Source organism: Phocoena phocoena, chromosome 2, assembly GCF_963924675.1.
Source record: "Phocoena phocoena chromosome 2, mPhoPho1.1, whole genome shotgun sequence".
NCBI classification, from domain to species: Eukaryota; Metazoa; Chordata; class Mammalia; order Artiodactyla; family Phocoenidae; genus Phocoena; species Phocoena phocoena.
In genome coordinates, this window is record NC_089220.1 from 143,782,684 (window position 1) to 143,843,631 (window position 60,948).

A 60,948-nucleotide genomic window follows, 5' to 3' on the forward strand; every position below is an offset into this window, starting at 1 on the left:
ATTCCTCACGGTACCCCATACAATGTAAACACCATGTAAATAGTTGCGAATACAATGTCTATGTATTGAATACCTCCAGATGAGAGGGATGTCTGAGGACCTCATAACAGTAGTTGTCTGTCTGGAAATGAACTGGATTGCTTGGAGAGAGAAGTCGTTAAAAACTGTTCTTCATGGTTTTCTTCTTGTACTTTTTGAATCTGAACTGTGTATAAGTATTGTTTTATACAACGATGTTAAATATGATCCTCAAATAATTAAAAATAGAATTACCGTTGATCCAGCAATCCCACTTGTGCAAAAGAATTGCAACAGGAGAAGGCTCTAGACGCTGTGAAGCAGGAGGCACTTGGGATCTTCCGCAGGATTGGGACGCTACAGAGGCCGCCACGGAGCTCGCCGGAGCCACCCTTCCTACTGCTGCTGCCGCCGCTGCCCAAATCGTAACCGGTGGGCTGCAGCCGCCGGCAATGCCGCAAAGGAAGAGGAATGCAGGCAGTAGTTCAGATGGAACCGAAGATTCCGATTTTTCTACAGATCTCGAGCACACAGACAGTTCAGAGAATGATGGCACATCCCGGCCATCTGCCCAAGTCACCTGCTCCTCGGCCCGGCTAAAGCAGAGTCCCCAAGATTCCAGTCCTGTTGGAAATTTGCAGTCTTTCGGTACAGAGGAACCTGCTTGTTCTACCGGGAGAGTGACACGTAGTCAGCGGCAGCCTACCCCAGTGGCCCTGAAAAAATACCCGCTTCGGCAGATTCGTTCATCTGGCTCAGAAAGTGAGCAAGTTGTTGACTTTTCAGATAGAGAAACTAAAAATACAGCTGATCGTGATGAGTCTCCGCCTCGAACTCCACCTGGAAATGCCCCTTCTGCTGAGTCTGATATAGACATCTCCAGCCCCAACGTGTCTCACGATGAGAGTGCTGCCACGGATGCGTCCCTGAAGGACTCAGGCAGCGATCTCTCTCATCGCCCCAAGCGCTGCCACTTCCACGAAAGCTACAATTTCAGTACAAACGGTCCTACACCAGGCTGTGACTCCCTAGGACACCTTACAGGAAAACACGAGAGACATTTCTCTACACCAGGATGCCCTCTCTATCGTAACCTCTCAGCTGATAAATGCAAGGTGAGAGCACAGAGCCAGGATAAGCAGAGAGAAGAAAGGATGCTGTCCCACAGGCAAGATGGCAACAACAGGCATGCAACCAGGCACCAACAGAGAGGCAGTTGCGATATAAGGAATAGGTTTGCTGAACTCAGGAAGAAAAGAAATGCTGGGCTGAGCAAAGAACTGAAAGAGAAATATACGGAACACAGGCAGACCTATGGGAACACTCAGGAACCTCTCCTGGAAAACCTGACTAGCGAGTGTGACGGATGTTTTTGGAAGAGCACAAGCCCGGGCTTCAGAGGGTCTGGAGAAGTTAAGGCTGCAAGGCCAAATCACAGAGGGGAGGAACATGATTAAAACTATTGCTTTTTGTCGCTATGAGCTTGATACTTGGTACCATTCTCCCTCTCCTGAGGAATATGCATGACTGGGATGTCTTTACATGTGTGAATTCTGTTTAAAATACATGAAGAGCCAGACAATATTCCGCTGACACATGGCTAAGTGTGTGTGGAAACACCCACCCGGAGATGAGATATAACGCAAAGGTTCAATCTCTGTGTTTGAAGTGGATGGCAAGAAAAACAAGATCTACTGCCAAAAACTGTGCCTGTTGGCCAAGGTTTTTCTGGACCACAAGACATTATATTATGAGGTAGAACCCTTCCTGTTCTATGTTATGACAGAAGCAGACAACACCGGTTGTCACCTGATTGGATAATTTTCCGAGGAAAAGAATTCATTCCTCCACCACAATGTATCCTGTATCCTTACCATGCCTCAGTACATGAGACAGGGCTATGGCAAGATGCTCGTTGATTTCAGCTATTTGCTTTCCAAAGCGGAAGAAAAAGTTGGCTCCCCAGAACGTCCACTCTCAGATCTGTGGCTCATGAACTACCGCAGTTACTGGAAGAAGTGCTTCTTCATTACCTGAATAATTTCCAAGGCAAAGAGATTTCTACCGAAGAAATTAGCCAGGAGACAGCTGTGAATCCCGTGGGCATCGTCAGCACTCTGCAAGCCCTTCAGATGCTCAAATATTGGAAAGGAAAACACCTCGTTTTGAAGAGACAGGACCTGATTGATGAGTGGATAGCCAAAGAGGCCAAAAGATCCAGCTCCAATAAAACCATGGATCCAAGCTGTTTAAAAGGGACTCGTCCGAAGGGCATTTAAAGTGACCGGTTACTCCGAGCCAGCAAACCCCAGCAGTAGGAATCTGTATGCTAGGGAGCTGTCTGTCATTTCTGTTGGTCTTGTGATTGGCAAGTACAGTATCCTTTGGGACGGCCGTCCCCCTCAGGACTGTCCTGGCTCCGACCTTCGCGTACACTGCAGACGCTGGTTCTGAGGAACTGTTGTTCGGCCTCAGTGAGGTTGCCTGGATGGGATCTGTATTAGACTTGAGTGCAGATGCCTCGTGGCACCGACCCAAGGTGTTCTGTTTTGGTACTGTACCTGTCCAGTCACTGGTTCTCTCCTCTGGCCCCATGAGGTCGTGTCATATCTTCTAAACTTTGTAATAGTACTTCTTGCCACCCGGTCACCAGGCCACCAACTATGGTTACCGCCACCAGGACCTTCCCAGTTATTCCTTACGTGTGTGTTTGGAGGGGCAGGGAAGAGGTAACACTTCTGAGTGTGTGTGTGTGCGCTGGGAGGGGTCCCTTCCCTTTGGATTTCATCTCACTTTAAGTTTTTTCCTCCATTTTTACTGAAAGACCTGTTTTTGTCAGTCTCAGGCTGACCAGAGCCAGATACTTTTGAAGACTCGCAGGGATTAGTCTTGGTTATAGCACACTATCTGAATGAGATGGAGACAAGAATTGAGAGGTGGTGATTCTGTACTTGGATTTGAGTTCACCTGTGGGCAGTGGGCAACGTCTTGGTGGAAGGGAATGGAAGGCTACTTTTTGCCTCACCAGAAAGCGCTCAGTAGTAAATGTTTTCTCCTCTTTACTCCCTGCCCGTTTTTACATTTGCAGGTGCCCAAATAATTTCCAGTTCTCCCTTTCATGCTGCATGTTAACTGGTTAATTATACTGCAGAGACCTTTTCACCAGTACCGGTCTGATATAGCACACCTGTACTTCCACATAAGTTACATTGCTTTTGTCTGAACATCCTTGGAGAAGCAACTGAAAATGACTTCCGTGTCTCAGCCCATGACTCAGCAAGGCAGAATGGTCACCGCTGCCAGGGTTTGCTTTCCATCACCGCCTCCCCCTCCCCCTAGGACTCAAGTGTTCATGCCCTTCCAAGAACTCCTCCTCCATTTCCTTTTCGGGATTTACCACCATCCCCCCATTCTCTGGCCTCCTATTTTTGGTGTTGTTTAAGTGAAGGAAGAGATGCTCCCTCTAATTTCTCTCTAGCCCATTATAACCTGCTACCTTGGGGCAGCTTTTGACGTACGTCACGTCACCTTTTCCTACAACACCACTGTCTTCGTGTGGAGACCTCACCACAATCCCAACTCTGGTCATTTGTGCCTTTCTCTTGTCGTCTTTGTACACGGTTTATGTTCCCTGTGGGTTGGGGGGGAGCTAATTTTAAGCAGTTCAGTGGCAGCTCCCTGCCAGTTTCAGTGTCACTGTTAAAATTTATCCAAAAGCAACTTCACTGGGGGTTTTCTTAAGGGGTAAAGGCCTTTTACAGAAGCTAACCCTTCCCCACATGTGGTAGAATGTGCTGTTCTATATCTACTCCTCAGTAAAGCATGTTCTCTGCTCAAAAAAAAAAGAATTGCAGCAGGGTCTCAAAGAGATATGTGTACACCCATGTTTATTCACAATAGCCAAGAGATGGAAACAACCCAAGTGTACGTCAATGGATGAATGGATACACAAGACGTGGTATATTCATACAAGAGAATATTTATTCAGCCTATAAAAAAGAGAGAAGATTCTGACATTCATTGAATGACTCTTGAGGACATTACACTAAGTGAAATAAGGCAGTCACAAAAAGAAAAATACTGTATCTTTCCACTTATATGAGGTCCCTAGAGCATAGGACTGTGGATGCCAGGGACTGAGGGGAAGGGGGAATGGGGACCCATTGTTTCCTGGGCACAGAGTTCAGTTTTGCAAGATGAAAAGAGTTCTGGAGATGGATGGTGGTGATGGCTGTACAACGATTTAATATCCTAAATCCACTGAAGTGTGCACTTAACCATTGTCACTTATTTATGTCATGTATATCTCACCACAATTTTTTTTAATGTTATGTATTTTAAAAGAGAGAAGGAAAGAAAAAACAGCATCAGAATAAATTGTGGCCGCTCCCACCACCATGCCCAGGGAGAAGCTGCCCAGGCCAGACCTTCCTGCCAGCGCAGCTCATGGCTGGGAGTGGGCATCTCGGGAGGTAATCAGCCTTCTTCTGTCCTGTTCTGTTCCAGCTGCTGCCAGTGTGGGTCCCTGCTCTATAAGGGAAAGGCCACTGCTCTCACTGACTCCCAGCTGTGATGTCTGGTCACTCCCCCTCCCTCCTGGAGCAGCCCCACCCAGGGTGCGAGCCCACCCAGTGGCCCTTGTGAAATGGTGATCACTCCGACCAGCAGGTCAGTGCCCTCTGGAAAGGGGTGAGGATGGAGACGATGTCTGAAAGAGGGGCAAGCGGGACTTCCCTGGCAGTCCAGCTCCTCTAACACAGGGGACATGGGTTTGATCCCTGGCCAGGGAACTAAGATCCCACGTGCCATGTGGCGCGGCCAAAAAAACTTTAAAAAAAAAAAAAAAAAAAAAGGAGGGGAAAGCATAGTCACCTGTGGTTACAGATATGTCAGGACCAGCCAGCCCAGGGTTGCATAGGTGCCCTTCTGAAGTTGCAAAGTGGGTGGGGGAGATGGGTCCCCACTTTACTTTCCATCAGAGAAGAGAGAGGCATGCAGAGGCCTAGGGTTTGGGATGTGGGACCTTGGGTAAGTCATTTCCCCCCTTTCTGTAACTCAGTTTCCACATTTATAAAATGGGCATATTGATACACGGCTAACATGCCTCCTGGGCTGTCGTGAAGATCAAATAATAAACTGGATGTGAAAGCACAATGTACAGCTCAAGGGCTCTGAAAATTCAGCGGGGGGTGGGCGGGGGAGGGGGGTGATGATAACGAGCAGCAGTGCCCCTCGTCCTAAGCTCTCCCTGACCACTGGGCTGCAAGGACGTGACCTGCCATCTTGGCCTGCTCTGGGGCGCCCACAGGGCCAGGGACCATGCTAGATGCACTGAATCCTCACACCCTTGTGATGCAGCCTCGCGCCCTGTATTATCACAGCAGGGAGGCGTACGCCTGATACAAGGATAACCTTACACTGCCCAGGACTGCACTGCAAGGCAGCTGGGCTCGGGGTCCACCTGACTGCCAAAACCGTTCTTCCGTCACACCCGCAGTTTATCAACTGTGACTCGGGGGCTCAGCAAAGGTCCCTCAGGAGTCCCAGAAGGCCCCCATAGAGGGGGAAGGGATGCAGACCCTCCATGCTGCCTGCCCACCCAACTCTGGGACAGCAGCTCCCCTTCAATCTATTCATGTATTGGTATTCAACGTTCATTTTCATTTGAAACGTAAGTTCTACTGCTTTAAAAAATATATATTAATTACCTAATTTTTAAAAATGCTTTCTGGGGACTTCCCTGGCGGTCCAGTGGTTAGGACTCTGCGTTCCCACTGCAGAGGGCACGGGTTCAATCCCTGGTGGAGGAACTAAGATCCTGCATGCCGATGCAGTACAGCCAAAAAAAAGCAATGATAGGGCTTCCCTGGTGGCGCAGTGGTTGAGGGTCCGCCTGCCGATGCAGGGGACGCGGGTTCGTGCCCCGGTCCGGGAAAATCCCACATGCCGCGGAGCGGCTGGGCCCGTGAGCCATGGCCGCTGAGCCTGCGCGTCCGGAGCCTGTGCTCCGCAACAGGAGAGGCCACATCAGTGAGAGGCCCGCGTACCGCAAAAAAAAAAAAAAAAAAAAAAAGCAATGATAATAAAATAAAATAAAATGCTTTCTGATCACCCTCAGTCAGTGGCTTGACAGAGTTGAAAGCATTATTATAACTCATCCTAAAGGGTTTCAGAGGGTGGAGGCAACTTCAGGGGCTCCATCCTCAGCAGGTGCTTCGGCTACAGCCCAGTTCTACCCCTGCTGGGACTCCTCTGTCACCTCCCCCGCCCCCCCCCCCCCCCCCCCCCCCCCCCCCCCGCCCCGCTAGGACGCACTGGCTGGGCTCTGGCACCTGGGTTGCCTATAAGGTTCAGGGCTGAGACCACGTAGGCGCCTGAAAAGGAGGCACGTGACCCTTCCTCTCCTCGCTCTCATGAGGGGGAGGGGAGGGGGAACAGCAGACTCCCATGCCAGGGGGACATATAAGAAGGGGGAGGGCTGTGCCCTGCCCGCACCCCAGGCAAGTTGGCACGACCCTCCGGTCCCCACTGCTGTGGCTCTCTGCAGGGGTGGAAGATGGTACCAGTCAACCGTGAGCCGGAGGAGGAGCCCGAAGCCGCTGCCGAGAGATGGAGGACCCCACGCCTAAGCCCGTCTACGTCGACGTGGACAAAGGACTGACCTTGGCCTGCTTCGTCTTCCTCTGCCTTTTCCTCGTCGTGATGATCATTCGCTGCGCCAAGGTCATCATGGACCCTTACAGCGCCATCCCCACATCCACCTGGGAGGAGCAACACCTGGATGACTGAGGCGCCCGCGGGCGGGGGCCGCGGCGAGGGACCGAGAGCCCAGCGCTCTCTGGACAGGGTTGCCCCAGGATGTGCCTCTGTCCCCTGGCCACCGGCTTTCCAGCCCATGGAGGCGAGAAAGGATTTGGCCACCCGGGGATGGAGAAGGTTCACCTTAGCCTTGCCTGCTCTCACAGGAGCAGCAGGGTGAGATGCTGGGGATGCTGTGGGTGTTGCAGTGGTGGGCCAGTCTGGGGATAAGAGCGCTGGACCGGGAGTCAGGAGGCCCGGATTCCAGTCTGGGGAATGACTGTGAGCCTAGGGGGCGGTCATCTTCCCTGGCTCGCGCACACCTTTTGGCATCGGATACGGGACAGTCACCCACCATCATAATAGCGGTCTCGTTTTGAGGAAACTCTTGCCCTTAACATGCAAAGTAGCACACACACTGGGAGGCTCCCAGCACAGACGTTCACCTGAGCCCCAGCGCCTTCCCAGTGGGCCAGCAATGGAGCGCGTGGTGACGTGGGAAAGGAGGTGGAAGGTGCACCACCCCAAATTCACAAAAGGCGCAGGGGCTGCTTCCCAACAGGCTTTTTTTTAACTAAAATATAGAGGGGTATATTTTTCCTGTTATAAATGAAATGTGTATTTTGGAAGTTTGGGAAAATACAGAAAAAATAGAAGGATGGGGGAAAATAACCCTTATAATCCCACTTCCCCAAAGCCGCCATTTTGATATATTTTCTCCCAGCACTTTTTACATGTATTTTTAAATAGTCAAAATCATACTATGTGCGTGATGTTGTATCACTTCATATTAGAGCATGGACACTTTCTCATTTCATCAAGCACTCTTTATAGCCATCATTTTTACTGGCTGCAGAGTATTCCATCGGATGGATAGGTCCTAGTTTCATAATTATCTCCTTTGGTCTTCCAGTTCTTTTTTTTTTTTTTTTCACTAACTTTTCCTCGTGCAAAATTATTTCACCCAGTGACCTCTTGAGAGCACAGAGTTATGAGATTAATATCGGACAGGAAGACCTGGCTTCTAGTCCTGTCAGTCACTCTAAGGCTGTGTGACCTTGAGCAAGTCACTTCACCTCTCGGTGGCTCTGTTCCCTGATTTTAAAAAGGGGAGGAAAAGCCTTGCCCTTTTTGTTTTGTGTAAACCTCGTGAATGAAAGGACAGGAGTGGGAGTGCTTTGAATGTAAACGTGCTGTGGGGTGAGACAAGGGATAAGTTGTTGATAATGACTTCTCCCTCTTTTCCCACCCTTCTGACCCCCTCCCACCCTATCACCTATATCTAAGACCTTGCAGCAAGAATATTGGACCAGAGCCCACAAACCTGGTCTCAAGTCCCAGCTCCTCTACTTCCTTGCTATACGACCCCAAATAACTCAGCCTCTCTGAGCCCCAGTTTCCTCATCTGTAACATGAGGGAATAACATCTACCTCACAAGGTTGTTTTGAGGATGAAATGAGAGAACACGGGCAAACATTGGTGTATTTTCTTGATTTTACCACCCCAGAAGAAGCCAGGGGTCTGAGCTGGGAGGAAGAGAGGTCTGGCTTCCCCCATCTCTGCAGAGCCTGGAACCCTGGGCTTTTTTTCAGTTCCACTGCTGAAAGGCCAAATCTCCCAGCCAGGACCACTGGTCAGAGGAATTCTCACAGCAACCTCTCCCAGCACCTGACCTCAAGGGATATGGTGTCTATTAATTTATGTAATTATCATGGTCATCGGTATTCCCACAAACATAATATGAAGTTAAACTAGACCACCAGAATTCCCCTTCCTTCTGAATGCATTTATTCCATCCCTCTGAGGCACACCTGCCATCCCCATCAGAAGTGCCCTGCAGCTGTGAAGAAGCTCATGGTTCCCTTCCCACCACCTGCATCCCAGCCATGGGTCCCACTCCATCCCAGGTCACCTGGGAAGTGGGTTTCCAAAGCACCATCACCACTAGGTGACCCCTGAAAGTGAACAAGCCCACAGCTGCTCAGACAGCTTTCCAGAGCATATCCAGCTGTTCCTCCCTCCACACCCTCACTGTGTGGGATGCACAAAGGGACAGCTGGCAAAGGCAGTGGACCAAGGTGCATTGGAGGCTCTGTGTGAGGGGAGGATCTAGAGCAAGGACCTTGTACATTGCCTCAGGCCTAGCGGCAGCCTTCACTCTGCAGCCTACCTCAGAGATACCGAACACTTCAGTGAAAAGCTGATCAGCATGGATTTACAATGCAAATCAGAACCAATGCCGATCAGTTAATAACAGATCCCAAGGAACAAGAAGAGGTCTTGAAGACCTCCCTTGGAGATACTTCAGAGCGCTCAGGAGTGAAAAACAGGTGCCTGAGGGCCGTGCTACTCAAACCATGATGAAGGACAAATAGCATCTACAACATTGAGGGGCTTGTTAGAAATCCAAAATCATGGACCCCTACTCCAGACTTACAGAATCATAATCTCTGGAGATGGGGCCCAGGAATCTCTTAGCAAGATCTACCAAGCGATTTGTATGCATGTTAAAGTTTGAGAGGCACTGCCCTGGGGATCCTTTGGTCTCAATTATTTCTTTTCCACACCTAGGTTTGCTAATATTTCCCACTCTATCTCTTGACTCTTGTTTAGGTGGCAAAGGGAAATAACGTTTCAGAAAAAGATGGAAAATTTCAAACTCACTCCAAATCCAAGCCTCCACAAAATAGTGTTTCTATTGTGTGTCCATGTATTCCCTTCTAATCCTTGTCCACGTGCAAGATATTTTTTTCATAAAAGGCTTCGGTTGCATCATTTAAATCAATATCCCCTAACATTTCGTCATAAGCATGTTTCTGCTACAGTCTTCCTATTTATCATTTTACTGGCTATAAACCACGCCATCTAGTGCATGTACATAGTTATCCAGAGTCCTATTAATAAGTACTTAGATTGCCTTCATTTTCTCTATTATACATGTTGCAAAAAAAAAAGAAAGAAAGCTAAAGACAGATATGATGAACCCTGGGCTTGCTCAGGTTGGCAGAGAATAAATATTTAAATAACACCCCCTCCACCTTAGACACACATGGGGGACGAAGAGCCATCTAAACATTTGATCATATTAAGGGGAAAAACCAACTGAAATGTCAAGCTCCTGTTGTTGCTTTAGCTGCTAAAGGATGGAGGAGATGGTCCTTTGTCATCAGAGCATCTTAGCCAGTTTCCAGCTAGCTGAGATGAAGTTTGGGGTTTGGTATGGAGAGGTAAACTGTCCAGCAAAAGAAATGAAGAGAATTTTTGAAGACTGGAAGCTGGCAGAGAGCAAATGAAAAGTATCCGTGGCATTGGCCCTAATCCAGGACTTAAGGCAAATATGATCAGAGAGAAACTCCCCGCTGCAGGGAAAGGGTGATGGATTTTCCAGACAGTGGTGTCTCGTGGCTGATTTTACGTTGTTGCCTGTTCTGTGCTCTGCTACAGTCCCTCCATGTTACTCCAAACCCTCAGTAAAGTCTGATACACAATCCACTTTGTGGTTGTGGTATTTGGGGGCAATAAAGACATCTGGAAGGGGGTCAATGTGAAGACATGTAATCTGGAAAGGGATAGTCATCCCAGGGACAAGTGAGGTAGCAGAAGTAAGCAGAAACAGGAAATCAGAAAGCAACTATAGTCCAATAAGAATTAATTTTAAAAAAATCAGAATGACGGTTGCTAGCGTAAATGTGACCCCTGAGAATGCTCAGATAGGCTGAGATGAATAATAGCACACTCGTTTTACCAGCCTGGTATATCAATTCCCATCATCTCTATTTCATTTTTTCCAATTAGTTGGGCAGGGTTAAGGGAAACGAAAGGGGTTGGCAAAATACCCATGGACGGGCAACAGGGTGAGTCCATTACCACTTGGGCCTGAAGCGACAAGGGGAAGGGGTGTTCCCAGAATCCAGTGGAAGCTGTAGCAGTGGGCGAAGAGTCCCCCAACAAAAGCCATGGCCACAGGTAGACAATCAAAGTGCAACCCAGTGAGAAGAGACTATATACCTTGACTTCTCTCCTCCTGCCCCCTAACCTCCTATACCATCAGCCAAGAACAGAAGCTAAAGGACAGGGGACTCTGGCTGATATCCTTCATATATATTAGCGAACTAGAGCAAACGAAAACTAACCAGTACACTGCACCCCTATTACCACTCAGCATCCATCGTGGATGGGGAAAATATAAATTCCCATCAACAACCACATTGTCTGAGGCTGCTATCAGTTTAGTTCCACTCCCCCTGGAACTTCCATTGTAACGTATCCACCTCTAGGTGAGTGAATGAGACGATTCATATAAAGCATAACTGCTGGAGTCCCATCTTCTATGGCTGGTCAGGAGGCCTAGGTTGATAACCACGGTGTCATTCTTCTGCCACGCATTCCATACCCCCTCTACCTTCTGGCGGTCCCTCCACTGCTGGAGTCTTTTATCCAGTGGAATGACCCAAATCTTCCTTCACAGAGGATCCAAATTCTCGGTGCCCTGTCTTTTTTTTTGGTTGCCAGTTTCCACTGATCCCCACCCCCTCAAAGAACTTAACAAAGCCTTGAAGGCCTCACCTGGAAGCATTTTTGAATACTCAGGAGAGAACAGGTGCCCTAGGACGCGCTAGTCATGCTATGGTCGTAGGACGGGATAGCATCAGCGTCACTGGGGACTTTGCTAGGAGTCTAAATGCATGCCCCCGCCCCAGACCTACAGAGTAGGATATGGGATGAGGAATAACGAGAGATACCCCAGTGAATCCCTGGGTTCCAGAGCTAGCCCTCCTTGCCCTCATTGTGGAGCAATACTGTTTCTTCTGAGATATTGGAATAAATCACCCTGACAGCACAGCGATCCCCTTCCCCACCTCCTAGTCCAAGATGAGGAGACCCAAATGGCTACAGGATGATCTCAGTTTCCAATTTAACAGACCCATGACTATGTTCCCTGGTGGAAATATTTCTTCTTTGTTACTAGGAATTTCCAAACCCACCAAGTCCAAGGTCACAGGATGGAAAACAAAAATTCTATAACTGGGTTATTAGGTATCACAGTGAGAGGAATCACTCTCGCTTCCATCCCTTGGTTCCTGGACAAGCATCATCCAGCTCAAGGGAAGATGCCAACGTATATTGGTCTCTGGTTTAAGGTGAATACTGCATCCTGTAGGTCAGCCACCATACTGAGCCTTCCACAGGCCATTCTAAATTTCACTCAAGCCAACTGCTTCTGGGTGATGTGGTAAACCAGTGAATTTCCTGGACATGAATCCACAGCTGCGCTTCCTTCACAAATGAGTTCTCAGGGACTTCCCTGGCGGTCCAGTGGTTAGGACTTCGCCTTCCAATGCAGGAGGTGCGGGTTCGATCCCTGGTCGGGGAGCTAAGATCCCACAGGCCTCAGGGCCAAAAAACCAAAACATAGAACAGAAGCAATGTTGTAACAAATTCAATAAAGACTTTAAAAATGGTCCACGTCAAAAAAAAACCTTTAAAAAACAAACAAACAAGAAACAAATGGGTTGTCTGGTTGAAGGTCACGTTTGTGAGATACGCTGAGATAAATGAAACACCACAAACGGCGAGGAGGGCAGAGGTAGCTAATCCGTATGCAGAATACGAATCTATTCCCACCACCCTCCATGATGGAAGGGGTCCAGTGTAATCAACTTGCCAGTGGTGGCTGGCCTGTCTCGCACGACCCATCCCTCGGGAAGGATGCCGTGCATCAGGGGCTGGGCATTGGCTTAATCCTGGGCAGGGTGCATACCCAGAAGTGATGGAAACCAGCCAGGTGGGCCATAGTGAGGGTAAGCCCATGTTGTTAAACCCATGTACAGCCTCCATCCCTTCCACTACGGTCACTTTGTTCACAGTACCACTGAGGACACACCAGAGTGGAGAGGGGAAGGCCTCCTCAGGTTGGGTCATGGTGTCCACCTGATTACTGACAGCCTTCTCTGCAATGGATACCTTTTGATAGGCATTTAGGTGGCACATGAATATCTTCACATTCAGGGCTCCTTCAGAGACATCCTTCTACATACATCTCCTCAAGACTGCCTTGAGTCCTCTCTTCCAATCTTACTGCAGTTGGGTCAGCACTCTGATTCTCCTACTGGGGAAAGTCAGAAGCTCCCGACAGCATCTTTATCTGCCACAGACACTTCCTGTACCATTGGGTCTGCTGGGTCTTAAGGCTCAATTGGTCAGGTAGCTTTCGTCACAGCCTGAACCGTTCTAGAGCCCTTGATTGCTCTGGGTCCCATTCCGAACCAGCAGCCTTATGACGTACCAGGTAAATGCAGCAGAGTGGCACACACAAATGTGCTCCACATTGCCTCAAAAACCCGAAGAGGCCCATCATCCATGGAGCCTCTTTCTTCATGATGGATGATGCAAGGAAAAGCAAGGTTTCTCACCTAAGAGGGAATGTCCCAACATGCCCCCGACTGCTGGAACCCTAGAAAGTTCTCCAATATGGCAGGCTCCTGGACTTCCATAGGGGTTTTCTCTCACCCTCTGGCAAGCATGTGCCATGTGTGGTCCTTGCTACTTCACCAGAGCCGGTTAGCATAATGTCATGTATATAATAGACACCCATGAAGTTCTGTGGGTTGTTAAGGTGATCAGGGCCCCTACAATACAACAGAGAGAAGGAAAATGGCAATTCCCTGAGGTAATGCAATTAAGGGGTACCACTGTCCCCTGCCCGATGAAGGTGAACTATTTTTTATTATCTTTATTTTTTTTTCCTAAAGTAAAAATTCAGTTTATTCATCTGTTTACGACACAGCACTCAGAAGGCAAAGTGTTTCACATCATAGATTTCACTTCCAACTCCTTGGAATGTTCATTTCTTTGACTATAAAGAGAGACTAGATTGGAAAGCCAGGTAATGCTTAGGCAGCTAAACTAAGGATGGAGCGGGTGGGGTGGGCAGTGCTAACGTCATCCTCCCAGGGATGGGCACAAGGGGACTGTTAGCCACAAGCTGATTGTGTAGAACTGTTAGCTGGGAGCGCGGAGCAGCCATCCTGGACCCTTGGGCCATCACGGGCTTCAGTCATCCCTACCACACAGGTACAGCGGCGCTTTCTGGTGGTCGCCTTTGGTGTCTTGCTGAATGTAATAGTACAGGGACTTGCCATACTTTTTCTTGAATTCAGGTCTAATTTTCAACATGTCCACTTCACTGTGGGAGGTCAGGATTCTAATCAGGACCTTGTCGTGAGTGCCCTTGCCCTTCATGGAGTTGTGCAGTCTGTCAGCAAAATACAGGGGCTTGGTCTGAATGCACTGGACTCGGTTCAGGAAGGCATTTTCCAGGTCTCCTCTGACCTCCTTCTTGATGCTCCCCAGCATGTCATAAGGGCTGTAGCCCTTCAAATACTTTCTGGAGGTGACCCACGCTCCACTCGGTCATGACGCTGATCCACTTGGGAACATTAGTTCCTCTCCTCTTCATGCCAGCATCACAGAGATCCCAGGCACCTTGGTCAATCAGTTCATAATCAATGACATAGCCATCCTCTGCTCTTTGACCCTTCGCAAGGGCAATCATCAGCTTGCGGAAGTCACCAGATGTGTCGGAAATGATATCCTTCCCCAGATCGGTCTCGTACGTTTCCTTGTAGACTCTGTTGATTTCCTGTAGCTCTTGGTTGGTCCTTGAGCAGATGATCTCAATGAGGGAGTCCTCATCGGTCCCCAGCCCCTTCATGGAGGCTTTCAGATCGGAAGCGTCACACTGAGTAGGTGTTTTCAATAGGCCCAAAATCACTGTCTCTGGGTAGCTGGACAAGGCTGCCTTCAGTACTTATGCAAGTTCCTTTTTGGTCCTTCTCTGGTGGGCGAAGGCAATATTCTGTCTCTGTTCATTGCTGCCGTTAGTCAAAGTGTTAATGATGGTGACCTCATCCACACTTTTAGTCTTGATGGGCGTTTCAATGTTCAGAGCGTCCCGCTCAACATCAAAGTTGGTGTATGCTTTGACTGACCCATATGCACTTGGAGGTGTGGCGTGATCACCCTCCAGGCTGAGCTTGCAGAGAATTTCATGAACGGTAGACATTTTGAGAGAAGCTGGGCTGGGTGCAGTGTGCTGCGAGCGTCCCCAGATGCGGAACCTACTATCTTTATCGATTGGGATGCAGTAGGAAGTATTTTCTGGTGCAGTGGCTCTCAAGCTTTAGCGTGCGTGCATCGGAATCACCTGGGAAGCTTGAGAGAGAATAACCTACACTGAGCCCTGGCTGCTCTTCCCTGCCAACAGATCTTAGGCATGGCCTACCGAGTGCTCCAAAACCAACTCTCTAACTTCGAATACTTCAGAAAGGGGATCAGAGTGTCTGTCACCGATGCCCCTTGGGCTTCTTACAAAGTCTGGCCCACTATCTCTCCTCCCTTCTGCACCAAGGACGGGGTGACCTTGCTAAGTTCTGTTGTGCTCCCCTCTCCAAGAAAAGGAGTGCCCTCTGGCCCTAATACAATAATTAAGAGGGACCACAGAACTCAGAAGCCTTCAGCCTAACTACACAGGGAAGCAGCTGGTTGACACATGCCTCCCCCTCATAATTACACTCTGTAGTATCAGCCAGCCTCATTTCATAACAGTCAGCCCATCAAATGGGGAAATGTTGGGTTTCACCCTGATGGGAGAATGGGGGCTCTGGCTTCCTATGAATATATGCTAAGGAAAGAATGACCCCAGAGGGCTAAGAGATGGGATGACACCCAGCAGGCTGAAATTTGGGCTCCATAAGCAGTGCTTCAATGACCATTCTTATGCACATGACTTTTTCCTTCTCTTAGATTACCAAATACAGCTCTAAGATTATTTGAAAGAAGAGCTTCGTGTTGCGCTCATAGCTGTGAAACAGGGAACTCCTTGATGCAACGCCACACACATTTATGAGCAGCTACTGTTTAATGGGGGGTTTGGACACAAAGATGAGTCAAGCACAGCCCTGCTCTTAAGAAGCTCACTTCCATGGGTCAAAATCAAAGTTCCAACCACTGTTCCACAATTTGCCAGCCTCAATGTTAAATTTCATGAGGTTGATAGTGGCACTGTGGTTATGTAAGAAAATATCCCTGTGCGCAAAGTGAGAGAGTAGCGTTGACATACATACACTACCAAATGTCAAATTGATAGCTAGTGGGAAGCAGCTGCCTAGCACAGGGAGATCAGCTCGGTGCTTTGTGTCCACCTAGAGGGGTGGGATAGGGAGGCTGGGAGGGAGATGCAAGAGGGAGGATATATGGGGATATATGTATACATATAGCTGATTCACTATGTTATACAGTAGAAACTAACACAATATTGTAAAGCAATTATACTCCAATAAAGATGTTAAAACATAAATAAATAATAAACAAATAAATAAATAAAATAAACATTAAAAAAAAAAGAAAATATCCCTGTGCTAAGAATACACTCGGAAGTATTTAAGGATAAAGGACCATAATATATGTAAATTACCCTTAAATGGTACAGAAAAACTAGTCCGAGTATATACATTTACATATATCATATTGGAGAGTATAAACATATGTGCATGTAAAGAGAAAAAGCGCAAATAACACAGCAAATGGGGTAAAATGTTAACACTAGTTAAATATGGCCAGAGACTTCTGGTGTGGTCTTTATATGGTGTTCTTTATACTATCCTAATTCTTGCAAGTTTTCTGTAAGTTTGAAATTATTTCCAAATAAAAAGATTTGTTTTAATGGTAATAAAATGTTACCATTTCTCAAAAAAACCCCAAGAAACACCACAATTTGCCAGGCTGAGAAAAGTGTTGCCCTAGAAGTTCAAAGTTGCGAATCCAGTCTCAGCTCTGCCACTCACTAGCTATGTGAAATGAACAAGTCTCTTCTCTTATACAAAAACTATCAGAGACAGTGGGGGGTCCAGAGATGGAGGTGAAGAAGCAATAGTGCCTTTAGGCTTGGGGAATAGGCGGGCTTTCCCTGGGATCCATGCCCCGGAGGGCTCAGCATATCACAAACACACACACACAAATGAAGATATTCAAGAGCACGCGGGCCCCTCTCCCCTTGGGACTCATCCTGATGCGGCCCCACCTGTATCCTACGAAACCTTTCAAGAGTAATACTGCCCAGGCCCCAGGGGAACGCCTCTTCACACCTCTGGGCTGCGTCCACAAAATTAGTGCCCCCGTGAATACCACATAGCCGTGTGGTGGGTCACTGCCAGCGCTGGCGATGGGGGCGTCCTCCCTCCTGCGGGGGGGCGGGGGAGTGAAAGCACTTTGGTAAGAGACTGATTGGGTCACTCAATACTTCCTCCTAGCATGGATGCAACTGATTCTTGCCCCAACCTGTGTCATTTTTCAGTTCTACCCAAAATTCATTTTCTTGATTGTTTTCCAATTCGTGGCTCTGGCACGGGATTCACAACAGCTGCACATGACAATTAGGGCACATTTTGCAATGTTAACTAATTCATATTAATTTATATGTACATAAGTCTCGACGTAACATAAATGGAGCGTGATACTAATCCTTTACTTTGGCAACCAGATGGACACTGAACGCTAGGATTATAAATAGTTTTATTTTTATAAAAAGCACTTAATAGGATGTAATCGAATTTAAAAAAAATAAATTTAAACATTTCAACTTGATTTAAATAAGCTTGATATGAAATGCTGATGTTCTTTAATTATAATTTGTATCTTGTCTTTTCATTTTAATAGATAATTTTGAATGTCAAAGAAAAATAACTGGAAATGAATATAAAGTAAATTTTTCAATTTTTAACATTTAAGGTGTTGATGAAAATATTTACATTTCATATACTTTGAGTATAACTCAATTTACTTTGTAATCATTTACATTAGTCTGTCAATAAAACCCAAATTATGTGAAAAACTTGATTAAGATAGGATAATTAGTGATTCTAATGAAATTAAGGCAAGAAAAACTAACTTAAAAAATAAAATTTTATTTTAAAAATATTGATATAGCAATTCATGAATTTGTACATCTTTAACCCTCATTCCAACATCACCAGCCCGTCAACACTCTTCAAGTGCAATGATAATTATATTCATTTATATTTGATATTTTGCCAGTTTTCAATCATATAAAAACTGTAGCTTTGCAAATATTTTTGTTTTGTAATTATGAAAATGTGTATGCCAAGGTAGGAGAATAGAGAGTATTTAACAGTTTTTAGCTTCACTTGTATCTCTTAAATATTGAGACATAAGTGGGTCTCCATGTGTATTCTTGGCCAAGCAGGGGTGGACTTATGAATACAACATAATCCCTGTTCCCAATAATCTCCCAGATATTCATTCATTTATTTAACAAGTATATATTGAGTGCCTACTCTGTGCTAGGTTATGAAGAACTTTCCATGAGCAAAAGCTGACTCTGCCCCCAGGAGCTTAAAATCTAATGAAGACAGACATTGCTCAAAAATCACAGACAGCAGTAGTGTATTCATCTCTGGGATCAAGTCCTTTGTAGACACAGAGATGTTCCATCCAGATCCCGCTTCAAGAAAGGTCTTATTGTTCCAGCTTTTATGTGCTGTTGGCAGAGAGCCTCAAAATAAGACTGGCCCCAGTCTTATTTAGTTTCTCTCTAAGAGCAGAAAAAAAACAAAGCCAAACAGACAAAACAGACCCTTCAAGCAACCATCATTTGTAACCATCTCCCATAGATCGGTAGTTCTTTGAGTAACTTTCTGCCTCTCCCTCAGCCTTGGGGTATCAGAGAGGACAGAGAGAGAGAGAGAGATACACAGAAAACAAAGTCTTACTGTGGAATGCAACCCTGACACATTAATTTTTCTGGGGTTGCTAAAAGGAACACGCTCCCAAACTAAAGAAAGAAAAGAAAATTTTAAATGTAAACACTTTGGAGGTCCATTTTGGTATTGAGACTCTTTGAGATAATTATTAATTATGATACTTAAAATCCTAAAGTTCCCGGACTTCCCTGGTGGCCCAGTGGTTAAGACCCCGTGCTTCCAATGCAGGGGGCGTGGGTTCAATCCCTGGTCGGGGAAGATCCCACATGCTGACGGGTGGAGCCAAAACCAAAAAAATCCTAAAGTTCCCTTGCCCTTCAAAAACATTATCTTGGCCGAAATCCACCCTCATCCTCAGAATAGCTCCGAATGGCTTTTTATTTATTTATTTATGTTTGGCTGTGTTGGGTCTTTGTTTCTGTGAGAGGGCTTTCTCTAGTTGCGGCGAGTGGGGGGCCACTCTTGATCGCAGTGCGCGGGCCTCTCACTATCGCGGCCTCTCTTGTTGCGGAGCACAGGCTCCAGACGCGCAGGCTCAGTAGCTGTGGCTCACGGACCCAGTTGCTCCGCGGCATGTGGGATCCTCCCAGACCAGGGCTCGAACCCGTGTCCCCTGCATCGGCAGGCGGATTCTCAACCACTGCGCCACCAGGGAAGCCCTGTAAATGGCATTTTAAGGTAAACCAGAGTGAGTGAGCAGGCGCAGGGCAGGGAAGTCCCATTGTGAAAGCGACAAGGCTCCTCTTCCCTTGCTCCCCACCCGCCCAGGGCAGGGTCTCCTGGGCCCTGGTACCCCGTGCCTGCCAGGCCCAGGGCAGTGGCACGCCCGTGAGTCCAGCCGAAGCCCTCTGACACCCTCCAGCAGGCCGCATCCTGGCAGAAACATCACTAGGTTTGCTCCTCCTCTTCAAGTGAAGTTTAAAATAGATTCTAGGGCTTCCCTGGTGGCGCAGTCGTTGAGAGTCCGCCTGCCGATGCAGGGGATACGGGTTCGTGCCCCGGTCCGGGAAGATCCCACATGCCGTGGAGCGGCTGGGCCCGTGAGCCATGGCCACCGAGCCTGCACGTCCGGAGCCTGTGCTCCGCAACGGGAGGGGCCACAACAGTGAGAGGCCCGCGTACCGCAAAAAAAAAAAAAAAATTCATCATGGGCCACTGGTTAAAACAGGAAGCGTGAATGAAGTATGAATTAATAAGGAAGATACAGTGATAATTACAGCAAATTTGCCGTGGTATGTTCATCACCAGATCTGTCAGCTCCAGCTATTTGATCAAACGTCTCTAGCTCTTAACAAACCATTGTTAGAAAGAGAAGATTTGGCCATGAAACGCATTTTTGTCTATTTCATTACCATTATACACAGGTAGGTTTCAGTGAGCTCGGTTCCCGAACTAGACTATTAAATTCACTTCTCATCTGGAGCTGGCAATGGGAATTTTGAGATCGAGGCTGGAAAACAAAGAGGCTCATGTTGCTGAAGGTTAAGGGAAAGTAATCGTTGGAGAAATCGCACACCAGACCCCCTATTAACATCCACCCTGTGTGTGTCTCAGACTCCAGGGCCAGATCCAGCCGGTTCATCCAGCATCACCAGCCCCTAAGCCCATTAAAGGCACGGTGAGGGGATAAGTATGTGATCTCCATAGCTGGCGTCAGCAGTCTCTGGTACCAGCGGGCAAATGGATTGATAATGATTTTAGATGACTTTTGCCCACGACCCAGGGACCTCTGGTGAAGATCTGCCATGTGCAATAGCTCTTTAGGTGTAGGTGAGGAAAACAAGATGGGTCACTCATGCATGCTGATGCCAGGAGATAGAGCTAAGGGAACAATCCCAAACACAAGGTGGGGAACAGAGATTTCAGTGGAGCAAGCAGGAACTGAGGTGGCCCTGGGAACACAGCCCACAGGAATTCAGAACAAACCCAAGGAAGACTTCGGTCTTCCAAATTCAGAGAATACGTGTTTGGATCAATCTTATCTAGACAGTAGGGCTCTGGGAGACCCTGGTGACTCTACAGCAAGTCCCCTACTTACGAACCTTCAAGTTGTGAACTTTCAAAGATGCGAACGTGCGTTTGCATGTCCAGTCACGTTGTTAGTCCACATGTCTGGAGTATATTGTCACGTGCGTGCATCCTCTACAAGTGGCTGTGCTTTCGTGTACTTTACTGTACAGTACTGTAGAGAGCACAGTAGTACAGTATCTTTATTTTAAGCCCAGGATGTCTGGAAGCAAGTGAAAAGCAGCAGTGTACAGCCGATTGTGTTAGGTGAGCACCTAGGCTAACTTTGTTGGACTTTCGAACAAATTGGACTTACGAACGCACCCTCGGAACGGAACTCATTCGTATGCAGGGGACTTACTGTACAGGATTTCCACTGAAATCAGCAAAGCATTGAAGACCATGGCCCCAGGGCGCAGCTTCATGGAATAAAATCAGCTGTGCAAGACCAGTTCAGCCTCAGGGCACGATGCTTCCCAGCCTGTGTGTGGCAGAGACTACGAGCTGCACCCCACCCCCGAGGATTCATTCTCCCCTTCTTCTTTAGCAGTCGAGCTCCGATTTTAAGCTGAGGAAGCAATGTGTTTAGTTAAAAGACTATATTCCCAGCCTTCCTTGCAATGAGGTGTGGTCTTGCGACTATGTTCTTGGCAATAAAACGCAAGAAAAGTGTAGTATGGGGTTCCCAGGAAGGCTGCTCAAAGGGTACCTAACTCATCTAGGAGGAGGGCCCTTCAGCCCTTCATCCCCCCAACCCTCACCTCTTTAATTTTTCTTTCTGCAAGCCTGGAACTTGGGTGTATTGGCTGGAGCTCCAGCAGCTTTTTTGCACCATGTGGTGACCTTGAGGTTGAACCCCATGTGCCTCAGCACCCTGGGTCCCTAATGACACTGTGGAGTTGCCATACAAACTCCAGACTTCCTGGCTCCAAAATGCTTTTAGGTGAGAAAGAAATACCTTAATGTTCCTTGGAATTGATAAACATGCTCCACTCTCAGGTCTTTGCACTGGCTGGACCCTCTGCCCGGAGCACTCTGCCCCAGATGTCCATATGCCTTGATCCCTCACTTTCTTCAGCTGTCTAGCAAAAAAGCACTAAGAACCAGAGGCACTAAGGCCTTCTCTGACCACCCGGTTTATAACGGCACCCATGTCCCCCATTGTTCCATAGAATCTATCGCCATCTGTCATAGTGTAACCGAAAGTGGGGTCCGGCCGCTAGCCACTCAAAGCCAATGAAGAGGCAAGGTTGGTGGAAAGGAAAGTTTGCTTTACTCTGGATGCTGGGGGTGGGGGTGGAGGGCGGACTCCTGTCCTAAGGCTGACTCCCCCCGAACCGACAATCAGGGGGCAAGAGCTTTTATAGACAGAAGGAGGGGGCTACATGCAGAAACAGCTCTGACAGTCATCTTGAAACTGGTCATCGGTGGTCTGACCACCATCATGTTGATGGTTTTAAGCACAGTTAATCTTCAGTTCCAGGGTTGGTTTGTTTCCATTTTTTGAGGCCAATTCTCAGAATTGTGGCAGTTTATGTCATGGCTACAGTCTGGTCATCAGGTAGTTAACTTCTCCACCTGGTGTGGGTTTCAGTATCTATAAGACAGCTCACAGGATATGGCTCAGAAAATTATCTATAGCCCGTGAGAAGGAACTAAAGGTCATGCTTAATGACTAAACTATTATTATCTGGTCTCCTTTGACTGTTTTCCTTTGTTTATGCATTTTCTCACTTCTCTGATTAAACTTATCCTTTGGCTAAAGTTTTTCCACAGACAGAAGGCAGGAGGAGAACATGGGGGGAATAGACCATGGGGTCCTGCTCCGTTTCAATAGTACGTATCTTTTCCTTGCCCACTTGTTTCCCGTCCATCTCCCTCCGCTAGGAAGTAATCATCGCAGGGCGCAAGGGCACCACAAGTCACAGCTATTCTGTGACTGCTGCACCTCTTGTGCCTGGTACAGTACCTGGCACAGAGAAGGCACTCAATAACGATTTGGTGAATAAATGAATGAATGACTAGCGTGATCTAATGGGCAGGCTCCGCAGGCTCAGTCATCCTCCCGGGCCCTGGTGTGGGGTCCATTAGGCCCAAGATGTGTCACCAGGCATCCTCTTCCCCTGTGGTCACCAGGAACCAGGCTGCCTGTCTGCAGCGGGCAGGGCAGAGGAGATGGGGCAAGGCTCACTCTCCTGACTCTGGTGGGCTTGCAAGGGGAGAAAAGCAAGCCCCTGGCCCTTTTCCTGGCCTCTCACAGTTCAGGTGTGTGAACCCTTGACTCGGGGGCTCAGCCAAAGGTTCATAATGTGCTGATACGGCTACAGGGCCCTTGAACCAAGTCTGCACCCCACGTACATCCATCAGTCGTCCCCAAGAAATACTGAACGTGAGGGGTACCATGGTGCGTAAATTTATGTGCCAACTTGGCTGAACCATATTTGATCAAACATCAGTGTAGATGTGGCTGTGAAGGTAGATTTCAGGTGAGATTAACATCTAAGTCAGGGGACTTTGAGTAAAGCAGATTATCCTCCATAATATGGGTGGGCTTCATCTAGTCTGCTGAAGGCCTTAAGAGAAAAAAGCCTGATCTCCCTGGAACTGGGGATTCTCCAGCAGACCACCTTCAGACTCCAACTGTAGCTCTTCCCCGGGTCTCGAGCCTGTGGCCCACCCTGCAGATTTTGGACTTGCCAGCCTCTACAATCACATAAGCCAGTTCCTTAAAATAAATGTCTCTCTCTGTATACACATCTACTTGGTCGCATTTCTCTGGAGGACTCTGAGCTGATACAAGTGCCATTCTTTCTTCCGTGTTCCAGAGAATACTGGGAGCTCTAGAATGTCTGAGGAGGAACAGCAGACCCTCAGCCTCACTAATAAAAACCAGAAAACGAATTAATGAATGTCTCTCAAGGAAGCGGTACACACCTTGACCCACTGGGTCAAACCAAGAACACGAGGAGACGTTGCGCACTCAGAGCCGTGCCAGGCCCAGATGGAGAGGGAGCACGATGGCTTTATTTATTACTGAATGAAGAACCAGGCCTGCGGCCTCATTGGGGCCCCTGGTCCCCCGCAGGGAGGTGGAGAGGGCAGTGCTCAAGGCTTGTGTTTCCAGGAAGGCAGAGAGAACCTCAGGCCGCTGAGAGGGCCGGCAGCACTTTTCCCACACACTGGCCAAAGCCAATGCGGTACCCGTCCCCCTGGCACTGTCCTGCAACAGAGGAGGACAGGGGTCAGCCACGAAGCCGCTGGGCTCAGGGGAACCAACGCCCAAGAGGCCACGGTGCCGGTCAGCACACAGCTGGGCCCAAGGCAGGAAGGCGCCATCCGAATGACAAACGTATTTTCGACAGAAAAACCACCTTCTCCAGAAGCTGGGCAGAGCTACAGGTGCACCGAGATGGAACTCCAGGCCCGCCCTACTGTCAGGGACCCTCACAAGCGGTGCAAGGATGGCACCTTGGCTTTCCTGAGAGGTAAAGCAATAGGTATAGGTCAACTCTCCCTAAGTAACTCTGAGTTCAAATCCTAGGCTTGCTAATTAGCCTGAGGCTAGACTGACTGGGTTCAAAGCCTGGCTCTTCCACCTACTGGCTCCATGACCTTGAGTCCCCTTGGAACTCAGTTTCTTTTCTTTTCGTTGTTTTTTTTACTTTTAATATTTATTTATTTGGCTGCATCGGGTCTTAGTTGTGGCACGTGGGATCTTCATTGTGGCATGCAGGCTCCTTTAGCCTAGTTGCAGCATGTGGGATCTAGTTTCCTGACCAGGGATCAAACCCGGGTCCCCTGCATTGGGAGTGTGGAGACTTTACCACTGGACCACGAGCGAAGTCTCTGGAACTGTTTCCTCATCTGTGAAATGGATCTAATGATAGTACTCACTGCGTAGGGCTGTTGCAAAGATGATATGAGTTAATACACAGAGAACTCCAAAAGAGTGCCTTGCCCAGGGGAAATGCCCAGTGTCAGCTATAATGATGATTATAAGCTGGGGGATTAGGGGCAACTCGTTTAACCTCTGAGCTCAGCCCCCTTGTCTGCAAATGGGAATAGCAATCCTTACCTCTCAGGGTTGTAAGGATTCGATGAAACATGTGGCTGAAGCCCTAGCATGACATGTCTCCCAGAGCAGATGTTAAACAAATTCACTCAATTCCATTTCAACAGAAAGGCAGAGAGGAGGAGGCCCTTGTCCCTGGACCTAAGAAGGGTCCACTGAGTGGGAGCAGCTGTCTGAGTCAGAGCAGACAAGTCTATGAGGAGCTGGGAGAGCAGCATGGAGGAAACAGGAGCAGAAAGGAGGGAACATCGGAGCTGGGACTCGACAGGTGGATACGAGTTCACCAGGGGGGACACAATGAAAAGGGTGTGCCAGACAGAGGGAACAGCGTGTGCAAAGACACGGAGACCAAGGCGAGAGATGCACGAGGTGCATTTATTCAGTGAAGCTGTTGTGTGGGGTCCCCTGAGAAGCCAGATTACAGGGTGTTCTTAGAAGCCACGTGAAGGAGTTTGAACCTTTTCCTGAGGGCACTGAGGTGACTCAGGAGTTTTCAGCAAGACAGTGAAAGCTGTGTTTTACAGCTATGTTTTAAACAGCGCCCTCTCCAGTGGCCCCTAGAGAGAAGATAGATGGAAGCACATAGACTTATGAGTGTCAGGCCTATACAGAGGCTCCAAGGCTCCTCAGATCGAGATGCTTCTCAAGCACCATGAGCCACGGCAGTGCTGAGGTGACGGCCACCTGCCCATGACGAACACGAGGGCCACTGCAGGGGATGCCCGTGACCTTGAGTTACACAAAACACCAGACCCCCTCACCTGCTGAAGACGACTCCCAAACCTGGAGTTAGGCCTTCTGCTACCCAATGTGAAGAAGGGAAAGCAAGGAGTTGCAATATTCCCACAGCTGAGAGAAACAAATCGAAGCTCACTGCTGAGAGGACTCCCAGCCAACTGAACGCTGAGACCAAAGACATCTTTGGGAGATGGGGTCAGGGACGTCCCAATGAGCCCTTCCAGTGAGCCCAGGGACAGTCCTCACGGCCACCTGTAGCTCAATACAGCCTACCCAGCCTGTCTCCTCCCACTTCCTCCCACCTGCCCAGTCATCCCACCGGTCCTCCCCGTGAGGGCTGCTCTGACTGCTGGCCTTCTCTGGGGAGGTGGCAGCTTGGACACCAGCAACATCCCCAAACCAGCCCCTCGCCCTCCCCGGCATCACCGAGGCACATCCTTGCCACCCCAGTGCTGACCCTTAACACTCAGTGTCACCTTTTGTCCAGAGCGACACCCTTGCCTATTCTGTTTCATTATTTTTCCATCAGTCACTTTAGAATCTCAATGCTCAGAAATATTCATGTCCCTGGGGGGAAAAAAAGCCTATGGAAGCAAAACCTGGCAGAAATTCATCAATCATTTATCAAAGCAGCTCACTCCAAGCTGCATTTTTTTTTTTTTTGTGGTACGCGGGCCTCTCACTGTTGTGGCCTCTACCGTTGCGGAGCACAGGCTCCGGACGCGCAGGCTCAGCGTCCACGGCTCACGGGCCCAGCCGCTCCACGGCATGTGGGATCCTCCCAGACCGGGGCACGAACCCACATCCCCTGCATTGGCAGGCGGACTCCTAACCACTGTGCCACCAGGGAAGCCCTAAGCTGCAGCATTTTTAAAGCGCCTTCTTCCTGGAGAGCTGCAAATACTGAGAGGGTGTCCTCCTCCCCACACCAACGCCGGGTGCTCTGTCGTTCACATTGCTCCTTCCTGCCCTGGGTTACAACAGAGCCACCCCACCCACCCCCAGCAAACAGCCCTGCCTGCTTCCTGAGAACAGATGCACGATTACATCCTGGTGGGAAAGCTGGCCACTTCCTCCCCATTTTACAGCTGCCAAGCAGATGGTCCACATGGGGTTTCTTAACATCAGAGACGACCTTTTGAGTCAGATGATTCTTTCTCATGAGAAGCTGTTCTGTCCACTTAGGATGTTTAGCAGCATCCCTGGCTGCCATTCGGAGACAGCCAGAACTGTCTCCAGATGTCGCCAAATGTCCCCCAAGGGGCAAAGCCACTCTGGTTGAGACCACTGGCCCAGAGAATGAAAAGTGAGGCTCTGCACCCAGCTGAGGAAGGTCTTTCCAGGCTCCCAAGCTGCTGCTCTCCAGTGCAGGGAGGAGAAGCTGGGGGCAGGTGCGTTCAGGCAGGGACAGAGGGCCCCGAGAGGCCAGAGCATGAGGAAAGTCTGCACCCAAGTCAGAGCGTGTCACCGAGCCCTGGGCAGAGGGGAAAAGCAGCTCCCTGCCTCCCTGGGTTGGGCTCCATCAACCATGGAAATGGAAGCGAAAAGTATACTCATCTCCTCTGGAATGTTATCTGATCTCACTGGCCCTTTCCTGAAATCTGACCCTCTGCCTATTCCCCAACTCCATCCCACCCATGGGACCGAGAATCCATAGCTACAGCCCAGTTTTCCAGCTTCCTGGAATGCCACGCCTGGGTGCACCCGTCACCTCCCAGAGGGAGGAGATCCCAAGGCCCAGAGCCAGGAGCCAGACCCAGCTGAGTTACTGGCAGAGCCAGGCCTGAAACCAGGGTTTCCTCTGCCACCAGAGCTTCAGGGGAGTCCCAACCGTATTATGTCACCGAATGAACCTAAAGGAAATGATCTGGGAAAGCAAATGGGAAGGGCTTGCAACTGTGGGGAAGTGAAGGTGGTGAGCTTTGCACTCCAAGGGAGTTGGTTGCATTCCAGGGCTGCCACCTGCCAGCTGTGTGATTCTGGTCCAGCTACTTCCCCTCTCTAGACCTCCAGTGGTTCATCTATAAATCAGAGTAATAGCACCATGGGAATTAGACGTGATAATGCAGGTAAAGTGCCATGCACGCTACCTAGCACACAGTAGGCACACAATAAATTGCTATTGCGTTACTGTTGTCTTCATCGTGGTTTTCTTGTGTTTCAGCTGAAGACTGTTTTAGTTAATGATTTTGAATAGCTTTAGGCTAGACTTCTGGTTCGAGATAGGGCATCATTCTATATATTAACACTTTCCTTTTCTTATATTCCTATGGAAATGGTCAAAGCAATACAGATATAAGGGAGAAGTCTGCGGCAACACTAGAATCAAGAATGGAAATACTAAAAAAGATGGAACTTGTGTTGGGCGTTAGAAGACATGAGGATTGAGAATGGTGGGAGGGGAGGAGGGCGTGCCAGGCAGCAGGAACAGCCCACATGCCTGGCGTTGGCAGTGGGTGCTCTGTTCTGTAGACAGAGGAGGCCTCCTCGTCCAAAAGGTTGGCCAAGGCTGGAGCACAGGAGCGGATACCATTGGTTGGGCTGGGGCTTTTGGTCTCCCAGAAGTGAGAACCGACATGACGTATTGGTTTGAGAGCACAGACCCTGGAACCCAACTGCCTGGGTTCAGATCCTGGTTTCTACACTTTATCATTCCAGTGGTTAGAAACGGATTTGGGGAATAGTCGCCCATGATGAGAGAGCAGGGAGATGACACGGTGGCATCTGAGCGGGTACAGCCAGAGGAGTAGGAAGAAGGCTGGATGGCTTCTAGCAAGAGGGTGGCTCACCCGGATCAGGTGCCAGAGGGGTCGTGGCAGGTGAGGGCACAGCACTCCGCCCACTGTGGTGACCTCAGCAAAGGCAACCCAGCTGACACGCCCATGCCCCCCGTCCACCTCCCCACACGCGAGCACAGAGCTCAAGTCTCAGCCACATTCACTCCCTAGACTTTGGCAGGCATCTCCTTCAGTGTGAAATCTCTTCTTGTTTGTTTTTTTGTTTGATTAATATATAACTTATACCTCTTCTATTGCCAAATTGTAATTTTTATTCTTGTTCCAGGGAATTCCACCAATCTATTCCCGTTTCCCTCTTTTCTTGCCAACATGTCCATCTTCAGATCCAAGGAATTGCCTTTCTCTGCATTTCTCTGCCTGGCCTCCGTAAATCCTTCTGGAGCAAAGGCGCTGTACACACACAAGTGACCCTCGCAGCATCCTGGCTCCGTCCTCACCCCTTCCTTGACTCAAATGCCAAGAACACATGTGAATCCCATCTGCCTGAGTACTCATCTCCTTTCTTCCAGGCCCTGGGCAGCTGCCGGGTCCACAGCGGCTTAGCTGGGGGCTTATACAACAGTGACAAGAGAGCTGAAGCCGTCATTTCCTCCTCTCCCATCCCATCTCCTTCCTTCCTTTCCTCAAACCAAAACTTCAGAAAACGCTTTCACTCGATCCACAGAACCACGACTGAGGGCCTGCAGTAGCTCTGGCAAGAACTGTAGGACCTCTTGATCAAAGCTGGCAAGGGAATCAGAAGACCCGAACCCTATCCTGCTCCCTCAGTGTGTGAATTTCCGCCAATAACCTATCTCCAATCAACCTAAGTTTTCTACTCTGTAAAATCGGGGCAATGACCTTACCCAAGGGCTTCTGTGAGTATGAAACAGAATCATGGAATCGGATGTGGCTGTAACATGGTTGGCCCCCACAGATATTCAGGAACCGTTAGTTAAAACTGGTATTAGAAAGGGTATGATAGGGCTGTAGGAAGAGTAGGGGCAAAATGGGTACTTACTGGTTAATTCTGGGCATTATTTGCTGCTGTCTTGAGCTCTGCCTGCATCTTCTCTACTAAATCCACTTCATTTATTCAACCAACCAACAACCACACTGAACACCCACTATGTGGCTGGCACACAGTCAGACTGTAGAGAGAGGGAAGGTCTGGACCTTGTCCTCTAAGAACTCTGTAGTAGGCTGACTAATGCCCCCCAAAAGTATCAAATACTAAACCACGGAACCTGTGAATGTTACCTTATATGGTAATGTTTTTGCAGATGTGATTAAGTTACGGATCTTAAGACAAGGAGCTTATCTGGGTGGACCCCAAATGCCATCACAAGTGTGTCATAAGAGAGAAGCAGAGGGACATTTGACGGACAGAAGCAGAGGAGGCAATGTGAAGACGGAGGTAGAGACTGGAGTGATGTGGACTCAAGCCAAGGAATGCCAGTAGCCACCAGCAGCTGGAAGCGGCAGGGACTGGATCCTCCCCTTGAACCTCTGGAACAAGTGTGGCCCTGACAACACCTGGACTTCAGACTTCTGCCCTCTAGAACCAAGAGAGAACACGTTTTTGTTTTAAGCCAGCAAGTTTGTGGTCATTTGTTCCAGCAGCCCTGGGAAACTAATACAAGCTCTTAGCTAAGCATGGAAACTGACGTGCGTACAATTAACCAGAATTCAGCGAGTTGCTCATGGAGAGGACAGACTGGTTGTCCCTGAGCAACCAGAGAAGGCATCATTTAAACTGAGCCAGATTTAAGCTCAAAGGTCTGCAGGCAGTAGGGAAAGCAGGGTTATGGTTAGAATGAGGCTCAGTGGGGGGAACAGAATCAGATGAGGGAAGGGTATGAATTTATGACACAGGCGACAGGGCGCCACGAGAAAATCAGGAAGAGAAGAGTAACGGGGGAAAGCAGACCTGAAGATGATTTTCCAGGCACCATGAGCAGGATGGATTGCAGGGGGCTGGAGCGAAGCTGTGCAAGCAATCCAGACACAGAAGGATGGTGCTCGGAGCAAGCCAGCTGCACAGAGATGGCAGGACACTTCAGAGGGATGGCCGACAGGATGTGCAGATGAAATGGGTCCAAGGTCCCAGCCCACAGAGCAGAGAGTCAGCAGTACCAAGACAGGCGCAGGAAGTAGGGGTGACAATAGGACACAGGAAGGGAAATGTGTGGTCGGCAGGCAGAGACCAGGATGTGGAGAGCGAGTGCAGAGAACGGGCGCCCCCTTAACCTGCCTGCAGGGCAGATGGGCATGGCTGATTCCCACGCTTCAGGTAGGGACTCCTATTAAGGAGGGGTCAGGATGCTGGGCTTTCTCAAAACTGGGTTCTGGAAAAAACAGCAATGACAATGAGGACAACGGTGAAGACCGTCACCAATTTTAAGCACTCACAAGGTACCCTGCACCTTGTTAGGCTCTTTAGATATTATGAAAGGCTTAAGAATTGGGGTTCTGAAGATAAGCTGCCTGGATGCGAAATCTGATTTCATGACTTACTGGTTGCAAGATCCTGGGCAAGTTATTTTCCCCCTGCTAGGCCTTCATTTTCCCACCTGTAAAATGCAGGTGCACCAGTGACAGTGGAACATGACCCCAGGGGGCAGATCCTGCACTTGCCTTGTTCACCCCTGAACCCCAGCATGGGAGTCACAGCAGCTGCTCCAGAAACGTCCCCTGAAGGAATAAACTGGTTCGTCTCATCCTTACAACCATGCTGTGAGGTTAACTACTGTATCTATCATTAACTCCATTTTAAAGATGAGGAAACTGAGTTCACAAAGGTTCAATAACTTGAGGAAGGTCACAGGGCCGGTGGGGATGTGGGAGCCCAACCTGCACCTGACCCTGAGTAGCGGGCTGCTGACCACGGTGGCACCTTCTTCTCCAGCAATGATATGTGGTGGACAGAACGATCCCCCAAGATGTAAGGAGTGCCCTGGCCTGACCTCCTCGGAATGGGCTGCTGGGAAATCTTGTCACTAACTCAGCCAGGTCATAAGGCACAGGGTCATAGGGCACAAGGTCCTAGGACACAGGGTCTTTGCACTGCAGAGTCCAGAACAATGGGAACCTGCCATTATTTTAGAATTTCGCTCAGGGAGGAAGGAGACAAAGCGGGACTTCTGCAGTCTTTTTGGTTCGGGGAGACTCCGATTTAAAGTCCCTGGCAGGGACTTCCCTGGTCGTCTAGTGGTTAAGACTCTGCGCTTCCGATGCAGGGGGCGTGGGTTCGATCCCTGGTCGGGGAACTAAGATCCCACATGCCGCGCAGTGCAGCCAAAAGATTAAAAAAAATTTTTTAATTTAAACAAAAATAAAGTCCCCGGCAGCCAGGGTTGGGGCGAAGGCCAGTACAAGCAGACACAGACCTGGGACTGCCAGAGTGGGGATGAGTTGGGACAGATGGCTTCCTGGCCAGACGGTTAGGACAGCGCCCGCGGGCGAGGAGGAGAGAGGACGCCCACGGGCCCCGGCCCCCTCACCTGTGATGATGACTTCATCCCCGTCCAGCAGAAACTTCCTGGTCTGTCCATTCCCCACCTCTATGGCCCTCGTTCCCTTCCACGACAGCTCCAGCATGCAGCCAAAGCTCTCTGGCTCCTTCATAACGGGAAAGGGAAGAAGATGTGATATGTATTTACATCACGGTGAGCGTGGCGGATCTGGTGTGGGCAGTGGTTAGCAAGGTGGGGGCCGGGGGGGGCTGGGAAGGGGCGGGGGATCCCGCGGCCCTCAGAGACCCTGCCTCGGTGGGACCACTGCAGAAGTGTCCTCGAGGCCGGGCACTCTACCTGCCCTGCTCACTCCATCCAGGACGCGGAGGTGCGGGATGCTGGATGAGTGTGCCCAGGCCCCTCCTGCCAGGCCCCTGCCGGCTCCGGAGACTGCGGCTTACCCAGACGCTGTCGTGCCTGACCCCACCCACTGGGAAGAGATTCTCCATCAAAGAGCCTGCAGTCTCGACCTTGCCGGAAGTGACTGGTACACGCACCACCCAAAAGTCATCACCAATGGCTCGTGGAGGGGGGCTGGGGGGAATCAGTGGGCCACTCCTCCTGGGTGGGGGCACTGTGAGGTGGTGACAACCAGACACTATAGTGGCTTCCTGCGTGTGCCCCCGTGTCACTCTCACTCTCCCCCAGTACACACAGCCTCTCATCCCTACACCAGCCTCTTCTGAACTTGAAATAGAAGCTCCTCCCGCACCCAGAGACGGATGAAGCTCTGAGTAGGACAGAGTTGAAAGACACACCTACTTCGGGCTGGAATCCCTTCTCAAGGGAGAGCTGAGGGCCCTGCAGTTTGTAGGGGGAATAGGGCAGCCCCCAAGGCAAGCAGATACTCACCGGCCCGCTGATGGTTCCAGAAGCCAAGAGGTCCCCCGGCCGCAGGTTGCAGCCATTGACAGAGTGGTGGGTGAGCTGCTGCAACATCGTCCAGTACATATACTGCGGGCGAGGGACACAGAGGCGGGGACGGGCAGGGTGGGCTTCCCCCAGCCTCCTGGAGCAGTCTGCCAGCCTGCGCCACTCACTGAGGCCTTCCCTGGGCTCTCTCCCGGCCCTCAGAGCAAGGACAAGCTGTCCTCCTGCAGCTACCCTGTGACCCTCCCCGCCTCTCTCCCCACCCCTTCAGCAGCGACAGCCCCCGCTCCTCTGCCCCTTCCAGCCCTCCCCTAACCCACCTTCTCCACGAAGCGCTCCCCGAGGAGCCGACCTCACTGCGCAGACCCTCAATCTGCAATGTGCTCATCTGTCCATAATTCCACCCTGTCCTGCGATCACCCCTGAGTCCTAAGTTGACACGGTCTAGGTCCTCGTCATAGCAGAAGCTTCTCATGAGCAAAGACCTCCTTTCCATTCTCCCACCCTGGGCTTTGGAACAGACACTGGGCAACAGAGCTGAACGACTCAAACAGAACCTCAGAGCAGACTGAGGAATGAAGGAGCATTGAAGGAGGTCAGGCTTGGTGGGGGCGGGCCGAGGACCACACGCCCCCCCCCCCCCCCCCCCCCACAGAGCAGCTCAGAGGTGGCATGCCTGTGCCTCTCCAAGGTCACAGCTTCTCAGATCTGCCACTCCTGGAGCTACACCTCCAGGCAGAGGAAATCTTAGAAATGGATTATTACCCAAGAGACCCCTTCAAGGAGGCCCCCATATTCCTTCTTAGTAGCCTAAGGAGCCCAGAATAAAGTTAAATTAGAAGGGAGACTGGAGGAAAAAGGAATACATTGAATCAGAGGATGTTCAAATGGCCAACAAGCATATAACAAGGTGCCCGGCTGCATCAGTCTTTTTTTTTTTTTGCAGTAGGCAGGCCTCTCACTGCCGTGGCCTCTCCCGTTGCGGAGCACAGGCTCCGGATGCGCAGGCTCAGTGGCCATGGCTCACGGGCCCAGTCGCTCCGCGGCATGTGGGATCCTCCCGGACCGGGGCACGAACCCGTGTCCCCTGCATCGGCAGGCGGACTCTCAACCACTGCGCCACCAGGGAAGCCCTGCATCAGTCTTTAGGGAGATGCAAACAGAAATCACAATCCCCCAGAAAGGCGGAAATGAAAAGGCCGGCGATATCACGTGTTGACTTGGATGTGGAGCAGCCAAAACGCTTACATGCTGCACGTGTGAGTATAAATTGGAACAAGCCCTTTGGAGAAGTGTTTGGATGTACCCCTCAGCTGAGTATGGATACATATCCTCTATGACCCAGCAATTCCATTCCTGGATATCCACCCAACAGACATGCACACATACACGCACCAAAAGACTTGGACTAGAATTTTCACAGTAACTCTCCCCCTAAAAATGGAAACAACCCAAATGTCCATCAAGAGTAGAATGGAAAAATCCATTGTGGAACATTTATACTGTGAACACGATACAACAGCTAAGAATCATGAACTGTCACTGCAAACTGCAACATGGTTGAATCTCAGAAACATAATGTTAAAACAAAAGAAGCCAGGGCTTCCCTGGTGGCGCAGTGGTTGAGAGTCTGCCTGCCGATGCAGGGGACGCGGGTTCGTGCCCTGGTCCGGGAAGATCCCACATGCCGCAGAGCGGCTGTGCCCGTGAGCCATGGCCGCTGAGCCTGCGCCTCCGGAGCCTGTGCTCCGCAACGGGAGGGGCCACAACAGTGAGAGGCCAGTGTACCGCAAAAAAAAAAAAAAAAAAGAAGAAGAAGCCAGATAGAAAAGAGTATATACCATATGATTCTGTTTTTATAAAATTAAAAAAACAGACAAAATGAATGGAGGGTAAGCGAAGTCAGGAGAAAGTTTACACCCGACGGGGAGAGGGGTAATGTGCCTGGAAGGGGCCCCAGGGGACAGCTGAGGTCCTGGAGGTTTCCCGTTTCTTGATCCGGGTGCTGGTTGCACAGGGATGTTGTTTTGTGAGAATTCATTGAGCTGTACACTTATAATGTGTGCATTTTCATATCTATGTGTTATACATCAAATAAAAGTTCACTTTAAAAAAATACGTCACTCTGATCAACCCAGCCCCTGGCAAGACAGAAGTCAGGGACTAGCCCCTTAGAGGAATATCTATTATTCCCCAGGAAAAGCACTGGCCGTGTCCATGCAGCCTCCGTCTGGAGGGGCCTCTGTGACCTCCTGGCCTCTTTGGAAAGAAAAAGGGCCATGGAAGCTCTAGGCCCACATGCTGACCCATCATCATAGCCCAAAATGGATGCTATCCCCCTGGTCCTCCCAGGAAGAAAGGTCTCCCTCACTTCCAAAAAGCAGTTTGCCTAACTTCAAAGCTTACCTTAAAATTGGACCTGCATATGGTAGCTGCTTGGTTCATTCCTTCTCCTGTTGGGTAGACAAGACAAGTAACATTGACAAAGAGACCTAATTCTATTCATCAAGGAGGGAGGGACCCACCTCGTAGGGGGAATCGTTTTGTGGTTTAAGCTTCCCATTGTCTAATGTGATTCTACCTAAAGAGTCCATGAACCAATGAGCTCATACGATATCAGAGCTGGGAGGCGTCCACAGAGAGGATCTAGTCCACGGATGGCAAAGAGATGCACACAAGACACCACTTCCTCCTCCCACACCCACAGCAGACAGCACAAATTGATCACAGTACTGGTATCCTCTGAGATCAGATGCAGCCTCAGAACCCCCCTTAACATGATGCTCCTGGAAGCTGGTCATCAACTGGAGATACTGTACAAACTGAAACCAACTTGCCATACCCCCCCCCCAGAGCCCTTTGGACAGCTGGGGCCATCTGTCCCCTGCCAGACTCCTCCCGTGATGGATAATGTGCTACTATTTCAACAATATTTATTAAACAATTACACACCTACTACACACAAGGTACCAGGCCATTGCTGTACCATTTCTGAAGCGTGCTAATAATCAGAAAGCTCTTCTGCTCCCCAAGGACTGGCCTTCCTCCCCTGGCCCTGTCTTCCTTTCTGAGGCTGCATAGAACAGGTGTGCTCATCGGCCCCATGGAAGGTCAGGGTCCCCCAAGCCTGCTTCACCCAGACCCCAACTCAGAACATCAGAACTGCACATTCAGGACTGGTGTGGGGAAGGGTCTTGGAAGCCATCCCTGCACCCGGTCCTCCCTCTTCCAGGTCTTTCTACATCTCTGGGCACTGCAACTTCTTGATAATCTTGTCCCTTTCTCCGACAGTGCACTCCCCTGGATGTTTCCAGATGGTCAGGATGAAAACAAGAGAGAAATGACCTCCAAAGAGGCATTTGTGGGTAGGAGGACACCAGCCTAGAGCTTATGACATTTGGCTGTAGTCTCAGCCTTTCCATCGGCCGGCTAAATGACTTGCGGTGAATCCCTCTTCCTCTCTGAGCCTCACTTTCCCAATTGATAACGTGAAAGAGTGGGACCAGCACAGTTTTCCAGGGGCGCTCTGGCGGCTACGAGGCTCTTCCTAGGAGCCCTTTCTTGTGTGGAGCAACCTCCTCCTGAGAGAGACAGCTCCTTCCTCTTCCTGGTGGACACAGCCTGCTGCCAGGATCACCTCCGTGAAGGATGGAGACCCTGGAAGCTGCAGCGACAGAGCCACAGCAGAGCCTGGGGTATGTAAACAGGACAAAAAGAGGAGCGAGATCTAGGAAGAAAAGAGATTGGCCAGAGTGTGGCCCAGGACGTCTGTGTGCAGCCCCTAGACGAGCCCTCTCCCAGCGCCAAGGGCCCCCATCAGGATCGGAAAATGACACCTGATTCTACCCAGGTGCAGGTGCTGTTCTAGACCTTGATGTGAATCACCTTGCTTACCGCTCACAATTACACCTTGAAGTCGATACCACTATTATCCCACTTTTCAGACGACAAACTGGCACAGACAGATTCAGTAACTTGTCCAAAGTCCCACCGCTGGGCAGGGGCAGAACCAAGACTCGAACCCCAGCCGTGGCCTGCAGAGCCCGGCTCTCTCTTACTACTGCTCCACTGGCCTGTTACCTCAGCCCAGCTGGGCAGCCTCAGGGGGACGCAGGCCCTGCTGCGAGGCTCTCAGGGCTGACCGAGAGCAGGACCTGGGGGCTAGGTGTGCTGGCTCCATGTGGTCCCGGAGGACAGAGACAGGCCCAGGAGGACAGGCTTTCAAACGGGCACTGGACAAAACATGCCACTCAAGGGTGAGGGGTTGGCAGTGGCGTGTGAGCAGAGGCTGGGCAGACTTTGGTTGGAGAGGCTGGAGAGGGGATTCAAGTGGAGGGTGAAGGTCCCAGACTCCACGGTTTCTGGCCCTAACAGCTGAGAGCCCGGTGCTATGGGGCTAAGGCCACACGGGCCCCGTGTGGCTCGCAATGAGCACAAGGGTGTCCCTTCCCATCCTTTACAAGAGCCCCCATGTCTCCCAGTCTGCAGCAGGTGGCACCCCATCACCTCCCCCCTTCAGAAGCTCAGCAACCACCTGGGCAATGGCACATGGGCACAGGGGTCCACCCAGCTGCTGGACATACCCTTCGACCCCACGACAGTACCTTTCAGGGTGACAGACAGGTTGATGTCGAACGTGTAGGGCTGGTCGTGGCGGAGATACGGCAGGGGCTTGGGGTCCTGTGAGGGCAGAGCACAGCACAGAGGGGCTGAGCCCCACAGCCCAGCAGAGCAGCTGGCAGAGAGAACCTGAGGGAGAAGGGGTGTCCCCTCTCCAGGACCCAGCACTGTGTCCCTGGACACTGGGGGGCGAGGGTGTTCATGTGTGCTGGACTCTGGGAAAAGCAGCCGAGGGAGGGGCATCGGCAGGTCAAAGGTAGACAGAGGACCCAGAAAGCCAGGGAGGGGAGCGCTGGGGAAGGGGGACAGTGGGAAGGCCAGAGATGCGGGAACAAAGCCAGACCTGCAGGGAGAGGCCAGGCCAACAGAAAGGGAAGGCGGAAGGCAGGGGCGGCCAGCAGAGGCGCTCAGCCCTTCTACTGCTGGATTCAGTGCGTAGGCAGCTTTGGTAGCCAGAGCTTTGGTAGAAGGTCTGAACTTTGGCCAAAAGCAGTGTTTTCCCAAAGAGCAACATGTACCTGAATCACTAGTGGGCCATGAGACAATGCGGGGTGATTTTATTTTAATGGTTATGTGTTTCTTTTTATGATTAACTTGGTGGCTAGTAATGAAGATCGGGACATAAAGTTCCTTTCCTAAATACATTATGAGAGTTTTCAGAGGGAAGCTGAAAAAGCATTTAATAAATAATTGTTCAGAAGTGGCAAGGGTCGTGAAGGTTGCACGTAAAGGGTATTTGGGAAGGGCTGGCATGAAGGGAGACAGAGCCCAGAGGTCTCTGGCGAGGGTGCAGCAGTGCCTGTGAACAGAGATCTGGACCAGGGATGGAGCCTGGAGGGGACGAGCAGGGGGTGTGGCGGCAGGCCAGGCGGTCCTGGGAGGGCGGGACTCACCAAAGACGGAAGAGACAAGTCTGGGAGACTGAAAATGATGGGGAGGGAGATGCTGTGGCAGGAGCGGTAGAGGAGGGAGCAAGGGGACAGGGTGAGAGTCGCACAGGAGCTTCACGAGGCACCGGTCTGTGGGGAAAGACTCCAAGTGTTGGAGCACAGCTCCATGGGATGACAGGAAGGCTGAGAGGTGTCCAGGAGCCACGTGTGAGCAAGGCGAGGGGGAATGGGACCCGGGGAAGGGCAAGGCTCAGAGCTCAGCTAGGGCTGCCCCCATGTGGAGGACGGAGTCGGCTGGAGCATCACAGGACTCTAGGAGATACAGGAGAACCAGGACAGGTCACATGCCAGAAGCCAGGGGGAGAGAGCGCCTAGGAAGAGTAGGGGGCCACCAACGGGTCCACACTGAAGAGGGCACAAGGTCCCCACACTGACCAAGGTCACTGGGCACTTTGGTGAGACCACCGGTGCTGATGGGGTGGAAGCAGCGGCCGGACTGTGACAGGCTGAGGAGCGAGGGCTAGGATTGTGAGATGGGCCTGGACAGTGGTGCAGGGACAGGAGGCTCAGGGAACACAAGGCCGAGGTTCAGCGCCAGGACGGACGCCTTGCTGTCTGACCCCATGCTGCATTCTATCAGTTGGGCTCCAGGGGGCGCCATCACACAGAACACAACTTGTTGACCTGGAAAGTTGTGCAATGTGGTGATACTGGAAGGGACCCCTTTTCCTGCCAACTGGCCAGTTCCCGGCCTCAGAGGATTCTAAAGGTTACAAAATCCCATGTTCTCCTCAAGAACTGTGCAGGGGGCAGGGAAAGCACAAGGCAGAATGATTCCTGCCACGCCTGCCTGGAGGTCCCCATAACCAGGACCCCCAGCACATGGGCATCCTCCAGACCCTCTCCACGCCTGCTGGGCAAACAGCCTTGGAGGCAGAGGGGCCTGGACTTCTTGCAGAGGGCGTGCTTACCTGCTCCTGGTTGGGCACAGCAAAGGGCATGAGGGCATCCATGGGCACCACCCACGGAGAGATGGTGGTTCCAAAACTCTGCCCGAGGAACGGCCCAAGAGGGACGTACTCCCACTTCTGAATGTCTCGAGCTACAGAAGAAGGGCCGAGCAGGGCTTACAAAGGCTGACCGGGCCCCGCGGCAAGGCTCCCCCCTTCCCTTGACCAAGGAGCACAGACACTCCGCACAGCCCTCCCCCACCCCCGTGCTCTGGCCCCAACCAGGCTGGCTGCCCCAGGACCAAGGACAGAGGTCCTCTGAGGTCACCGTGCCAAGCTGCAGCAAGGAGAAGGATGACCAGAGGGCAGGCAGGATACTTCCCCATGAAGGGGCTGGAAGCTCATCCTCATACTGGGAGGCAACACTTGCTGAGATTCACAGCACCACGGTCCTCCTGCAAATGGTAGAGGGGCTGAGATGGGCTCAGAAACTGGGCTGCTGTGTTTGAAATCTTAGCTCAGCAACCAGCTGAAGCCGTCCTTGTGCCTCATTCCTCACCCGTGTAAAACAGGAGTAGTAATATTATCAGTGTCTCGTAGGGACCTGACAGGAGAGTCCATGTGACGTAATCAGCCCTGGGCCTGGCACAAAATTGCTCAAACGTACTAGCTGTGACATCAGCCTTGTCCCTGTTCAACTTACAAGAAAACTGGAGCTCAGAGAGGTGAAGTAACTGGCCAAGAGCTCAGAGCTGAGAAGTCTGTTTGATACCCAAGCCTGTGCTCTCAGCCACTTTGACCGGCATCAGACCCAGGAGACCATCCGCGGCTTCCCAAATACCCAGCCTTCACCCGGAGCAGAGCGCGCGCAGGAAACTCAACACCAGAATGCCCGACATCCCGTGATTACCACTCCAGTCGTTCATAAGGACCATTCCAAAAATGTGCTCGTGGGCCTTGGAAATGGGGATCGGCTCTCCAAATTTGTTCCCAGGGCCTACAAAGAAAGCCTGCCAAGGGGAAAAGTTGATGAGAATCTGGCTCTGACCTGCTGCCCCAGGTCACTTGCCTGGAGGGTAAAGGTCAGGCATTTCCAAACCCCAGCTAGGGACCTGGACCGTTGTGTACGAATCCACAGTTTCTATGCCATGACCAGCACCCGAGTAGACAGGCGGCTACCCCGGGGACATGGTGAGCAGCTGCGTGCCAGTGCCCACCCAGGGCCCCCACTCACGGCCCCTGATCACCAAGGCAGACCCCTTTCCCTCCTTCAGCCCGCCCCACACCTCTGCCCTTTCCCCTTCACCCGATACCGTGCTCTGCATTTTAAGATTTGACAGCTACACCAGGCTTGTGAAAAACGAAAATATCAGGGTTTGTATTCGTGTCACAAAAAATCAGAAGGCCTCTGTGATGTGCAGTGAAGAGAGCCTGCCGGGGCGCACCCCGCACCCCAACCCATCACCCACCGTCTCAGAGGAAATTATCACCAGCACAACGTCCAGGAAACAAGAGAATACGTAGACATCATTGGGGGGGGAGAATTGAGAAGATAACTCAAAAGCACACAAAATCAGCTATGACATTTGCAGGACCTAGGCTGCAGTCATATTCATTCTGTGACAGTGTTTAAATGTTGCAAATTTTTGTCAAGATTCTAAAAAAAAAAAAAAAAAAAAAAAAGAGATGCCATCTTATAGAGAATCTTACCACCATCGTCAAGATTATCTGTGCTCCCTACCTGTCACTGTTTCTCCACACAATGACTTTCTATTTTTCCTCTACCTGGGACCCTTTGCTGCAGTGCTTGCACCTGGACAAACCTCTCCTTGAGCAACAAAATGCAAAGAAACTATACAGGACTAAAAATAACTGGGTGCATGCACAGGTGGGGCAAATTATGGACAAAAAGATACAAAAGATCAAAAAACCCAAGTGCCATTTCTGAAGAGCTGGGAGCAAAACTGGTGTTGGGAACAAAAGCAGGGTACTGTGCATGCCCCCTGCACACAACACCACCTAGGGGTGGGCAGACCACCTAAGACAACCCTCCGGCCCGACCCCTGGACACACCCCTACCCTCACCCCAGATAAGGAACAAGCTCGCCCCCCCACCCCAGCTCGGGGAGCAAGCAAGGGAAACTGTTATTTGTTCTCACTGCACCCCCCCCACCCCCGCCGCTGCAGCAGCAGGGGCCCCAATAAAGCCTTGCCTGAATTTGTCTGCCTCTAGGCAATTTCTATTAATTAAGGAGGCCAAGAACCCTGGTCGATATCATGCCCACCCCTTCCACCACCCCCCCGCCCCCCTCCCCCGGAAATAGGAACCAACACAGGTGAAGCATCTGTCTGCAGAGTCCTCCGTTCCCCCAGAGAGAAGACCCTGCCCCCCAACCGGGGGACCCTGCTCTGGGGGATCTGGGTTGGGAGACCTCCTCTTAGGGTTCACGGGGCAGCCTCACAAAGGCATCAGGGGGCGGAGGGCTGGCCGGTAACGCCCTGCTGGGACTAGGGGATTAGAGCCCACCTGTTCCCCTCCTCTGGACAGAATCTAAAGAAATCACAAGGCAGGGCTGGAACTACAGGGAGGTCCAGCCTGCCTCCAATCAACCTAGATTCCCACGCCCCCAGCCCTACCAGCGCACTCCGCAGCCACTTCCCTCCACCTGCACGAGGAGACACTCTGCGCATCACCTGAAGCCCTGAGTGCTGACTTTGAGAAGCCCCCTCCACGGCCTGCCCGCACCTCCCTGCCCCGGCCTGGCTCCGCTACCCAGCATCCCATGACCCGGCAAAGACTGAAGACACTGCCGGTGTCCCGGGACACTCCCCTCCAGTTCAGCTCTTCCTTCCCATCTCTTTCCCGGTCCCTTGACCTTGGGGGCTTCCTGGAATTCAGTGTCCCTCTCAGAATGCACAGCCCTGCAGCATGAAGTGTCCTTGGGGGTGAGGGAACCAACTAGATTGATGTCGACATCTGGCTGTGAGATGGCAATCTTGCTGTGCAGGATGTTACACCGGGGTAGAGTGTGTGAAGGATCCTGGAGCTCTCGGTACTGTTTCTTACACCTGCACGTGAGTGTACAATGATCTCAAAATAAGTTTAATTTTAAAAAATGCACAGCCCTGAAATAACCACAGGTCTGAGGTTCTGCAGGTCCAGCCACAAGTGCAATGGGGCTGATGTCGTTGATTCTTGTTATTGGTAATAATTATATTCTATAAAGTCATTAGAAACACCGAGTTAGCAAATACAGGTATATCGCTTCTAGGGGAAATACGGGGCTAAGTTCCTGCCAGCCTCTGGTCACAACATTCACATCTACAAATCAGCATATAACCTTGCTTTGTGTGTGCTTCTGTTTAAGGACAGCTGGTTTCATATACAGGACTACCTTGGTCATATGTCAGGTTGCTGCCAGACCACAATTAAGCGAAGATCTCAATAAAGCGAGTCACACGAATTTTTTTTGGTTTCCCAGTGTTTATAAAAGTTAGTTATGTTTATGAAATAATGCCACTGGCAGCAACATGGATGGACCTAGAGATTGTCATACTGAGTGAAGTCAGGGAGAGAGAGAAATGTCGTATGAAATCGCTTATATGCACAATCTAAAAAGAAATGATACAAATGAACTTATTAACAAAACAGAAACAGACTCACAGACTTAGAGAACGAATTTATGGTTACCAGGAGGGAAGGTTGGGGGCTGGGGGGAGGGATAGTCAGGGAGTTTGGGATTGACATGTACACACTGCTATATGTAAAATGGATAACCAACAACGACCTACTGTATAGCACAGGGAACTCTGCTCAATATTCTGTAACAACCTAAATGGGAAAAGAATTTGAAAAAGAATAGATACATGTATATGTATAACTGAATCACTTTGCCGTACACCTAAAACTATCACAGCATTGTTAATCAACTATACTCCAATATAAAATAAAAAGTTAAAAAAAAGGAACTTTAGAAAAAAAATTCAAAAATCAACTGAAACTCCAAAAAATAAAAAAGTTATAGTCTATTAAGTGTGCACTAGCATTAGGTCTAAACCATCAATGTACATATCTTAATTAAAAAATAATCTATGGCTAAAAAATGCTAACCATCATCTGAGCCTTCAGTAAGTCATAGTAGTGACATCAATGATCACCGATCACAGATCACCATAACGAATACAATAATGATGAAAAAGTTTGAAATATTGGGACTTCCCTGGAAGTCCAGTGGTTAAGACTCCGTGTTTCCACTGCAGCGGGGCATGGGTTTGATCCCTGGTTGGGGAACTGAGATCCCACATGCTGCCTGGCATGGCCAAAAAAACCCAAAAAAGTTTGAAATATTACGAAAGGGGACTTCCCTGATGATGCAGTGATTAAGAATCCGCCTGTCAACGCAGGGGACATGGGTTCGAGCCCTGGTCCAGGAAGATCCCACATGCCGTGGAACAACTAAGCCCGTGTGCCACAACTACTGAGCCTGTGTGCCACAACTGTTGAAGCCCGTGTGCCTAGAGCCCGTGCTCCACAACAAGAGAAGACACCGCAGTGAGAAGCCCGCGCACCACAACGACGAGCAGCCCCCCTTCACCACAACTAGAGAGAGCTGGTGCCTGGTAACAAAGACCCAACACAGCCAAAACTTAATTAATTAATTAATTAATTATTTTAAAAAAAGAGGGACTTCCCCAGTGGCACAGTGGTTAAGAATCTGCCTGCCAGTGCAAGGGACATGGGTTCGATCTGGGACGATCCTACATGCCGTGGAGCAACTAAGCCAGTGTGCCACAACTACTGAGCCTGCGCTCTACATCCAGAGAGCCACAACTACTGAGCCCATGTGCCACAACAACTGAAGCCACGCGCCTCGAGCCCGTGCTCTGCAACGAGAGAAGCCACCGCAGTGCGAAGCCCGCGCACCACAACGAAGAGTAGCCCCTGCTCGCCACAACTAGAGAAAGCCCGTGCACAACAATGAAGACCCAACGCAGCCAAAAATAAATAAATAAAATACATTTATTTAAAAAAAGAAAAGAAAAGAAATATTATGAGAATTACCAAAATGTGACACAGAGACACAAAGTGAGCAAACGCTGTTGGAAAAATGGCACCAGCAGACTTTGCTCGATGCAGGGTTGCCACGAACATTCAATTTGTAAAAACGCAATATCTGTGAAGTGCAATGTAGCGAAGTGCAGTAAGACAAGGTCTGCCTGTATGTGGTTGATTCATGAACATGAACTCAAGGCACAGGCACTATCAGGCCCCAGGGCAGCTTGTCTAGCACACACGTTTTCAACAGGGTGCACATCACAACTTTCTTGTGCTTGGGAGCTAGCACCTCAACGAAAAGCACAAAAATGGAAAATAACGTGGCACTGAATAGACAGTAAAAAGGACACTTGTTTGCAGTACGAGAGCTGAGACACGAAGGCAGAGCCGGGCCTTGTTCAACCTCAGATGGGGACACGCACATCGGGAGACTCAAATTTTTTGCCACCCTGTGCATGCCCTCAGGTGACCCCCCAAAAGCTCCCGCTAGTATTGACTTGGAGGTTACGAACGAACTGTTAGTGAGTAGGTGAATTTTCAAATACGGAATCAGTGAATAATGAGGATGGACAGTACTTCCGATGGCCAAGTGGGGACCCAGGACTGCCATTAACGTGGCTGAGATGGGGGAATGGCCTGTCGTCCAGGGCGGCCATCCCAGGGAGCTCTCCTGCCCTAGTGTATATACAGACCCTACGCCAATGAAACATCAAGACATGGCTTACTGTTTCCAACTCGAAGTCCAAGAGTTTGCAGGCACCATACACAGGAGGCTTAGCTGGAATCATACCAGAAAGAGGCTAGTGAGTGCCAGGCATGGAACTCAGGGTGTGGGGACACAGAGCGGAGCACGGCAGGGTACTTACAGTCATCGGGTCTCATCTGTCCCTTGGGCCTGCGGATTGGGGTGCCAGACACCACGATGGAGGAAGCACGGCCGTGGTAGCCCACTGGTAAGTGCAGCCTGAGGAAGGAAGGAGAGAGAAAGCATCAACGCTGTTACACGTGCAAAGTAAATTTCAAAATGTTTTCAAATTAAAAATGAAAGGGAGAAGGAATAGTCAGGGAGTTTGGGATCAACTTGTATACACTGCCATATTTAAAATGGATAACCAGGGGCTGGCTCCCCTAGTGATGCAGTGGTTAAGACTCTGCACTCCCAATGCAGGGGGCCCAGGTTTGATCCCTGGTCAGGGACCTAGATCCCACATGCATGCTGCAACTAAGAGTTCCATGCCACAACTAAGGAGTCCATGTGCTGCAACCAAGGAGCCCACCTGCAGCAACTAAGACCCAGTGCAACCAAATAAATACATAAATATTTAAAAAAAAAAGTGGATGAGAAAAAGAGAGCTTTAAAATGGATAACCAACAAGGACCTACTGTATAGCACAGGGAACTCTGCTCAATGTTAAGTGGCAGCCTGGATGGGAGGGGAGTCTGGGGGAGAATGGATACATGGATATGTGCGGCTGAGTCGCTTTGCTGGGTACCTGAAACTATCACAATATTGGGGTTTTTTTGGTTTTTTAAAATTCATTTATTTATTGGCTGCATTCGGTCTTTGTTGCTGCGCGCGGGCTTTCTCTAGTTGCGGCGAGCGGGGGCCATTCTTCGTTGCGGTGCGCGAGCTTCTCACTGCGGTGGCTTCTCTTGGTGTGGAGCACAGGCTCTAGGCGCGTGGGCTTCAGTAGTTGTGGCACACGGGCTCAGTAGTGGTGGCACACGGGCTTAGTTGTTCCCCAGCATGTGGGATCTTCCCGGAACAGGGATCGAACCCATGTCCCCTGCACTGGCAGGCGGATTCTTAACCACTGCGCCACCAGGGAAGTCCCTATCACAACATTGTTAATCGGCTATACTCCAATATAAAAGAAAAAGTTTTTTTAAAAAAAGAAAGGGAGTCAACATATATACATGGCTCAAATATCGAAAGGTACTCCCAAGTGTCCAGCAATAGATAAACAGGGCTTCCCTGGTGGCGCAGTGGTTGAGAGTCCGCCTGCCGATGCGGGGGACACGGGTTCGTGCCCCGGTCCGGGAAGATCCCACATGCCGCGGAGCGGCTGCGCCCGTGAGCCATGGCCGCTGAGCCTGTGCGTCCGGAGCCTGCACTCCGCAACGGGAGGGGCCACAGCAGTGAGAGGCCCGCGTACAGCAAAAAAAAAAAAAAAAAAAAAATAGATAAACAGATAAGCAAGAATGAGGTCTATACAGACAATGGAATGTTGCTCAGCATTAAAAGGGATGGAAATAATGACACAGGCTACACCACGGGCGAAGCTTGAGGACACTGTGCTAGTGAAATGAGCCAGACACCAAAGAACAAATACTGCCTGATTCCACTTACATGAGGTACTTAGCGGAGTCAAATTCATAGAGACAGAAAGTAGAATGGTGGTGGCCAGGGGCTGGCGGGGCGGCGGGTGGAAACAGGGAGTTATTCTTTAATGGGTCCAGAGATTCAGTCTGAAAAGATGAAAAACTTGTGGGGACGGATGGTGGTGATGGGTGCACAGCAATATGAATGTACTGATGCCACTGAACTGTGCACTTAAAAATGCTTAAGACGTAAATTTTTTTTTTTTTTTTTTTTTTTTTATGCGTTACGCGGGCCTCTCACTGTTGTGGCCTCTCCCGTTGCGGAGGACAGGCTCCGGACGCGCAGGCTCAGCGGCCATGGCTCACGGGCCCAGCCGCTCCGCGGCATGTGGGATCTTCCCGGACCGGGGCACGAACCCGTGTCCCCTGCATCGGCAGGCGGACTCCCAACCACTGCGCCACCAGGGAAGCCCAAGACGTAAATTTTATGTTATGTGCAATTGACATTTTTCAAAAAAGCAAAAGGTACTTAAACAGTGGGGAAAAGTATGATTTCCTCCCATCCTTGTCTCCGGCATCAATATGGTGTTGATGCAAATACACGCAGAATAACTGAAATGGTTACCGTGTACGTACTCTGCGCTGAGAACACGCAGCATCACACGGGTGCTTTCCTGTTGTTTCCCTTTTCATGCCCTCCTCACAACAGCCCTGCACGGTAGGCGTAACGGGACAGCGCCGAGCAAACTCAGGCTCAGGAGCGTCCAAGGCTTGGCCGAGGTGACCCCGTGTGAAGTGCTGCCATTGGAATCCAAACCTGGGTCTCTCCGACCACAAAGTGCTGCTGCTTCCCCTGTAGCCCCCTCCCTACCTACTACAATGGGACCCGGGGACTAGATCATAAAGCTCAGAGCGGGAGAGCCATCCAGAGCACAGGAACACTGTCAAGAGTTCTGTTTATAAGACAGAAATATGGGAGAGGAAATGAAAGGGGAAAGAACTCCCAAGCATCCAAACACCATCATAAGGTGATTTACGGTATGGTACGGTACTGCTAGGAACAGACCGACTGAACAAGTTGGTTAAAACAAAGAACATAATACACAAAAAGTGAAAAACGTTTTTGCATAACAAGATAAGTTAGATCCTGTAATGGGTAGAATATGGTTCCCTGGAAGTATGTCTACGTCCTGACCCCTAGAAAATGCGAACTCGACCTTATTTGGAAAAAGGGTTTAAGTTAAGGATCTTGAGATGACGTCATCCTGGATTAGCCAGGTGGGCCCTAGATCCAGTGACAAGTGTCCTTATAAGAGGCACACAAGAGGAAACAGAGAAGAGACGAAGGCCCTGTGTAGACAGAGGCAGAGTCTGCAGTGATGCTGCCCAGGAAGGATGGCCTGCAGCCACCAGAGCTGGACAAGCAGGGAGATGGCCTGTCCCCTGGAGCCTCCAGAGGGAGTGAGGCCCTGCCAAAACCTAGATTCCAGACCTGCGGCCTTCAGAACTGCGAGATAATAAATTTCTGTGGTTTTAAGCCACCCAGCGTATGGAAGTTTGTTACAGCAGTCCGGGAAACGAATACAGACCCACACCTCACATCACACACAAAAGGAAATCCCCAGTGGATTATAGATCAGAATTTATGCAGAGTAAGGCTCTAAGAAGTACTAGGAAAAAATACTCCCCAAATCTTCAAATTCCTGAGGTGGAGAAAGTCTGAGCACGACATAAAAGTAAATGCCGGGCTTCCCTGCTGGTGCAGTGGTTGAGAGTCTGCCTGCTGATGCAGGGGACAACGGGTTCGTGCCCCAGTCCAGGAAAATCCCACATGCCGCGGAGCGGCTGGGCCCGTGAGCCATGGCCGCTGAGCCTGCGCGTCCGGAGCCTGTGCTCCGCAACGGGAGAGGCCACAACAGTGAGAGGCCCGCGTACCGAAAAAAAAAAAAAAAAAGAAAGTAAATGCCATGAAGGAAATGATTGACATGTTTGACTTTATAGAAAGGTAAAATTTCTGCATCAAAAGAGACAGAAAATAAAGTAAAAAGATGCCACATTGGGAGAAAAGAGTTGCACCGCATTACAACCAAGGGTTAATTTCTATTCAGCACAAAACAGTCTTTCAAATTAATAAGAGAGCACTGACTGTGTAGAAGAGTATCTGTGAAAGAATCTCTAAGCAGCTGATAACGGTTTTGCCTTCAGAGAAAGGAAGGAGGATGAAGGACAGGGTGGGAGAATCTTGCTTTGTTCCCACTGTTTACCCATAAATTCCTTTGGAATTCCGGACTATGTACATGCATTGATGATTTTTTGTAGCTTTTAGTTTTTTAAATGTTTGAAAATGTATTTTGCAATATTTATGATATACAAAAAGATATAATAAGACAAATAACCACAGAGCACCAACAGGCTTTCTAAGCCAATTAAAAACGCCCCCTTCATAAGGACCCCCCTGGCGGTTCAGTGGTTAAGACTCCGCGCTTCCACTGCAGGGGGCATGGGTTAGACCCCTGGTCTGGGAACTTAAGATCCCATGTGCCGCGTGGCCAAAAACATCAAAAAATAATAATAACACCCCCTTTGTAGCCCTCCCAGTCCCTTCCCTCTGCTTCCCACCCCTCCAGACCCCACCCCAGAGGGGCCACCACCTGGAATTTACTGTCCCTTGATATTTCTATACACTTTTACCACTGTCTAGTATTTTTCGCATCTTGTTAGATAAACGGCAATTTACCATGCATTTGCCTTATATTACTTAATCAAAAATAATCCATTTTCGTAAAGACTGAGTTAGATTTAAGTTTATTTACACGGAGCAATGTCAATGACATATTAAAGTGAAAAACACAAATGTCAGCATGGTCTCGTTTTGTTAACTAAAGAAATGAAACGTGTATGTGGCCGTGCGTGTCCGTGTGTGTGTGTGCATACCCGTAACCTGGAGAGGTGAAGGCGATGGGCCAGCCAGCATTCAGAGTAATGGCCTCTGGGGAGTGGGCTGGGGGTTTCCCTCTTCTCCCCCTTTGCTCCCCTTATTGGCTTAAGTTATAAAATACAACGGTGTGCAATTACATTACATGTAATGATTCAAACAGCACAGAAGTTAGTCAGCTCTCCCTATCCAGCCACTCCCCTGAAGGAAGTAAAGTTGGTCTGGAATCTATTATTCTGGACCTTTCTCTACGCTCATAGCAGTCTATGCAAATGTGTGCATGTGTGTGTGTGTGTGTGTACAAGTGTGTGTCTATGTGTAGATATGTGTTTAGGTATATGTGTGTACATGTATGAGTGTGCATGTGTGTGTGTGAGGCTCAATAATAGCCTCTCAAAAGATACCAAGGTCCTGGGACTTCCCTCATGGTCTAGTGGTTAAGACTCCATGCTTCCAATGCAGGGGGAGTGGGTTTGATACCTGGTCGGGGAACTAAGCTCCCGTAAGTCATGAGGCACGGCCCACAAAACAAAAAAGATATTCAGGTCCTATTCCCTGGAACCTATAGATGTTACTTTCTATAGCAAAGGAGACTTGCAGATGTGATTAAGTCAATAATCTTGAGATGGTAGAGATTATTCTGAATCATCCAGGTGGTCCTTAAATGTAATCATGAGGGTCCTTATAAAGGGGAGGCAAGAAGGTCAAAGAAGGAATTAGGACAATTGCAGATGGAACTGAGACAGGCTGGGACCTGGGACCCTTTGCTGCAGTGCCGCAATCCTTGCACATGGACACATCTCCATGAGCAACAAAATACTAAGACACTGTATGGGACTAAAGATAAATGCGTTCATGTGCATGCACAGTTGGGGCAAATTCTGGACCCAAAAGGTACAAAGAGACCAAAAAAATCCCAACGGCCACTTTTGAAGAGCCTGGGGCAAAAACAGGGGGTCGGGAGCAAAAGCAGGGTACTGCGCATGCCCCCTGCACACAACACCACCTAAGGGGTGGGCAAAACACCTAAACCATCCCTCCGGCCTGACCCCTGGACACACCCCTACCCTCACCCCATATAAGGAACAAGCTTGCCCCCCCTCGGGGAGCAAGCAAGCAAGGGAACCTGTTGTTTGTTCTCGCTCCCCCCACCCCCGCTGCAGCAGGGGCCCCAATAAAGCCTTGCCTGAATTTCTTGTCTGGCCTCTAGTCAATGTCTATTGCTTGGGGAAGGCCAAGAACCCTGGTGGGTAACAGAACCAAGAGGGTGGAGTTATCTGAGGCAGGGGTCCCAAGCCAAGGAACGTGGGCAGCCTCCGGAAGCTGAAAAAGACAAGGAAATGGATTCTTCCCCTAGAGCCTCCCAGAGGAATCAGCCTTGCCGACACCTTAACTTTGGCCTAGTGAAGCTGACTTCAAACTTCTGACTTCCAGAACTGTGAGAGAATATATCTGTGTTGCTTTAAGCTACCGAGTTTGTGGTAATTGGTTATAGCCACCACAAGAAACTAATACAGTATGAATGTACATATATTTTTCTTTGTCTTTTTATAAAAATGAGAACTCACTTTACACAATACCCTCACTTCATATATCATGAAAGTGGGGCTTCCCTGGTGGCGCAGTGGTTAAGAATCCACCTGTCAATGCAGGGGACATGGGTTTCAGCCCTGGTCCGGGAAGATCCCACAAGCAGCAGAGCAACTAAGCCCGTGAGCTACAACTACTGAGCCTGTGCTCTAGAGCCCGCAGGCCACAACTACTGAAGCCTGTGTGCCTAGAGCCCGTGCTCTGCAACAAGAGAAGCCACTGCAGTGAGAAGCCCGTGCACCGCAACGAAGAGTGGCCCCCGCTCTCCGCAACTAGAGAAAGCCCGCGCGCAGCAACAAAGACCCAACGCAGCCAAAAATAAATAAATAAATAGATAAAATCTATTTTAGAAAATATATATGTATATCATGCACATGACTTTTGATCCTAAATCTTTCTTTCGACAGCTACAAAACATTTCATATTGTGAAAAGACCATGATTTTTCAACTAGTCCTCCACCAATAACCATTCAGATTGCTTCCAGCTTTGGGTCCTTAGAAAGATTGCTGGTAAACATCTTTGCCCTTGAATACAAACATTATTTCTGTAGGATAGATGCATGAAAGTAAGACTGTGTGTCCAATGGTATGCACATTTGAAATTTTTACTTTATGTATTTTCTGTTTCGGTTAATTACAACAAGCATATATTACCTTTATAATAAAGGATATATGCATAAAGTAAAAAAGGCACAGCCGCCAACTACTTTGCATCAAACATTGAGAGAGAAAGCCTGTGTGCTCTTACCCTGCAGAAGGAAATGGGCTGGGACTCCCCCACTTGGCCTGGACCATGCACAGGGCCAGAGTCTTGACTCATCGGCCTCCTGCAGTCCTAGATGCACCCTGGCCTTGTTCTGCAACCTTGGCCTGGTTGCTTAACTTCTCTGGGTCATAACCCACTCTCTTCCCCCTTCTTCCTCTTGGTTCTGACAGACGCAGCCCCTTCTGGTACAGCTTATCTGAAACACCCACTAGAAGAGGGGAAGGTCTCTGTCCACCCCAGTGACTGTGTGTGGCCCAGGGCACTCGGCCTGGGGCGTGTGCCTGCCACTGTGCTCTGATAACCGTCACATCTAGAGGACAACACACAGCAAAGGGCAAGGATCTTGGCTCTGCGTTCTAGGCTCCGGCAATGGCCTTGACCTGGGTGTTAGGAGACAGCCTTTGGCCCTGTTTGTCCTCAGGCAAGTTGCTCCTTCTCTGTTTCCCTTCCTGTGAAATGGGGGTGTCAGTCATAGCCTTGGCGACCCCAAAGAACCCCTCTGAGGATCAAATAAATAAATGCAGCCCCCGTTTCGAGCTGACCACTCTTTGAGAAAACACAGCACTGGGCACACTTGAGGAGTCTCCTCCATCAGAAGAGTCTAAGTATGGAGAATGTTGGCATGGAAGACTTGCCAATAAAACCGTAATTCACAGCTTACAAACAAAAGGATCTGGAAGGATGTTAGTGAGTCAGGATCTAATTCCAACCCGTGTTCTCTAGATCAAAGAGCTTAAGGGAAGTCCCCATGATCCCACAGCAGGTCCAGGGCCGAAGGGAGAGGAGGACCAGAGTCTGAGGCCACTGTTTCCAGAAGTGGTGACATCATGGTCATTGTTAGCTTTCCTCCCGGGTTTCCTTAACCTGAGAGGACTTGGCAGCTCCTGGGACAACACGCTACCGGGCACGTAAAGACAGACTTGGAACTTAGCCACACACTGGTCCAGAACATACCAATTGGGCATCAACGGGTTCTCTGTGCCCCTGAACATGACTCCGACATTGGTGGCGTGGTGCCGAGAGGAATAGAAGTCCGTGTAGTCGCCTGCGGGGGAAAGGTCGGGAGATGCCGTCAGTGACCTGGATTCCGCAGGTCGGAGAAGGGCCAGTTCCGAGGCGGGGTCGGAGCGGGAGAACAAGGAGGGGTGGGCGGAAGGGGCCGGGAGAGCATGCCCGACATGCGACACAAATTCGCCTCACTAAAAATTCGTTCTGAGAACTCCCAGTTGAGAAACGAAAAAGAAACAAGGAGCCGAGACTTCCTGAAACAGACAATGGAATTTGCAAAAGAGTGGCGGACACCCCTCCCACCCGCGGGCTCGGCTCGTCAGGCCTTTGCTCAAGCTGTGCCTGCCCCTGAGCAGCCAGCTGCTCCGTGTGCGTCCTGGTAAAGAGACTGGACTCACCTATGGTGGCCGGAAGATGCATTGTGGCGGAAGCCTGGGAGGTGAATGCACTGAAACACAGAACAAGGGGCTTCAAGGTCGAGCTTTGGTCATTCACAGGCTCAGTCTAGATCATGGCCCAAGTCCTGCTCACAGTCTTCAGCGAGCACTTCCAGACTGGCCTGGGGCCACCCCAGGATGGGCACCCACCCACTAAAGACAAGTTGCCTCTCCCTCGCTTCTATGTTCCACTCTAGGCAATGGGCTATATTACCCCTTGTTTGGAAACCAGACAAGGACACAAATGATGCTGAAGAGGAATGGCTGAGTGAACAGGGGAGTGGGCCGGTGGGCCAGGCATGGCCTGGACACCCCAGTCCAGGCAGAGAGGTAATCCCACTCGGCCCAGAGCCCTCTCACCAAAATGCAGCCCAGGTCGGGGCTGGATGAGGCCAAGGCAGCCAACCCGTGACTCAGAATGTCCCTGACGACCACACCGTCCTCTTCCGACAAGCCAGGTCCCCTCCTCCCCACCCACCACGGTCCACGGGCTCCTCACCGCTTCCGAAGCTCCGTGTCATCTCTGAGCCTGGCTTGGCTGGCGGACAGCAGGTTCTGCAACAATCCCCTTGCCTCCTTCCAGGCAGCCTGACCCAGGCCCATGAAGCTGTTGAGAGCTGGCTAGGACCAAGATGCGGAGGAAGAAAGAAGATCACACATGGGAAAGGCCCTTGTGCTACCCCTCCTACTGACAGGAGAGAGCCTGGCCAGCTTTCTGGGTCCCCTGTCACTTATCCCAGTTCATTCCAACTCTCAGGACTTTGGTTCCTAGTTCTGTCATCTGTTCATTGAGCTGGGGAGATGTGTCATCTTTCCTGATGGGGTTTCATCCCCTCATGGACTTGCAACTGGCAAAGCCTGGGGGCTCCTATCTGGGACAGCTGCCTGGTTAAGCTTGGCCCCGCCTGCAGTGAAAATGGCTGCGTTCCTCCAGGAGGGGCCTCCGGTCTGCAGGGGTACTGCAGTCTACACCAATCCCCTTCACATAAGTTAAGAAGAGGTTTCTGAGCCAGTGAAGTGTAGCAGAAAAAGCACTTGTGGATTCTCAAGGCCAGAGTTCCAACCCCAGCTCCAGTCCTTATAGCCATGTGACTTGGGAGAATTGTGTCCCGTTTCAGATTAGACCCTCATCCATCTAATAAGGATTCCATTCCTATGCGAGAGGGTCGTCCTGAGAATTGAACAAGAGATGTGTGTAAAACTCCTGACACATAGGAGGTACTCAATATATATCATCTTCCTTCCATGGAACGGGAGGGAGGATGCACACCAAAGCACTGGACCATTTACAGGGAAGTAAATTCACGTCCATCACTCATGTACGTATCCTTCAGGCTGACTCCTAAAGTGGTGGCAACGCAGAGGGCACTTGGGGCAAGCTGTCCATTCTTCCCAGGCTGGAATCAAACCTGGAGGGCAGGGCTCATGGCTCCCTCCCTCGGAGGGCCCAGCACCGGCCTGGAACAAGCAGAGACTCAACCAGCTTAAAATGAGGAAATGAACCAGTTATTGGAGAGCATCATCTCAGAGACAACTGGGGAGGGCCTAGGACTGTGGAGGGACTGACACTCTTTTTTCCGGACGCGCAGGCTCAGTGGCCATGGCTCACGGGCCCAGCCGCTCCGCGGCATGTGGGATCTTCCCGGACTGGGGCACGAACCCCTGTCCCCTGCATCGGCAGGCAGACTCTCAACCACTGTGCCACTAGGGAAGCCCGGGACTGACACTCTTCTCACCTAGGAACCCACCCTGCGCTGTCCCAAGGCTACCTCTTGCCAGCCTGTCTGTCTCACAGCCACCCCCCAACCTTACTCGAGTAAAATCTCTGAGCCCTCAAGGCACTACCTCTATCAGAAACGTAAGGCAAAGGGCATTTTCTTAGTGGCATTTGCAACAAAGGCCACTGAGATCCAGGACAAGCCATGTCACAATGTCCTACCTGATCAAAGACATCCTGGTGTTGGGAGAGGACAGGCCCAGTGAAGAGGTGCTTAATGACACTGAGGTCTAGGATCTGGTCACCAATCGCCACGCCGATCCTTGGTCTTGGCTGGGAGGAAGGTGGCATGGTCAGCACTGGGCAAAGCCTCAGCCGGGCTTGGCTCACTTACCCAGCAAGTCTGTCTATTTACAAGCCCATGGCTCTTGTCTTTACATGGCCCTCTGTGGAGAGGGACTGAGGAACTGGATCCTTAGCACCGTACCCCAGCTCCCTTTGCCTCTCAAAGGGCTGAAATTGACCCTGTGATCTCTGTCCCGGAAGAACCTGGTGCCATGCCTGCCTCTAGGACAAGAAGGGAAAAGAATCTGTGTTTCCTGAATGGAAAATAAATCAAATACCCCTTGGAGTGGGTAAGTTGAAAGAGGCCTAGTCCAAGCCCCTTATCCAGGCAAAGTCCCCAGCAAAGCTCCTCAGGTGTTGCTTAAATGCCTTTAGTGATGACGAGCTCACCACCTCACCGGGCAACTGCATTATTTCTCAGGTTTAACCTAGGCCTTCCCTTGGGGGCAATTCCTCTGCACAGCAGAGCATGTCCCAGGCACAGTGCTGAGGGCCAGGGGCTTGGACTAATGAGCTCTGTTATGGCTCAAACAGAGCAGAGCTCGGGTCACCAGGGAGCATGAAGCCGACTGCTCAGAGCATGCAGGAAAAGTTCCTTTCTGCACCATCAAATCCCAGCTTCAGGCCTGAGTGTGACAATATCGCAAATATTTGGCAAAGCCTGACCTTTGTCCACATGGCCCTGAAATTTGCTCATCAACAAGGAACTTGAGAGCATGTCTGCAGACTCGACCTCCTAAAGCTCTGTCCCGAGCTGAGCTTCCAGCTCTCCTGAACCAGCAGCTTTGCCATTTCAGCTCCAGGGAGTTTAGAGGTGGGGCTACTGGCTGGCCTTATCTCCAGTGGCTGCTCATTTCAGGGGGCTGAGAGAAGATGGCTATCCCTCCGTGCACAGGGGTAGACCGGAGCCACACCCTCACCTGGCCCTGAGGCCCCGGGCAGACCCTGCTCATGAGGAAGCTGCCTGGAGAGGGTGGTCCTCATTCCCAGCTCCCTGGGCCTCATCTCCCTGGGCAATGAGCTGGGCCACCTGGACCCCAGCGGCTGCCCACTTAAGGGATATACAGGCAGACCCCTGGGCCACTTCTCTGACCCTGGCCCCCACACCAGGCTGCAGGAAGGAACCGAGGCCACTGAGCAACATCAGAGACCTAATCACAAGTGTGGCTGCCTGCCTCCTCGGCTGCAAGCAATGGCAAGAAGCTGCCCTTGTGTTCCAAACCCTGGCAATTGTGAAACCACATGTTGAATCTTCTAGACCTAGACGTGAGGACCTGAGACAGTGAGTCCCTCTACTTTAACTGTTGGGAGTTATTTTCTTCAGTGTTAGACTCCCGATCCCTGGGGTCCTGCCTACTCTGTCATTCACCATCTTATCACTTTGGACAAGTCCTTGGTCCTCTGAGGGCCTCAGGTTCCCATGTATAACCTGAGGGAGACAAATTAGTAAGAGATATCCTATGTCTAACTTTACGACAATGCGTGTGCATTGCCTCCGCTTTATAACATTTGGTCATATCCGATAGAATGTTGTCCAAAGGAAATCTTTACCCACCTCCCAGTTTGACAGAGGGGAAAGCATGGGGTTTGGGAGCTCACAGCTGTGGGGTGCAACCCCAAATATGCCTCTTACTGGCTGTGAGACCTGGAGCAGGACTCTTAGCCTCTCTGAGCCTCAGTTTCCTCATCTGTAAAATGGGGACAGTAGCACAACAGCAAGTTTGTAGTGAGAATTCAATTAATTAACATCTGTAAATCTCTTATCGCCAGACCAGACACAGGACAGACATTCACTCAGACAAAAAAATTTATGGAGCGTCTACTTCATCCCAGCAGTACACTGACGATAGAGGAGAGACATGGTTCCCACCCTCCAGAAGCAAAAGGAGGCACACGGTGAGGTGACAGACGATAACTGTGGCTGGAGTTCAGTGAGGGTGCTGAGGGGACAGCTCTCTCTGAGGAGGTGACATTTAAGCTGGGCCCAGAAGAGTGAGAAGAAATCAGGCATACATAGAGTAGGAAAAAAAGAGTATTCCAGATAGAAAGAACAGTACGTGCGAAGGTCCTGAGGCAGGAAACTGCTCTTAGAAAGTTCCAGAAACTGGGACTTCCGTGGTGGTCCAGCAGTTAAGACTCTGCGCCTCCAATGCAGGGGGCCTGGGTTCAATCCCTGGTTGAGGAACTAGATCCCACATGCTGCAACTAAGAGTTTGCTGCAACTAAAAGATCCCCAGCGCTGCAACTAAGACCCAGCGCAGCCAAAGTAAATAAATAAATATTAAAAAAAAAAAAAAAAAAAAAGAATACTTCAGAAACTGAAAGGCAGCCAGTGTGGCTAGAGAGAGCAGAGGGTCTGGAGGCAGAGGCAGGGCCGGAACCATGGGGACTTGAACACCTTGGCCGTCAGCTCCAGATTACTGCAGCGTCTGTTTCTCAGAAGCCACGGTCCCTGTCTTCACAGAGAGAGCCAGGGTCTGCTCTACTAGTTCATGAGCAACCCAAGATGGAGGAAGGGTGTCCCGTGTGCCTTTGATCCCCAACTCCCAGCCCAGAATCTGGCCCAGAATTGGGGTCCATAAGCATTCACTGAATAAAAGAATGACTAAAATGAAAGCCGGATTAATTCACTATTGTTCCACCCAAATTATGCACGGCTGGCCACTGGCATGGAGGAGTGGGAGGCTGTGTCTCGGCGACTAGGTCAGCCTGGAGAGGCAGCCACCACCTTTGGAATGCCCAGTGCCTGCGGCCATAGCTTCAGACACAGTCTGTTCCACTTGAAGGCCCTCAGCCTTCTGCAATGCCCAGGGGGCCCACTCCCAACCCCCAGCACTCTTTTCAGAGGGGCAGTAAACCTCCCTAGTGGCTGTCCTTGCACATTCTAATGTGGAACAGCTGGGGCATGGAGTCTGAAAGCCACTAGCCATACCCTGAGGGGCGTTCATTCCAGAATCTTATGGGAGAACAAGTCAGAGCACCCCCCCACCAAAGGTTTCTGCCTAATGGATTTGTGTAGTAAAGGTTGAGGACACACAGCTGAGGACAAAGTATCAGCGGAGTGCAGGGAAGGGCTCGCCAGCAGAGTGCACTTGGCTAACACAGGTTAAGGTTTAACATGCATCTTATTTGTATTTGCGGCCCTCCAGGGAACTGAGTGTTACCTTTTTGCATCCTTGCAACAACTAACTGGCCAGGCCAGGCAGTTGTGAAACCACATGTTGAATCTTCTAGACCTAGGCATTTTTGCCATGGGGGCAGGGAACCCAGTTTCCAGGAAGGGGCTAACTGACAGGAACTCCATTTAGCAAACGGTTCCCGAACACTTGGGCGCGAGCAGATTCTGGGCTTCTATGAATCAGGAGTTTACCTTTAAAGCTGGGAGCAGAAAGCTAAGCCCAAAATACCATGAATAAATCCAGGGGAATCTGCTTTCCCCACCCAGGGACCTTCTTATATCTTTGTTGATAAACCCCCAGTTTTCAAAGATCTCTTTCTGCCAATCAGACTACACTTACTAAGTGAAATTTCATTTCTCTGCCCAAAAGGGCTTCTTCTGATCAGCAAGGGAATGCCAGGGAGCCCAGGGAGCTGAAAGAAGTCCAGCTGGAAGTAAAGAAACGTAACCTCTTAGATCCCAGGCCTCTACCGCCAGCAAAGGCGCTCATCCCTCCGAGCTACTGAAAATACCGGGTCAGTTAATATTTCCCGAGTTCTAGGGTTAGAGGCTAACCTGGGAGAAAACAACCGGTTACAACGTGGTGCCTTGGGGGAAGACGACAAAGCCAAATGACTTCGGAGTAGGCAGTATAACTGTGCTTCAACTCCTCTGTAATAATAAGAGAACTTGCTCTGCCTACCTGAAAGGGAGACTCATATGTATCGTTTCATTCTGCGTTTAATTCTCACACAAACCTGCAGAAACTGAGGCTGAGAATTTCAATAACTTGCACATCTAGAAAGTTACCAGGAGGTATCTGAACCCACAAGTACAATCCATGATCGGCCCCTCCAAAGAAAAAAGGCCCTTGCCTCCACCCCACCTCCCATCGCACTCCCCAGGGAGGAGAATGCAAGGCACCGCTCGTTAGGCCCCAAATGACACCGGCGGTCTTCGCGACAGGCGTCTAGCAGGGAAACAACGGGCCCGATGTTCTGCTCCGTCGGGTGCTGGCGGAGGTGGCAGGGCTGGGCTGAGGCCAGGGGCGGATCAGGAAGGTGGCGTGGGGGTCCCGGGCGGAGGGGAAGCCCTCCCTCCCCGCGCCCGGAAGCCGAGCACTGCAGCTCACGTTGCCTTTGGTGGAGAAGACGCCGTAGGGCAGGTTGTGGATGGGGAAGTCGGAATCCTCGGCCACTGGGACGAAAGACATGCTGATGGGCACGGAGCAGGGTGGCGGGCTGCGAGCTGCGCGCGGCTAGCAGGACTGGATTCGCAGAGGTGGTCACGCAGGGTCGCGCCCCCTGCGGGCTCCGCCCCTTCAGGCCCGTCCCTCCAGAGCTGACGCTGTGACACGGTAGGACCCGGCCCGCCCCCTCCGAGGGCTCCGCCCCTCCTGGAGCCCGCGCCCACCAAGAGACCGCCCTCTAGCCCCGCCCACCAAGAGACCGCTCCTCCACTAGGCCTGTTCCTCCGCAAACTCCACCCCTGCACAATCCCTCCTCTCCCTGTCACTCCAGCTTCGCAAGCTCCACCCCCGCACAATCCTTCCGGGCTCTCCCACTACAGTTTTGACCCTTCGCAAGCAGCCCCCCCTCCTCTTTGAAGGTCCTCGTCCCGGAGTCCACCGCCCGGGAGACCTCGGTCCAGCTGCCAGGCCCAGGGTCCCTGGTCCTACCGAGAGCGATCCCCAGCTTGGCATTTAAGGCTCTGCCCCTGGTGACTTCAGCCTCGTTTTCCCCCGGCTGCGTGGCCCGCCCTTCTGCTCAACAGAAGTCTTGTTGGGTTTCCGGGACACAGCAGACCCTTTGACGCCAGACGCTGCCTCCTGGGCTGGTACAATGCTTCCAGTCTCATCCTTTCTGCCTTCATAAACCATGCTAATCTGTCAGCTATGGCATTTCCACTTTATCGGGGAAAGGAACAGTCGTGCCTGTTTGGAAGGCTTACATTAATGAGATTAATATTCTAGAAAATATAACTCACCTGTTTCATATTCTAGTGTTAAAATGACACTGACAAGATGTTTGACCTTGGACAAGTTACTTAACCCCTTTCTGCTTCAGCTTTCTTCTCTGTATGACGTTGACGATCATGGTTTCTACTCCACAGAGTTGATAGGAGAATTGAATTAATTGTGGAGCATTTGTGCCTGGCATAAAGAAACTATTTGTGTGTAAAGATTGAAAGGGGAGACTGAGAAAAAAAATACAGAGAGAAAAGAAAGAGAGGGAAAGGGAGTGAGGGAGAAAAAAATGAAGGAAGGGAGGGAGAGAAGAAGAACAAATTTACACCTTAATCCTCTTTGCGATGCTGGTGACTAACAGCAAAAAGGAGGAAGATTTGAGATCCACCTCTGACAGCACCAAAGACAGCTTTAGGCAAGTTAAACTCTCCAATCATCCGTTTCCTCATCTGTAAAACAGACATAATAACAATACCTACTCCAGGATTTCTGTGATGGTCAAATAATGCCTGGCACAGAGTTAGTTATCAATTAACTACTTTTTTACCCCCAGGGATATCCAACCAGAAAGTTAGCCATTTCTTTGTGTCTGGCTTTTGCTTTTCTTTTTGA

General features: G+C 50.3%; 2 protein-coding genes and 2 pseudogenes across 2 annotated transcripts; 2 read left to right on the forward strand and 2 right to left on the reverse strand.

Moving 5' to 3' along the window:
* Window positions 1-470: 470 nt before the first annotated feature.
* On the forward strand, window positions 471-2,297 carry LOC136118537 (histone acetyltransferase KAT7-like; annotated as a pseudogene).
* Window positions 2,298-6,627: 4,330 nt separating this feature from the next.
* On the forward strand, window positions 6,628-6,807 carry CTXND1 (cortexin domain containing 1). The gene has a single exon (XM_065872965.1). It carries the CDS (start codon window positions 6,628-6,630, stop codon window positions 6,805-6,807), a length of 180 nt encoding a protein of 59 aa, XP_065729037.1.
* Window positions 6,808-13,870: 7,063 nt separating this feature from the next.
* On the reverse strand, window positions 13,871-14,882 carry LOC136118636 (annexin A2-like; annotated as a pseudogene).
* An 8,723-nt stretch (window positions 14,883-23,605) lies between these two features.
* Window positions 23,606-59,711, reverse strand: FAH (fumarylacetoacetate hydrolase). Its single transcript, XM_065900663.1, has 14 exons — window positions 59,503-59,711; window positions 55,091-55,201; window positions 53,651-53,772; window positions 53,113-53,162; window positions 52,661-52,751; window positions 44,959-45,056; window positions 44,818-44,870; window positions 39,947-40,046; window positions 39,058-39,188; window positions 37,181-37,256; window positions 34,983-35,029; window positions 32,559-32,660; window positions 31,695-31,812; window positions 23,606-23,824 (listed from the first exon to the last, which is right to left on the reverse strand). Exons 1-14 carry the CDS (start codon window positions 59,581-59,583, stop codon window positions 23,745-23,747), a joined length of 1,260 nt encoding a protein of 419 aa, XP_065756735.1. The 5' UTR covers window positions 59,584-59,711; the 3' UTR covers window positions 23,606-23,744.
* Window positions 59,712-60,948: the final 1,237 nt, after the last annotated feature.

What these genes read in the sequence shown, in the direction of transcription:
- CTXND1 (XM_065872965.1), top strand. Translation starts at nt 6,628, where the DNA reads ATGGAGGACCCCACGCCTAAGCCCGTCTACGTCGACGTGGACAAAGGA.
- FAH (XM_065900663.1), bottom strand. Translation starts at nt 59,583, where the DNA reads ATGTCTTTCGTCCCAGTGGCCGAGGATTCCGACTTCCCCATCCACAAC. An exon ending in TGGACTTCGAGTTGGAAACA is followed by an intron (nt 40,047 to 44,817) that starts GTAAGCCATGTC and finishes TCCCCTTGGCAG; the next exon opens with GCTTTCTTTGTAGGCCCTGG. An exon ending in GGATGAAGTCATCATCACAG is followed by an intron (nt 23,825 to 31,694) that starts GTGAGGGGGCCG and finishes CCTCTGTTGCAG; the next exon opens with GACAGTGCCAGGGGGACGGG.